We start from the raw sequence: 70,266 nt of genomic DNA, 5'->3' as shown, positions 1-70,266 counted from the left end.
ATAGAGACGATGTTTGTTAGTTAAACACGTTACGTCATAATGATCTTACAGCAGGGGCGCCCGATACGTCGATGGCGGTCAACACTTTGATCGTAAAGGTTCGGTATATCTAGTTGATCGCACGTCAATAAAGATTGAATGTGTATATCTATACCTATGTTACTGGTTTTTTCTTTTACTTTACGCAGAAGTCGATTACTTCATCGTTTTAAAAGGTTTGATAAGCCAAAATGACTAAATATATTATTGGTAAGCACTGAAATCACTAAATGCATTAATCAATTCGTATAAAAATGTTTTATTTGTCAATTCAACACGACTTATTTAAATTTAGCTCGAGAGCCAAGTGATTCCAGAATTTCTGCTATATAATGAATAGTTTGTTGTGCACCTTGTAGTACGTTTTTTTATTTCTTTTACTATTAACACAACTTTAGAAATGCTTAAATATTTTTTTAAGTTGGATAATCTTCAAACTTGCACCTTTGGTTTATTTTTTATTTTGGTTATTTTGGTTTATTTCATTATTTCCATCCGCATGATAGGCCTAACTATAACAGCTTATAAAAATTGGGCGATTTCTTTAGCATCTTTAGCAAACGATGACTTTAATATAACTTGTTAATAATAACGGCTCCGTAATTTGTGTTAAACATCAAAATGAAAGTAAAAATTTAAGATTTACAAAAAATAACAGCTACTGTATGTGGTGCTTTGTAGTGGAAAATGGTTTGTCTTTTGGGTTTTTGTTTATTGTGACGTTTAAAGTTGTACGTTGGTGACGGAAGAAAACACATTCGAATCCGGTCAAGTTTCTGGACAAACAATGATTACTTCATGAAGTTATCATGAGACATCACATAAAAATAAACGCGTCATAAACTTGGAAAACATCATTTACTCTTGCCATAGCGCAACTAGACGTAATAAGTTTTATACCTTCAAAAAATGGGGGATTTTCCTATTGTATTGGTAATCGTAATTGGAATATCGCCGCTGTTTCTTCAAACATTGATTGGTTTCGCTACGGCTCACTGATCAGAAGCGATCATGTGACACGCACATGAGTGAGATCATTTGTGTGCGAGTGTACCATGTACGCAATCGCTGCTCGGGAACGAAAGGTCTACTTTATGTACTTTAGTAAATATCTATGTGATGTTCAAAAACGTATATTTCTAGTATCAATTATTTATCGTCCCTAAAACCGGTAGACTTTAAAATATTACCATAAAAATAACAATGTATTAATAACAAAAAAGACCTTTATGGCAACGGCAAGAATACCATACAAGTGAACAGAGTTGCAGATAGAATAACGTATATGGTACCAAAATACTACCGAGGAGTATTTATAGTTTGTCAGGTGTATTATATTCAACAAAGAAAATAGCTATGTTTGCATTCATTGAAGTACAAAGGGAGAAAAGCAACCTAAACTATGGGTGATGTAAAACAAAGCAAGTACCTAAACGAAAGAGTGTTACGTAATAATGGGAAACCCCTCGCATTGCCGGTAGAAAAAAAAGTCTAGTTTTATTCCCTTCGCGTAGTATATAAAGCGAACACATCTCTATTTCTAGTACATAGACGAATTCCACTGAGGCAACATTTTTGATTAAGACAAGCTGAAGATAAGTCTTGATAATATTTTGTTTCGGGAAAAATATTGACTATCAGCCGAAGAAAAACTCTCCATCTCCGGGAAAATTTGCATATTCTTACGATGGTTGTCACAACTTATCTTGTTGGAACAATTCTTATTCTGAGTCTAGGTAAGTCTACAGCTAAACTAGTTTGATTAGCATTTGACAAACTTGACAGCAAGTTTGCAAAATGCATTTTATTAGATTACAGTAAATAATCGGAGGAATGAGAATGCGTTCGAAAACAAACAACAAAATTATGAGATATTAACTAATTAATTTCATTGTATTGACATACTGAGCAGAAAAGGTTACTGCACATTGTTTAATTACGATTAGTTGCATAGCTAAACAATAATGTTCGCAAATCTTGCATAAAATAAATCATCAAGGATCTTATAATTCTTTCTCCGTTGCCGTTGATTATTTTTTACGGCTCATGCGCAACAAACAAAGACAAGTTCATCTTTTGTTTATATTTAACAGCAGTGTTAAGAACCTGAGCAACGCAAACACTTTAAAATAAGCCAATTAAGCAACTTTAGATTTTGACTTCTATATATTTTGCGGTTTTTCAATGACTCGCTTTCTGCTCCTCTCTCGTGGTTTAATCACGTGTTTGTTTTCTCTGATATTATATCCTGAAATATTTGATTTGCCGCCTAAAGTAAATTGACAACAAAACGGGGGGGATCATTCACTAGTTGTTTATCGAATGTTCTTGAGGCAACAGGAGATTAACCGCTGAAATAAAACGCGTTTGACATAAAAAAATGGTTTCAGTACGTAAGCTACCATTTTTATTAAATATTCACGTTGATGTCGTGTTTAATGTTTGATGATTCTACTTACTTTATATAAAGGTTTTTCCTTAGCTGGGCCAGCGACCATTATACTACCGGAATGTAAAGGATTATATTGCACATTCAGCAACGGCACAAATTTTATCTGTGAATTACAAGGATTGCAATGCTGTTGGAACCAGGAACAAAATGTCCACGCAGTTGTCCCATATTCCAGCGGTCATAGATGTTGTCCCGGTAATCTAGAACAAGTGTGATAAAACCTGACAGAATATTAGATATGGTCTTATTTTATTTGAAGCACTTCAAGTTTAACCTTGCGTTTATTCCATTTGCAGGAATTGCGGAAAGGTATAATGTGCTCACCCATATTTGTTTAAGTGGAGAAATTGTAGAAAAAAATGGCCCGAATGAGAGTGTTTGTGCTTTTACTCAACGTTATGATACAAACACAGAAGAATGTTGTTTGAAAAACTTTACAGATGGACAGGTTCACTTAAAATGTAAGTGTAGTTTACAACAAATATAAAAATTGTGTAAGTGTTTCGGTCTATTATGGATTCAGTGATCAATTTTTATTTTGGCAGCATTTGGTGGGACTTGCTGCAATGAAAAATATTTAACTGATCCTCAATTAAACTGCTGTCAAGGTGTCATCTACAACGTGACAAAGCAAGCCTGCTGTAAATCCGGTGACGGTGACGGTGACTACACTTTGCACAACAATTTCAACGCTTGTTGCTTGAACGTTCCTTATAACAGTGCAGTTCAGTACTGTGGTGATTATGGTGTACAGGAAAAAGGTATTGATAATGCAGATATGAAATCTTAAGCTGATCATAATACAGCCAATATTTTTGTATACTTGTTGCTTGTAAACTGGTTCAACTGTCACAATTAAACAGTTTGAGTCATAGATAGGCCAAGTGTTTCGTTGCAATATTGTGTCATTGAGAAAATTCTGCTAATTTTTGTAGATCAAACTGAAATAAGGCAATGCAACGGAAGAGCCTATGATCCAATCAGAGAGTTATGCTGCAGCGATGTATTGGCAAACATCGGTACCCACCTTTGCCATTGGCCTACCGGTACTTTGGTGCTTAAATCAAGTCTTCATCACGACAAACTGTGCCGTACTCGCCATGGACTGCAGTCCTACCGCTCTGAAACTGGAAGCGGAGAGATCCAGGTTATTATAAATTATAAATTATATCTAAACAACTTACAATTGTCCTGGATAAGCCTCTAAATATTTGGCCATTCAAATTCACTGTATACTTTATCTCTCTTCTTTGCATGCTGTAAACATTTCGTTGCATTTGACTATCTTTATATAGGTTTGTATTGATGGAGTAGGGCTGGTGATACTAGCACAAGGTGAAGACATCTGCTACGACGCACCAAACCATAAGTTCAACACCAGCATCGATTTATGCTGCGCCAAAGAGATCTATTACAGAAATGGAAAGCAAAATGGAAAACAATGCTGTGCTAATGGTACCAGTGCTTACAACCCAACTATGGAAACTTGTTGCCCGAATAATCGAATCACCAATATTCCAGAGCAATACGGACGGTAAGTTATAGCCAATAAAACATTGTTTGCAATGCTTAAGAAGAATGTAACTAGAAGTAATAAATTGTATCCCGCTTCTTTCAGGTGCTGTGGAATGGCAGGTTACGACAGTAGAACACATACATGCAAAGATGGTGAGATTGTTGAAGATGAATGTGCTGCAATGGGGAAGCATTTGCAGCCTAAAGGTCAGTTGCTAGCAATCCAAAACAAAGCATTCACAAAGTATGGGGTTGATTTATTAAAGCAAAATCCAAGAAAGAATCGCGTCTACTTACTTTGTACTATTTCTTTTGGTATTTCATTGTAGAAATTTTCGTTTGCAGATTGCACACTTTCCGAACAGAAAATACATATCCTCAATCAAAAGTTTCACAAAAATGGCTTGTACGGTAAGTTCGATTGAAATTAACTTAACTTTGTTTATATATTATTCGTTTTCGAAGACAAAGTAAAAAAAAAACTGAAATAGCATTAAAAAAAACTAGAACAACTGTACATTTATCTATACTTTTAAATACTTGATGATCAATCTGTTTCATATTTTTACAGTATACATTGCCACGGTTACTGGTCAACCAACAGAAACAGGTCTTGGTAAGAGGCAAGTTCGAAGATGGAAGTTAGACGATGTGGAACAATTTACAAACAAACGCAAGAAGATGACGTTGGTGCCACCTAAAGGCAAAAAGTTTTCACTGACCGCCAAGAAATGTCAATGTCCATACGAACTAGTACCAGGCGAGAGATACATTTTTTGGAGTGAAAAAAAGTTCAAAGGAAGAAAAGGGCTGATCCTTAACGCGATGCAAACTGGATATAAAAAGTCATTTGACGCCGTGATGCCGTTATCTCAAGCAGAACATTTAGGCCGAATTTTCGAAATATTCTTTAGCGCATAAAGTAATTTTTACTATTTAACTATTTATTAATTTTATTGATTCTATTTACTGTTGTTCATGTTAAGCTGCGATAGTAGATGAATTTTAAACGATAAAATTTTTTAAAACAATTTTTTAAATATTTTGCCAAAAAGTTGTTTGGCGAAGAAGTTATTCTATGGTTATCGTTATGAATGATCTATATATTTTTTAAACGCGTAAGCTTTAACTGCCCATTAAGTATCCAAGCTTAGACAAAGTAGATTTTGATACAAAAATACTCCTGCTACGTATTATAAATTTTGATTTTGTACCTGACCTGTACCTGGAAGAGCAAACTTTAAAAGTATTTTTATTGTGTGTCAATGTGAAAATACTTGTTATTATTATTTATTTCAAACGTTGTGTTATTATTGGTTTTTGTTAGTAAACGCTTAACTTTTTGTTTTTTGTTTTCTTCTGTTTTCTTTATTTTAGGTTCATCTAAACTTATTTTTTATGCAATAATTTTCATGCAATCTAGCAAATAATTATTTAAACAGTTTTTCAAATAGTGCTTCTTATTATATAATCTTATTGTTGAATCCAACATAATCAGTTTTTGTGAAATTTTTCTCGCAATTATGTTAGAACGTTGTTATCATTATCGTTGTATTTACTAATACAAGGTGAACAAGGGAAGGTCAAAAGTTAACCTTTCGATTCCGGACATACTGCCTTGCAACAATTACAAGGGTCTGCAATTTTCAGAAATACAGTAGATAAATCCGAAAAGTATAGCACTCTTTAGAACTTACAGTTTATACAACTCAACTGGCTAATGTGTGAAACAAATAACTTTAACTTTTACAATTTTGAGCTTATTGATATAAAAGTTAGTGGGAGAGTGTTTTGCCACTTGTAAACCAAATCTAGCGGACAAAGCCACTGCCAACAAAAAGAATTCTTTAGACTGACTTGGAAACAAAGCTCTTTATTCTGAAAAGCATAATTATAGTTAATTAACTTAATTTGCTTAGTTGTGAACAAGGCCAATGTGTGTTACGTTTATGTCAGCCGATAGATAAAATTTTTCTCGTTCTTCATTTAAAGGTAAAAATTTATTTGGCGTTAATTTGACCTTGAAAGACTAATATTAAAATAAAATCTTGCACCAGTGAAAACAAAAGTGGTAAGTGGTACAACTTCTGTCTAACTTTCCTCACAAGTAAAACTTCATTTGATGATTAGTCACCGATACAGTCATACAGAAACGAAATAAATCATTGACTTAAAACTGTCGAAGAACAATCAAGTTTCTACACCGGGAGGAAATTGTCTTTAATTTTTGTCCATGATTACCGAGTAGGGAAAGAACTGGAGCTAAGAACTTTGAACTAGAAAAGCAAAGATGTACCTTTGATTAAGATTTTAAAATGTTTAAGTCAACTGGTCATCACGGAAAACATGTTTTTTCAAGATTGGCTTTGATGACCGCTAAAAGTTTTAAAATATCTTGATTTTTAATTTAACCTGTTTTTTTTGGCTGTAGTTGCAAAAGTATGAGTTTTGAGAGACCGTTGCAGAAATTAAAAAAATCGTCTTGGCCTTTTTAAAACACCTTAAAAACACTGATGACAACCATAAAAAAAACGACAACAAACTTTTCACCAGTCGCACCTTGCTACAGTGAAAACAAATTTACAGAAAATACTTTAATGGTGCCTGACAAATTTGATTTATGTTGTCCTCTTCTTACGACCACAACAAAGAGGCGAATTCTGTCAAGCCAAATACAGACCGGCAAACTAGACGCTTAATCGACTTGAGCGAAAGGAAAATCAGTGTTTTCGTAATCGGTCAATTACTGTAGAAGAACATACTTCGATTATGACTCAGAAACGGAGCTGAGAATGGCAAATAAAGTGATACCACTGTAAATCAAACCCAATTGCCACCAGCTACTTAAAATGAAGTGGTATGATAGATAGCCATGATAAAACTGATAAAAATATACTTCAAAGACTTTTTCTTTTTATCTTATGAAGAGAAATAAAATATATGTGAGATAAAGCATTGTTAAAAAACAATGAGCTCTTTTTTATTCTATGATCTGGAACTACTGTAACATAGTCGTTTGTTTTTATTAATTGTAACTTGGCACTAACTTTATTATACTGATATTTATGTGGTGATGGGTTGGTTATTTTTTGGCTTTGACCAATCTTTAACAATCGACGACTTAGCCAACATTATCAATATCACGCTCTAAAGGAAATTGGTTAGTATTAATTATTAAAAACAAAAAATGTATCTTTTTAAAAACTTTTTTGAAAACAGTTCACTGTAAAAAAAGCATTCACAAAATTAGAGTTACAATTCACCGATTTATATTTAAGAAGTTTTAACAGCTCAAGCAAAAGTAACAAACTCACGAGCCGAGGATTACTCAATCGTATTCAGTCTTACACGAAGGAGCGGAACGAGAAGTGTTTCTTGCTTTGAACAGGGAAGGAAGGCAAGAACAAGGAACACAGCGATATTGTGTAACACACGAAAAAAAAACGTGAAAATAGGATAAAATATTATACTAGACTGAGCATGTGGTTAAAATGCAAACAAGAACATACGTGATATCTTATGCACAGCTTGGTCAGCAGCAGAACACAGATACTCAACTGACATTACAAATATACATGTGCAAAAATGTAAAACCAAAAAACGAAATGCCGTAATGCAGAGCAGGGCTTCTCAAACTATGAGTCGCGACCCCTTTGGGGACGTAAAACAATTTTAACTTTTATAAATTAAACACTTTTTCATTTTTTTATTCGCTTTACATTTGTATGATTTCGCCATAGACAAACATGTCACTTGAGATTTGTGATGGGACGTTTATTGTTTTGACATCCTTCACGAGTAGAGTACACATCAACGGGTGGCCTACTCGTAAATTTCTTTTCTAAAATGGAGTCGCAGAACAAAAGCAGTTTGAGAAGTCCTGATGTAGATCACGTGGAAATGATGAACTTATAAAAATATATTAAGGTATAAAGGCCACACTAAAAGCAGACATTTCGTCACATGGTATTGTATTTTAGAATGGGAAACTTTCTCCTCCGAAGGGTTTCTCCGTCCCAATTATATAGACATCGGTGACTTGCATGCCATGCTTATACAATTCTATTGCCGAGTATATGCAGTTCCACTTGCACTTGAGTAACTACATTTTCCGAGGCTTGTAAGTGTCAAATTTTCTTTTATGTTGTCGACTAAAACTCCCCCGCGAAAACTTTGACGTCACAAAGGCATTGTGACGTCAATTCTGCGTTTTGCGGTTTTACTCGAAACGAGCCTGTTTGAAATCGCTATTGTTGAATCAAAAGCTTCCCTGATAGATTAAAAAGCGCCAACAAACAACCACTTTAAATGATGTTTAGTTTCATTTCTCTTGTTTTGACTTGTGCAAACTTCCGCCATTCAAATTCTCAAGGATTTTCTTACAATGTTTGAAAGCCTTTGTACAGGGGAAAACTTTCTGCTCTTTTCCTCACTTGCCCTCGGTTAAGTGAGGCCAATTAATATGAGACCAATTTACTTTACTGCAAAAGATTTTTCTTACACGGTTCATTCCTACATTACATTGAATTTACAATACGATAGTAAAATTAATACATCATGGCAGGCTTCTACGAAAGTGTGAACTATATGCTTTGATTAATTTAATAGAGCCTAGTAATCAAATTAGGTAGGGATCAGATCGCCAATTGCTATCAAGGTTTAGTAATCAACTTAATCTTAACCTTAAGATACTGATACCATCACAATTTGCTGTGACCGAAATCAAGCATGTGCTGCCATTGCCATACAAACCCTGAAACAATTGACAAAATAACGCTACTCTTGGAAAAGCATGTGTCGACGTGCAATTTTCCGTGTTCAAAAACCATAACAGCAACCTATTCAAAAGGTGAGGTCAAGTTCATGCTTTTGAACGCTATCATACCTTGTTAAGAATCAACACTTGAAATTTCCACACAAGCGATTAGATGTAGGCCTCGGTACAAGGCGGGACACCCGCGGTATTGTCCAGAAATTGTACCACGTTGTGGGAAAGTTCCAGTGTTGATGAGCAACAAGAAGTTGACTTAAGCGGTTGCATAGCACGCACAATCGCACGGACCTCAGTTTCACTTGGCTGTTTGCGCTTTAAAAAACAACCATCCTCGTTTGCTTTGCGTTTGTGGTACCTTGTAAAAGTGCATCAACAAATCTACCAACGATGCACAAGGCATAACGTAAGAGCATTGCACAGTCGGAGAAGTCTACGGCGTTGTGAGTTTTTCGTAATGGTGTCCATGTAACCACTGTTTATAAACATTTGAGCTCTACTTACTTGCTGTAGAATGTAAGAAATGGTCGTCTTGAGTTTGTTATCCATGTACAATGTTTTAACATGTCAGTTCATTCATCACACAAGTCATGCAATATACACAAAACCCTGGTCACGAGATGAAGATTACATATAGTATGACGCAACATTGTTCATTGCATGAAAAAAAAAACCTACAAAATAAATCAGTCTAAACTAATCTATGGTGTTCCAGCAGATCGAAACATTGCTCTGTTCTATGACGATGGACTGCAAATTTTGCAGCATGCAAACAATGATGCAATCGTTTATTAAGGTATAAATGTATTCTTGATGCAATGTTAGCCTACACGACGAGGACACAGAAATAAGGAAGAGTATGTTTGATAATAATAATATTTGCTTTGATAATAATATTTTTGTTTATTTAAAGTAAAAATGATGAAAGAACTACCCAGGTTTCGAGTCCGACTTTCAAACTTGTCACATGTGTTCAGCGATGCAGGAAATCGCTTCACAGAATGACCGGTTCGAATTTTCCCAGCCAACTTATCTGAGCTGTCATATTCACACGCCCACACGGCAAAAGCTGTCCCATAATTGGGAAAACAGTGACTTCCATTATAGGTTCTATTTTGATCTGCTTTTAAAGGGGAAGTGAAATTATTTTCAACTTACTTTCTAAAAATAAATAAAAATACGCTAATTCCGAAAACGTAAGCCAAATTTCTCTATCTTGTTTCGTTAACGAGTTATTGGGAAAACCGTTTTCAAAAAACTGTGCGGGAAGAAAACGATGTGATGTCACCGAGTTGGTTGGCCTTCAAAAACATGATTCAAGCGCTCATCAGATCAATGAAAAGTTTCTGTGGGAAAACTCGTTTCAGTGAGTGTAGTGAGCGCGTTGGACAGCTTTTTTAAATATTTCTCCGGTATTGCACAATTGACTGATTATGAGAAGGGTTTTTAATTAAACAAGTGTTATCTGTATTTAATTCCGGACTAAATTTAAGGGGAACGTCATCATGCTTGTACTAAGAAGGTACAAAATAATTTGATGCAAACGAATCAAGCTCAATAAACATGAAACACTAAACACGCACAAGGAAAGCAACGCTGACTACAACAATATAACCGGTCGATCAAGACATTACCAAAAGTGCAAAATTGCATATATATATCAGCTGGTGAGTGACAGGTGAAACAAACCATAAGTTATTGAAGGTGTTATAATACAATCTCTAAAACTACTGGGTGACTCTGTTTGGGTGCGCACACTAAAAACAACGTTTCGTTACACAGGGGCACAAAAAGCGTAGGTCAAGCATATCTATAATACCGTGAATAAACTTTTGTTTTATTTGTTTTTGACTTAGTTCAAGATCTCGTTTCTCTTTATCAATTGCGACAAAACAAAACCGTTTTTTCTTGATTTTTAAATGACATTCAGTGATAAGCTTTGGCGTTAGGCGGTCTCGATCAAACGATCATTCTCACTACTCACCAAGTGCAAATGACTGAACCAGTTTCATCAAATTCTCGTTCTAAAATCAAATTATGGAAATGAGTTGCTTTTAAACAAATACCTTCCGGTTCAGCGCACTGTAACATGAAAGCAAAGTGCCGACATAGTTTATTACATTGTTTTGGCAGTTTTGAAACCTTAAAACCAGAGTTAAAAGTATGGCAATTATGAAAAGCACCACCATGCGATAACTGTGAGAAAAGACATAGATATTTTTTACAGCTATCCTGTTGGACTAAATATGTTCGATTCTTGAAACTTTACCGAATATACAGCATGTGAAAAATATCACATGAAAACTTTTCCCTGTAAATAGACTTAACTTCATAGCTTTTCGCTTATTCCATATTATCTTACAAAACTTAAGTTTTATCCCACCCTGAAACATTTGTCCAAGACACAAAAATAGTAAATCTTATTTTACAATGGAGAAAGTTTCTGCATCGAAAGCTTACTTAGTTCCTTTAATAGACTTCATTAAAGTTTTGTAATGCTTTAAAATGTTACTATAAACGTGTTCAAAGAAGCCATTCTTGTTTGCTTTTGCCAACAAGGACGCCTACGCACTTTTTGACGTCACAAATGTCTGGCGAACGGTCCACATTTTGTTGCTGTAATTTTCAGGCGGGTGTCTTAGAAAGTACTATTTTTGTATCAAAAGATCCCCAAAGGCAACAAATTGTTAGTGATCCGTCAAGTCTAGTTTCATTTTAAATGTTTTGACTAGTGTAAACTTCCGTCTTTCAAGTGCTCAAGGATCTTTTTTGAAAGGCTGGAGAGCCTTTGTGACGTAACAATAGAGAAAGAATTGTACGGGTTATTTCAGACAAGCGTCACGTTAAACTTCCAAGTTTAAACAATGACCAAGCGCGTGCTATATTAAACATACCTAGAAACAAGCACTTTTACTTGTACACCAAGTACATTTCAGTGTAATTATTACATTGTTGTGATTGTAAATTACCTTGTAAGTCATTGCCAGGGCAACGTTTACTTTGCTCCGATGCGAAACTGCACTTTCGACAACCATTTAATCGCAAAATTTTCAATTTTGATTTATATAATAAACGTTGCACAGCACGTTTGCCCTAAGTTCTTGAAGTAGAAAAGCATTAAGCAAATAAAGTGCATGTTATAGACATTATTGATTTCGAAGCACTAAGTTTGTTTTTTACTGTTTTTCATTTCAGAGATAAAAACTTGTTTGATAACAGTTACAGTGCAAACAGTGATTCATATTTATATTTTGGTAATACTTTCTTGGAAACTGTAACTATATACAAATACTAACTTTGCAAAATCTCACAGCGGTAAATTAAATAATAACAAGGAATATCAAAAACACAAATTAAAATTCAACAAATGAAAATCTAGACTTTGATTTATGGCTGTCAAGCTGTATGCTAAAACTTTGCAGTAGATACAAAGTGTAGATTGTTCAAAAATATTTTCATTGATTCAGTTCATTTAAGATTTATTGTTCGTGTGAAATTCTTCGTAGTACAGTATTCGGCTATTGAGCAAACGTATCCTGTGTTTGGTCTGCGAATACAATACAAAAAATGAAACGTCTCTCTGGTTGTATTGCTGGTAGACTCCCTGTCGGTGTTTTCCCTTAAGATTTCCTTAAAATTAAAGGTGTACAGAATAACTGTGGGAAAATGATGGCTTTCGTGTAACTTCCTGATAACAACATCCTCATATAATTTAGATTTAAGGCCAAAGTGCAAGTAAAAGGTTACAATTTATACATAACTTAATACAATAACTATTTACCTTGTAGTGGGAATATCTTTTTTGTTTGTTATGATGTTTAAAATTTTTTGTGGTTGAGGAAGCCAAACATATTCGAATCCGGACAAGCTTTAGGACAAATGTTATGTAAAACGCAGATGTTTAAGCCAGGCCTCAGCTTCTCTAAAGGCGAACCGTCACACCGAAGCCACTATGCGAGTGCTTGTATATTGAAAAGATAAGAACACCCGAATAAGGCATGATACTTGATTAAATAAAAACGCAAATCCTTAGTTAAGAAAAACTAGTTGCAAAAATACTAAACTATTGCGACATCTCATACTTAATGCTAATCCAGCAAAAGTAAAATAGCAGTACCAAGAAAAGCTGTAGCCTTAACAACACTCTCAACCGAATTCACTTGAGATAGCTAAATGTGTAGATCAGGAAAACTACAAGAATTCAATGAAACCAGCAATCGACAAGCCTAGGACAAGAGAAGCCGACAGCATAATGCGGAGACGCGGGGTCAAAATACGACCAAAACAAAAAAAATACAATACTATATGTAAGAAACGCAAGGAATTATACAAAAAAAGGGTGCAGCAAAAACACATAAACCACAAAACGTGTAAACAAGTCAAACTTATGATACACAAACGAAACACAAAAAAAAACAATAAACTAATATGTAATAAGTTATATAAGCTATGTAATAAGTAGGGCAACCAAAAGTCAATATGGTCAATTTTTTTTTACCTGCTCAGAATGCTATGAAACAAGCACAAAACAAATTTCAGCTTTGTACGACGTGTGGTATAGAAGTTATTAGGTCAGATAAAGTCAAAATGTTACGTTAGGTCAAAATACGGTCAAATTGTTTCGTTAGGTCTTTTTTTTGGGTCAAAATCTATTAAACTTGTAATTTTGTAACCATTTTGTAATATTATTCTTCCGTTTTTCTCTTTTTCTTGTACCGCAAACAATTCCAGTCCCGCAAATTTTACTTAGAACCAAAGCCACAAAGAGAGGGAAGGCTTTTCAGCGCGTTTGGTGACGTCACGATGTGACGGCATTGCATTTGAAACTGCAAGTTTTCAATCTTAATACGCAGAAACGAAAAAAAAGTCAACACTAGAAAAGCATTTTGTCATTTTTAAATGCAGCTTTAGATTAGAAAGTTGCTGTAGACAGTGTAGAGACTATCAGTATATCGTTTTTCAAAATGAGGTCAAAATTTAAACGTTTTAGGTCAAAATAAGGTCAAAATGTAAACTTTTTAGGTCAAAATAAGGTCAAAATGTAAACTTTTTAGGTCAAAATGAGGTCAAAATTTGCAAATTTTAAGGTCAAAATTTAAAATTTTTAGGTCAAAAAACTGGTTGCCCTAGTAATAAGCTAATAACTCAGAAGTGCTGAAACGATTGGTTTCACCACGGTTCATTGATCACAGTCCGTATATGCCATGCCGCACACGTGTGTATGAATCGTGATTGTGTGGGTGTGTATTACGTGCGCAATCAGTGCTCATGACCGAAACGTATATTTTTCTGGAATTTATAAAAGGACGTTGCAACTAATTCGATGAACAGTTTACTATAAACATGCGAAACAAAGACAAAAAACCTTTAAAAATGTAAATTTAAAAGGTTTTCGTAAAAACAAAAATCATAATAAATAACAAAAATAAACCATTATGATTATGATAACGGTAAATACTGAACAATTAACAAGTGTTGGCGTCGCAAAATGTCGTAGAATTTTTTTACAAAAATATAACACAATATAGTTTCTAGATTTTAGTTAGATTAGTCTAGATTAGTATATTTTTTGTATTCTTATAGGTGTGTTTAGGTTGCTTCGTTAACAGATTATTGTTAACTTTTATGTTCTTTGTTTTAAATGTTTTTTTAAATTTTATGTTTATGCCGTAACTTTAACTTTCTATGAGTCAGTTGGTGAAATCATGCCTCTTATGTATGTAGTGAAACTTAAATCGACATAATCCGTTGTGTAAAATATTCTTTGTAATGTCATTTGAAACTTTTGTAATCAATAAACTTTAACGCAAGTTGAAAATTACAAGTTAACTTGTTCGTTTAATTACAAGTTAGTTAGTTAAATTAAATTACAAGTTAGTTTTTTGTTAAGCATTTTGTCATGCAACAACTGAAACCGTAACGGATTTACAACTTTCGTAATTAGATATGCCTAAAACGCAAAACCCTTGTTGGAACCTATAGCGTATAAACATAACTCGGTAACGTTTAAAACAAAGAAATTTGACAAGTCTTATTTGTTCCCATGTAAACTTAGGCAAATGAAAAAATGTTCTGGCTAGTTTTAAACCGAATTAAAAAGAGTTGACCACTTTAGGTTCGAGTTCAAATAAGGTGAATGATTATATCACGTTGACGTAAGCTGTTGCAAAACTTTCTTCTTATTTCAACTGTGAAAATGCAAATGACGTTAAATTTACAAACAAGAGGCCTGATATGAAAGTGTACTTTCGAAAACCTTTGCTCCAGTGAAACCAACGTTTCAAAGAATCAACTTTTGCAACTTATGTCTACCTTTGTTCAAAGGGAAAACTTGTTAACCATTAGTAAAAAGCAGATTCGACATTGGTGGTCTTGGAGCAAAATAAATCATTGACGCAGAGGTCGAAAAAATGTCAAGTCTCTCTCAATGTGTAGTTGTCTTCATTTGTTGGCCATGATTACCGAGCGGAAAAAGACTAACTGTAAACAAACACAGTAAAGATAATTTTGTTTAAGACGTAAGAGGTCTTAACTGATGTGGTCATCTTTAGCCAAATCATGACAAAACGACGAGAAACTTGTCATCAGTAGAGCTTTGCTGGTGGAAACAAATTTACAGGAACAAATCTCAACCTGGCTGACAATTTGGTCTAATTTTGCGGCTTGGTGCTACCACAACAAAGAGGCGGTTTTTGTCAACCGAAATACGTACCGGCTAACTAGACGCTTAATCAACGTGGCGAAAGGGAAATCAGTTTTTTCGTAATCAGCCAATAGAGGGAAAATACTTTCAATATGACACAGAACCGGATCTGAGAGTGATTAGTAGATCCTAAATCAAAACTAATTGTCACTCGCTAGTATATAGATAGTGACATGGTAGCCATGATAAAATTGATAAAAATTTATTTTAGAAAACTCTTGTCTTTTATTTCACAGATCAAGCAAATGCGAAATACGATCGGTTACTTAATGTAGGACAATCTCAAAAAACCGACTGCTAAATCAACTTTTTTTATATTGTTCAATGTAAATTATTATTTTTTATATAGTTCAATGTAAATTAGACCAAAGCTCCGTGGTTGTCTAAACATTGTTTGCCAGTATCAAAGAATGTTGACGAATAGAATACATGGGATGTTGGTATAACTTAATAATATAGTGCACCATTGTTTTGCTTGAATTACACTTTCTGATGAATGATGAGATTTTTGTGCGTTTTCACGTTTTGATAATTATCTTTACGTTAAACACTTGTTTTCTTTATTTTTGAGCGTTTTTGTTAATAAGTATCTTTTATTTTGCAGCGCCGCACGCGCACTGCGTTTATTGTCCCAAACTCAAAATAACTTTCACTCTATCGCTCGAAATACAAGAAAAATAACGATATTTGCTGAGCAGAGAGAGATTTTCAATTCGAGACACTTTTGCGTTTGTTTGCTTGCTCGCGCTTTTGTGTTGAACTCTCTTGCTTTGTTTTCATCGTTAATTACTTCAGTTACTTTCGTGTTGTCCGTATGTTAATCTTTTAGTTTCATGTTACTTTCCTGTTTCGTCTATCGACGCTTTGTCGCTTTTCTTACCGTTTTAAACGTACCTGCATGGTTGTTTAGAAACATACTCGAGAAACTTTAATGTTTTATTTTTTTGACGTCATGTTTTTTTATCAAGTCGATTCATTTTATAGCCTTGTCGGTTATTCTGTCATCTTACGAAACGTTGCTCTTGACACACGTACGTAATAGATAGTTACAATGAAAAAATTTCCTTCACCAAAAACTTACTTCGACCTTTTAATCAACTTCACTGACGTCTCGCACTCACCTTGGCTTAGGTTCACTAGACTTATGTCCTTTCCAAGAAGTCGGTTTTAGTTCCACATTACCAGCAAAGACACCCACGCAAAAGTATGTGATGTCACGAAGACATTGCCGTGTTCCACTGGAGAAGTCATTTACGTTTTGAAATATTTTATTCCGAACGGCCAAAGACTTTGTGACGTAACAATAGAGAACAAAGTTGCATGCGATATTTTAGACATAGGCCAAAATGAACGTCCAAGTTTAAAGTATAATCAAGTGATAACCGAAGTAAGCATAAATTTATGATCAGTCACACTTCTTTAAACACTAAGTACACTTTGTTTAATTCTTATGTTGTCGGGAGTTCATGACAAATAAAGAAACGAGGTTATTATGCAGTGCTTTAGCAAAATTTTATTTCTCCTTTGTACACATGTAACATGTAATTTTCAAACTTTGGCGTAATCACACTATTCAGGTAAGACAACAGTAAACTTGTATTTGAATGTTTTTATTTTTATTATAAAATACTTGCGTAAATATATTAAAACTCTTCATTACATAGCGTGCTACAGCTATCCAAAACTGAAACTATAAATATCAGCTTTGCAACGTCTTTTCACATTTTATTAAATGTCAGCAAATATAGTAAAAACTTTTGTATTAGGGTTAGGTAAACGGATTTTCGATCTATCACTTTACAGTCATTAGACGTTTTTGCGACAGTGTCAGTTAATTAGCCTGATGAGTTATCAGATGTTGAATTTCGTCCACAGTGAGAAAGACGAAATACAGAATTTCTATTTGTCATCGGTAGATTCCCTATTCGGGTTTTCCCTGCAGGTTGCCACTTAACCTGGCCGTTGACAACAATTGAAGTGGGAATCACATCACACAGTTGTCTTCACTTGCTCAAAATTTTATTGAAAAAAATCCAGAGTGACTTTTTGAAAAACTAACTCAAACTGGCTTGTGTCACCTCTTTTACAAACTACACTAAAACTATTTTCTTTATGGATTTAAAATTCATTTACCTAAATCTTTTACCTGTGATACGTAAATTTGTTTGAAACATTTGAACAATAATCTCAGCTTGTTGACCTTTGTAAACTTCATTGGTGACCCCGAAAAACACTTGGATTTGAACACTTGAAAAAGAATTTGGTACGCACAAGAAATGATTTGATGTGATAAAAACCAGCGTCCTGAATTACTCGAATTCCAGTAACTATATTTAGATCGCTTTGGAGTCAGAATAAAACAAATCTTCACTTGTATACTGTGTTACTATAATTAATCAACGCTCTAATCTACAAAGCCGCAATTTGAGCAACATCTGTGAAAAAAACATTCAGTTCACACACGTCATAACAATGAAGTACATATATCTGCAAAGCGACATGACAAAAACTTTTACGTGAATTTTACGTAAAAATCTTCTTTACAGAAAATTCCATGGCTCTCAAGAACGTTATTAGCTCGTTATTAGCAAATATTCATTGATTAGTATTTGCAAGAAAGAGCGCTTGTGTTTTGATACGTTATCAATGCAGTTTAGGAGAAAGTCTAAAGGAAAGTGAGTAGTGCATGTAAAATCCTTTTCATCTTCACAAATGACACAAATGCAACTATATACTTGTAAATATTCAACAAATGTTCGAAAGGACGGAAAATATTTGGAATTATGTTAGCACACTAGCTTACGCGGGTATAAGTTGCCTTCCCGTGGTAACAGGCGAGAGTTGTATTTTCTGGACAGCGACAAAGCAATTTCAGTGGTCATAAAAGTAGATTGTGGTGCATGAGCACCACCAAGCGGTAGAAGAAAAAATTGAGAGAATTGGAAAGTAGACGATGACCCATGGAAAGAGCATGCAAAATGGTTTCCTTTGTGTGAGTATCTTCTACACCGCGAAGGGTCAGGTTATGCTTTTGGAGTGGTCTCAAGGTTTGCGAGTGTAAAAAGACGTCGAGGTTTAAAGAGTTGAAAGAATGCTGTGACGGACATCCGCTGGTAGAATATCACTGAGAGACAATCAACAATGAGATTCGCCTCAACGACAGAGAAATGAATGAGAACACTTCACGTCAGCACCTGAAATGCAATCGATGGTAGAAAAACGGAAATGTGTTGTTTGTTTAGTTCATCTATGAAACTGTTTGTTTTGCCCAGTGGACATTTATGCACGTGCTAAAGGTCTACTGTTCAAGTGAAAACCTGTCCAACTAATAGGCCAACGCTTACATATGGTGATTCTGGCGTTACGGCTCGCTGTGACAGACGCTTACGTACCTTACAAGAATCAACCGTATATCACGCAACACAATCAATAAGTCAGTCGTACAACCCCGATAGACGATTATGAAAGCCGCCATTCAAGCAAGATCATGATTGATATTTCACGGAAACTAAAAAAACATATATCGTACAAATTCTCCTCATTTTATAAATGTTTAAGTACAAAAGCTTTTCTTCACGGCCATAGAATAAACATGTAATTATTCTATATCACGTGAAAATAATGGAGAATATTACAAGGGCTATATAGTTAGTTGGTACAACAATTACATGACAGGTTGTACATTGCGATAAGGAAATTATTCTAAACAAAAGTTTTTTGGCATGATATAAATAAACAGCAGTGACGTCGTGCATTGCTTCATGGGCATATGCAGTTTCACTTACATTCGGGTGAACAGATATTTGCAGGTTCGTGGGTGTCAGTTTTTGTTCGATATTAACAACTAGACGCCCACGCGCTGAGTGACGCCACAAAGGCATGATGACGTTATAGCCTGGAAAGTCTTTGCGGTTCTTCTTAAAACGGGTCTTTTTGAAATTGCTATTTTTGAATCAAAAAGCTCCCAGATGATTGTAAAGTGCAACAGACCTACCACTTCTGACGATGTTTCAGTTTTATTCTTCGACCCTTCACTTATGTAAACTTCCGTCATTCAAATCCCAAGGATCCTTCAGAATGTTCGAGGGTTTGTGTGACGTAATAATAATGACCTTATGTGCACAAGCTAATGTCCGATAAACTACATTACTACACAATGGCAATTTGAACTTTCAAGTTTAAACAATAACCACGCGTTGGTTAGCTTGGACAAATTTAGAACTGGGCACTTCCATTCAAGCGTCAACGACACTTCACTGTAGTTCTTCACAACTGTTGCCATTGAGAAATATCTTTCTGTTTTCGATTACCATGACAGCGTTTTATTTTTACGAATATAAACAACCAATGAAAAACGAGTTCATCAATTGTCGAGCTGGACAACTCGTAGTTTTCAAACTCTGACGTCATATGGTGTGAAATCGTTAGAAATAGTGATAAAAATAGTTACTCGGTTTTTAGATGAAAGTGCTTTAATGCACTTTCGTAAACCACAATTTCTGTCATACCACTTTATAGCCTTCAAAGTTCCGCATTTATGACTTTCTCTCCCGCTTCTAAGTTAACTCATACTAACACTAATCATCAAATTAACGTGACCACTTTCACTTAAGAACCGATAAAGCAAAAAAGATTGACAAAGATTGATTACGCCGCAGACCATTAGGATTACTTAACTCTTTAACTTGTTTAAGTCGCGTGTAATCTGATTGTGATAGCAGGTTGGTAAACCGATAGCTTACAACCGGAATAAAATCCTATTCACCAACAAACACCTGGATAAATGAATAAAAGGGGATTGCGAAACGCAAACAAATGTTCGGGATAATCACAAGCAATATCCGGTCCTGCCAACTGGTGTAATAAAAGCAGCACGAGACACAACAATACACTTTTATTTCCTTATTTTTTTAAATTCCTTTCCATAATAGAAAAGCTATCCCAGGTTAAACGTTTATAAAAACACTCTCATTTAAGAGGGGATGTTACAGTTTTTAAACGGAAGTAGAAAACTTTAGATACGAACAAAATGGAAGAATAAAAGAACTATCCAGTTTTCGACTCCGAATTCCAAACTTGTCACCTGTATTCAGCGATGTGTGAAACCGCTTCACAGGAAGACCGGTTTGAATTTTCCCAATCAACTTAACTAAGGTGTCGCATTAACATGCCCATACGGCAAAAATGTTAGCATATTTAGGCAAGCATTTACTTCAGGTATCAACGGGGTCTCCAATAGGTTTCATTCAGATGTGTTTTCAATAGGGCCCTCAAAAGTCAATAAAGTCAAAAATTTTTAAGGACCACGTCTGACCACGAATCAAGGAATAAAGTTTTTTCAGCACCTAGGGGATTGTTTCTAAGAAGTTTATAGGTCAAAATAAAGTCAAAATTTACAATAAAGTCAAAATTTTCAATAAAGTCAAATTTTGTCAAGTTATGGCTTTTGACAAAGTTTTTGTGTTTCTTGAGAGTAATTTTTGTAAAAATCCTCGTGGAAGCATTGTAAATCAGGAACTGCGACACAATTAAACCATATTAACCCATAAAAGCAGGAAATAAGTCACGATGTCCACTTGGATCAACAGTAACTTCAGTAACAACGTAGAAAGATCTCTCACCCTTGTTGTTCACCCATTTTTAAACCCAATGAACCCAGAAGCTGAAAAGAAAAGCTAAAACGTTCTCACAGTTCAGTACAAGTGCCCCAAAGCAGCTTGTTTTCAATAGACGGAGGCAGAGGGGGAGTGTCAATGTTACAGAGCAAATAGTAAATCCGGTAATCCATTACAAATGGGCAACAAGAACCTTGAACGACAATATCTGCACTGTTCTGTTTGCAGAAACTCACAAAGGTTAGAATTACATCTTAAGGAGAATTATTTCCAACATCCTGACTTCTTTGTCATAGGTTTCCAAAATGGCAAACCTATAAAGTGCCGACCAATCAACATAAGCCTTCCGTATCACGTGTTAGTTTGAGCCATTTCTGAAAAATAAACACTGTGACATAAACATCTTAAAATAATACGGTGACGTTTCTCGTCAACAAACTTAGACATGACTATGAATTTTATAATGGCGACGTCGAGTGGTCAAGAAGTTGACATATTTTCACACAGACTCGAACATATACAGAATAAGTCAAACGCATCCAACCACGACTAAATTTTTGTTTTGAGCGAAAGGTATTAAACTGCGTCTGGAAGTGAAACCTATGGCGACCGGTTTTGTCTTGATTTGAACGGTTGTTTACGTCAAAAACGACGATACGCAAAACGCCCGACAATACTAAGATTGTTCCAATGTCAACAAACCACAGACACTTTTGGAATCTTATATGTCAACTAAACAAACAATCTTTTGATGTCATTGTTTTATTGTAAAAGAGAACAGGTAATTTCCAGAAATGACTTCCAATTCTTTGTTTTTTAAGAATTTGTCACCCCGAATTGGTATTACGTCAGCATGACAAAGACAAACAAAAAAATTTGACTAAATTTTCTGCCTCAAACGAACCGGAACTATGACACGGATGTGGTTTTGGATGATGGATGCGTATTGCTGAGAGGATCGAGTTACTTTGAAATGATAGACACAAATCTATCTTCCAATTTTTCTGGATGAAAAGATAAACCATCTCAAACACATCGTTTGTTACCTCCTACGAACTGTTTAGAACTTACACAAAATTGTGTAAGATGTCAACTGTCTTGTCAAAATTCAAAGCAGTAATTAAAAGCACACCTGCTGGTTGAAAGTTTCAGACAATCTAAACTACACTGTTATTTTGTTAAACACTTTAATTAAACACGAAAAGTGAGGCCAAAAAGAAACGCCTAAAATGGTTACATGTTTAAATCGCACATGTTTATTCTGTTTTGTGTTTAAATGTTGTACCTGTTTAGTAACTAGGTGTTTATTATCTTTGGTGTTTATGTTTAAATGTTGTACGTGTTTACTAACTAGGTGTTTACTATTTTATGCGTATTGTCACTTGGCAGTCAAAATTTCCAAAATAGCGTTTATTACAGCAGCGCAACAGAAACAAGGCAGGTACAATCACGGGCGCCGGAAATATTTTTGGCAAGGGGCAAAATTCGAAAAAAGGACACTTTTTGAATGTCATTTTGGAAAATAAACAAAGAAAAGGGGGCGATGGCCTCTCTGCCCTTCCTATTCCGGCACCCGTGAGTAATAATAATTGCTGCAATAAGTTTAGTGTAAAATCATTACTCATAATGTTCCATGTTCATATTGTTCACATACTTCTCAAAGAAGACGTATTTGGAGGACTTATGATAACCAGACAGACTATCCTTCAAGAGATGAGCTTGTAAAAAACCCAAAATAGGGTAAACCTTTGGGTATTGCAATTGCTAAGCATAATAACAACCGATAAGTTGCATTAAATAGCCTAACACCACCCTCGAAACGTTGTTACATCTGACGTGGATTGAATCAGCAACAATGAATGTTTTCATGGTTCCGGCTTCGTTGTAAGAAACAAGCAAACTTGGCGGTGTTTTCTTTCTGGAGTTTAAAGTAATCCGTAATGCCTAAAAAATTAAAACAAAAATGTCAATGTATACAAATTGTTCTGTAAAGCCCCATGTTCTGTTCAATCGTTCTGTAAAGCAACTACAACTCACATTAACAGTCTGCATTGCATGAAAAAGATTTGTTTTGCGGGTCGGCCAAAGTTGTTTTTGTGACCTCAAAAAGAGATTAAGTTTTTTCTCTGATGATGGATCCTATGTCAAAAGTTTTGTTAGATTTTTACACTATTAATAATAATGACTCTATTTTTCCCTCAATATATATTAAGTGTCTCAAGATCTGAACAAATTATTCCTCAACAAAGCAATAAACTAATACACAAACAACCAAATTAGATTTTTGTTAATTGCTGGATGAATGCTCAGATTGCTCACCTCAGTCTCATGGCATTGCCGCTCAACATTGCTGTCACATTTGTTGTCTAGTGTGGTTAGCATGCTTACGCAAGCCTCTTAAATCGTATTGTAATCAAATTGATAAACGTTTCTGAATTTTTCCTCAATCTGCATAAGTTATCATAATATCAATAACCATGTTGCAGCCTCTAAACATGATCTACAACTGTATTCTCTTAAAAATGCATCAAAATCTAAAACACCTTATCATAGTTTATTTCAAACACTGACAAAAGGCATTTGTCCTGATAATGAAAAATTTTCAATGATTCCACTAATGCATCCATCTTTACATTAAACTAATTGCTTCTTGGTGAAAGACAGACATTGGTCTTAAATACCTGTTTTAGTAGACCGTATTCCCATTCTGATTCTTCCTTTTCTAACTGTTGTCTAATAACTTCAGTAACCTTTTTTGTCCATTCTGAATCTACAGTGATTACAAATATAAAACTAAACAATATAGCTTTTAAAACAGTAGTGAGATCTAATTATTATTTAAGCTGTTTGATAAGGTATCAGAATCTTTCTTCTTGGCCTGAGTAACGTCTTTGGAAGACTCGGACTCGGCAATGATTCCTCCACTCTGCAGTTTTCCACAAAAACTCAATTTTCATTTGTTTATAAATGGAATTTTATAACGTATTGACCAACCCTGACACTGCTTACCGGGACCAGAAGAATAAAGGTTAATAATGCCTTACCCAAGAACATTACAAAAGTAGTAACACTGGACATTTGCAATAAGTCCGCATTGTTTGAACCTGGTGCTAAGCCAATCCACCACTGAAGCAACACTTTTTGGCATGCACAGTATATATCAAAATTAACTCAATATTGCCAATAATATAAATTTCATGTGGACCAAAAATATATAATTCTGCATCACCTGCCAGTCTTTGCAGCTGAAGGAAACCTAATGATGAGGGTTGTTTACTATCTGATGGCACAGGTGGATGGCTTCTCTTCAACATAAGTTTCTAAGCTTTTTCAATAACTTTCTACAGAAAACGCCTGAAGAAACAGCTTAGTATAGACTGTTATAGCCTACTGCGTACAAAAATATTTTATAATGTAGGAAATTCATCATTACAATTATTACACTACAACAATTTTCTTAGGCTACTAAATTATCAAAATCAAATGCTTACCGAAGGCCAATGCCTTGCCCAAGAACATTAAAACGGTATGGCACCACCGGGTATCGAAAACATGCTATAATTAGGCCTAGCCTATTTGTTATTGTCTGTAACTCTGTAAACCTTTCTGCCTGCATGGAATATAGGCTAGGCCTATAGGCCTAGCTTGTAGTAACAAACCTGAACCATACAGAAAAATACGTTACACCAGGCTACCTATATAGGCTACAGAAAATAAACTGTGACAATAAGCTACAGCCTTACGAAACGTCATAAAACAATTCGCTGTCTTTATGTAAGCTGATTAGCTGAAAAGAGGATTCAGAATTCAGATTTTAGAGACAGCTTGTAGCCGTCTGAAGGTGGTAAATGCGCGCCCACATTTTTGACAATGGTAGAACTTAACATATTATTTCATAAAACTTAAAATAACTTTGAAATGGTAAACTTGCTGAATAAAAACAAAAAAAAACAACAGTTGCTTGTTCTAATGTAAAAAAAATACGTTTAATGTAATGTTATGAAAGCTTTTTTTATTTTAATATTTTAGATTTTGAGTTATTTAAACATGGAATAAATAGTTATAACCTACTATTTTCAGATACACATTCTACATTATATGAACAAACGTTATTCAGACGTTCCACTAACTGATGGTGAACGCTTGTCATTTACCTTTCAATCAAACGACGAGAAGAGAACGCCCACGTTAGATCATGCCCGAGTAATTTCAAACTTTGATGGGCAAAGTATCGTAATTGGTTTTTCACCCTCCATTCCTGGGTGAATGGCTTTACTTGAAAACCAATCACAGTCAGTGGCGTAGCCGGAAAAAAATTGGGGGGGGAGGGGTCAAATATTTCATGAGATTACAAAGAGAACTATACAAATTGTTGGTTTTAAGACACCGCCACCTGATGTAGAAACCTATAGACACAAAATATGGGGGCGGGGTGGCCAAGGCCCCTTTCACCCCTTTGAAATATAGCCTACAGTAAGGCCTGAACAATACAATTTAGTGTTCAGCCACTCCATACAGGAAAATGTTTAAAACGACTTCAAGTTGCCAACTTTAAACCTAAGAATTGAGTCCGAGATACAAATTTATACTGAACAATAGCTCGTGTAATTGGGTAATGCGAACAAGTCTAAAGCATATAGTACCGAACTGTTTTTGATAGATTCTTTCTAAAGCAACTTAAAGTATAAGATATAATTCGATAAAACTCATCAAAATAAACACATTCCTCCTAAACACCTTTTTGTTTGACACATTTTGTAATCTTTGTGTTATGTGTTTAATATTTAAACGCCTAAAGCGTGGAAAAAGTGTAGAATAGGCATAAATCATTATTAAACGTGTCATGGATTGTGGTGTTTAACCCATAAAGTGTTTAAATTTTGTCAAATTAACAAAATTTATACACTTAAACACATAATTAAACACTTTAACATGTTTAAAGAAGTAAAATTGTGTTTAAATTTTAAACACATGAATGACAGTGTATAATCTAAGAAGTCGAGGCGCGGTCACTGTTCTCTTTTGTTCAGGTTCAAGGCCACCTTGACCTCTGATATATTTACATCACAAACACGGCTGTTTTAATGCGAGATCCAAACCGCAAAAAATAATCAACCAGCGATATAAGTGATTTTATCATGAAAACAAAAACCTCGACAGCTTTAGGCCGACAAGTGACTCCTCTTTATGTTTGTTATGTTGTTTTTTTTTTTATCTGTCAATCACCTATGGTCATACAGTCATTTTTCTATTACTTAAAACTCAGAAATGTGAGAAAATGAGTCTGAAAAATGTTTATTAGCAAACACATGTATCTGCTTTCTTCCATGTAAAGGATCACGCAGTTCCAAAGAATTTTAAATTTTCCGGTCGTTCCCAAGTAATATTGTGCTCGATTCGCTTGACTGCATTTCAAAAACTCAACGCAAAGCCTGCTGCTAAATATGAGTCTGGACTCTGGACTTAACTCTAGAGAGTCTTTTGTGAGACGAGGTCAAAATGTTTCGGGAATTAAGTTTGTTGGTTCTTTTCGGTCACACGGGTTTCGGATAAATCTTCAAGATTTAAAAATTTTCTCAAAGTTTTAACTACAGTTTGGTTCGTGATGGAACTCGCATTACAAGATCTATATATGTTATACGTGATCTCCGCTGTGTAATTGTATATTTAGCACAATAGGCTAGGCTAGGCTTTCCGGTCGTTTCCAAGTAATATTGTAGAACCATTTTAAGGTTATCCTTTTAACTTAGGCAAGTTTAGCTTTGTCCAAAACAAACTTTACTTTCCACAAATTTTGAAAGTATTTTTTACGTCATGTGAAACAATGCAACAATTTTGAATCCGTAAATATGCTAAGACGTCACGACAGTACGAGTATACGTATTAAAAAAATTCGTATAAAGCATTAGCAAACAGTTCTGCACTGATGGTTTGGTGGAAATTTTTTTCAAGTTTCCCGGTTTTTCCGTTTGGCCTAAAACCGCGCAACTAAACTACTGTTTTAATAAGTATAAGCGGGAATTTTAGGAGAAGCGAAAGCAATTCAGTTGCTGTCTTTCTTGCATAGATAGTGACGAAGTTCAAAATGCTCGACTCGCTTGGCTGCGTTTAAAAAACTCAACGTGAAGCCTGCTGCTAAATATGAGTCTGGTCTTAAATCAAGAGCGTCTTTTGTGAGACGAGGTCAAAAATTTCCAGGAATTAAGTTTGTTGGTTCTTTTCGGTCACACGGGTTTCGGACAAATCTTTGAGATTTGAACATTTTCACAAAACTTTGATTACAATTTAGTTCGTTATGGAACTCGCATTACAAGATCTATATAAGTTATACGTAATCTATGCTGTATAATTGTATATTTAGCACAATAGGCTATTTTCGTTGACTGCGATTGAAGCACTTGAATAGCGCTAAAGAATAACACCTTTCTAAAATTAGTTGCGTTGAATTCCCGAACTAAACCCACTTCCTGTTTTACTAATGCTAAACAACCGTATGAATTTTAAAATCTAAACACTACGTGACGACGGTATTAAACGAATAGGTCCACAGAAACGTCCATGATGAGTTTCAGTTTAGTCTACCTGTGTTGTAAGAGTTAATTATTAGTTAAGTTGATTGGTTATGATAAGTTATGAAATAATACATCAGCATATTACAATATACGATGGATACAACAAAGGTATTTCCTCAAACGGTATTTTGTATGACGCTCTCGTAATTGATTGTTATCTTTCGAAAAGTTTGATTGCCACTTTGGAGATGAAAAAATAATATTGTACTACCGTTAGATGTCCCAATTGAAGGATTCTTGGTGCATTTTCTGTTTGTTTCAGTTGGTAATTTGTACGTAGTGGATAAATATGATAACATGGAAATAAAAGTTATGTATCGGTTCAATAGTGTCCTCAGTATTCGACAAACTATTTTGAATACTGATCTAACACTATATAACGCTTTTCCCAAAATCAGTTTCCATAAATCTATGTTTATTGTATTGTATTGCTGTATTATATATTGCGCGTTAGAATGCAGCAAAAATCGATTTCAAGCCAAGCAGTGTCACAAACTTAATTCTTTTTCCTGTATATGCTATACCTGTATGGGGTTAAATTCTGTTAAAGTTATTTGAATGTTTTATACAAATCTATTTGAGCGTGATCGTGTTGCTATCGGGTCACACTAAAAATTGTCAGGGACGATATAGACTTTGTATAATAATTATTATACAAGTAATAATAATTTTAATAATACAAATTAGTCATACCGCATCCTTTAGGCTATATGTTTTCACATGTTTATATTTTGAAAAGCGACATGGTGTTTTGCTATTCCATGCTATTCCATCCGCTAGATAGATGTTATGCACACAGTACTATTTCATTTACGGAGCCGTATGTTGTCATCCATAGTAAAATCTATTTATATAGTACACTTGATGAATCGAATCAAAACCCGAAAGTTTTTGTTATGAGTTATTGGTTATCACGTGCGGCGCCGTTAGACTGCCAATTCATTTGGACAATTTCTTCAGAGTGATAATGTGTGACGTCATAATAAACGTTTGTCGTAATAAAACTTTGACTTAATTCATAAAGTTGAGAATATGTTTGGGTTGGGGTTTGAAAAATAAGTTTTTAATCATAGGACCACCACAATCTATCATCAATTTTTATGTTGTAGAATTTAGTGTAGATATGACGTCACGTTGGTTAGGTCATACATTTGCGACAGTTTGTAGATTACGTCAGGCTGAGATTTTAGCGAAGGTAAGGTTGCAAGCTGGCTTCACCATGGAACCGTCCCCAGTGCTGTTGTGGCAACTGCACTCTGAATTACAAACGTTTTCATGAAAATATTAACCTTTCAAATCGTATAATAGCATCACTACGCCTGTGACACGTCATCGAAAATGATGTAGGTAGAAAACATATCTTTTTAAATACTCTTTGTTCCGCTTTTGTGATGTCATGATAACGTCACAACAGTGGAAGCTATTTGTAATCATTGCATCATCAACCTGACGTAACAGAATATTTACAGTTAACAAAACCATAAATGGAAACAAGCAAAGGTTGATCTTTCGGCAGCAACCGACGAAAGAAAGTTGACTCAAGATAACCAGGTGACGTATTATATTGTTTGATGCGACTGCGAACGAAGTTCCTCTTTCCATAAAATTATATAAGACATATGTCTTCACCCGTTAGACCAGATACCTGAAGTGAAGACCAAGTTGCAGACGCAGATCACAGAAGCTTTATAACAGCGACGACCAGTCGACAACTTTTGAAGCATTTCGAAGAAAACTGTTACTTTGATCAACTTGTCTTGAGTAGAAAGATGATAGTTCTGGAAATTATTTTAGCAATTTTTGCTTTCAGCCTTGCAGGTGTGTAGACTACAGAAAGCATTATTACAAGATAAGATTATTCAAATGTTATAAGTTACAAGTTAACCAAAATGAAGTAATAGTCTTTTTTTAAAACAAGACCATACCTCATTTCATCAGCTATACAGTATTTATCCAACGTTTTAAAAAAGGACTCATTGTCTTGAACAATAAACTAAATTTGCCACGTTGGAAGACTTTGATTTTAAGCAGCGGCTTCGGATGAAAAAATTATACAACTTTGCTTTCTCTAAATACTATATGAGCTGCTGACACGCCGTAATAGAACCCTTAAGTATTGTTAAAGGCAAATGGAGTGTTATTACAAGCAAAGAATGTTTCAAAGAAGTTATAAAATAAACATGGTAGTATTACAGCACACACCGCTAGTGATTTTCATTTCTAGCACATGACGGCATGGTACGAGTTTAGACCTAGGGTCCGGAAATTAAAGGTGAATAAATGACATAAAATGCCCGTTAATTTATGCTTCTGTGCTCACCGAATAGGTGTCGCAGCGAGGGGCTTTTTGATAGTATGAAAGGAATTACAACTCTTTAACGAACCCCATTCGACAAGGGAAAATTTTTCAAGATATCAATGGCGGGGATTCCCCTTGGCGTACTTTTCGCGGCATTAAAAACAGAACGTACAGTAGATGTCCACGTAATTTCATTACAAACTTCGAAAGACTAACAACCAGAGACAGAAACGAAGCTCTTTACTGTAGCAAAGCTATAATTGGTTTAACATAAAGAAAATTAAACAAAGTAACGGGACAGTCTAAGCATAGGAACAGTGCCCACTTGTTGCCTTCTTGAACTAATGGCCCAACGAATTCAATTGTTTATAATACTGATGTGCTTACTTGTAGAACAGTTGCCAGGTAAGTGATTTTACCACAATAATTAATAACGATAAATTTTGTGGTATGAGTGTCGGTGTGTTCAGTCATTTTTTGTGATAAACTTATTATAAGAAACTGCACAGATGTCACTCTATATTTGAAGATTCAGGTCATAGTGCCAGTGCGTATTTTCTTTCGTCTTCAGTAGGTAAAGATAATACTATTTGTAAGTCTTGTGGGTGTGCTTTGATCAACTCTTTTAACGTGAAATTGAATACAGGTCGGCCCACGCGTTACCCAACTTATTTACCATTCCATCTCTGATTGTTAGAATAAGTACATTAGAGTACATGTCTGACTGAGCACATTAAAAAGTCCATTAGGTGACCATGTATTTAATAAGCATATTACACGTAAGCATCCGGTATATACACTGGAAATGTGTTTTATGCGCGTAATGCGGTGGATATGAGCTTAGATATTATTGTTTGAAAGTTTCTTTAATATTCTAGGTGCATGGGGCGCAGGAGAAGAATGTTTCACGCACGTCTTGTGTCAAGATGAAGATGACATATTTCCCTGCTCCCAAAGGGACTTGATTTGTTGCATTTCTGCAAGTGGCGGGCTTATTCTCGCCCAAGTCGGCAAGAAGTGCTGTCAACGTGAGTAAAATGCAACTTGATAAAAACATAAATATAGAACGATGTAAATCCGATGTAACTTTTGTTTTGTTTATAAATAACAGATGCTGTAAATCCTGTTTATTCTCCTACGTTGGAAATGTGCAACGACACTGAAGTATTACAGCGTGGAATCCATCCGTTTTTGGACCAATGCGGTCCCACCAAGACCTTTCACATTTCCAAGCAAAAATGTACTCCACGACTTTACAACACATACCAAGTTGAAGGTATAAGCCTACCGTTCGCCAAACCTCTCAATAAGCTATCATTGTAGTCTCCGTATAGACTATTTTTATTATTTCATGGGTTACTTTGGAGCTTGACAAATTCACATAAAATTAACCTTCAATATTCAGATAAAGAAACGGGAACCGTTGACCCAACGGATTGCGCAACTGGAGAATCAAATTGTTGCTGCGGGCAATTGATTGGATCAACCCATTTGTGTGGTCGGCGGGGACCGGTTAAGAAGAGAAGTCCAGATGATGACGACATTTGCTTCACACACCTACGGACCACAATCCTTGACATCACGTACAATTCCAAAACTCATGTAAGTGGCCATCATCTCCTTAACTTCGAAAATAATGTGCATGTCAAACCCAAGGTTTGAAGGAATCACTTGTCAATTATAATTAAAAGATATTAAACGTTATATTTCTTCCATATAGGCTTGTGTAAACCACACAGTTATGGCTTATCCATTCGGTCAAACTGAGGTTTGTGGTGGTAAATTTTTTTACAATCCCATCCAGGATACATGCTGCGCCGGTGTTTTATATCGGGGACTAAGCCGTGGTTATATTTGCTGTGGCGTGGCTTTGCATAAGCAAAACAACAACCTCAAGTTAGTAGTTTATTGATTTTCATGTGCTTATGCTACACCAGCGGTTCTCAAACTTTTCTAAAATTTTTGCCTGGTGGGCGCTTTGCAATTATTTTGATAATTCGCGGCCCTATAAAAATCAAAGAATGCTATAGGAAAAAAATGCAAAAACCACACCAATGAAAGAAAAGGCATTCTCATTGCGGACCTTCTGAAACTGCTTTACGGACCCCAACCGTTGTGCTACACCGTAACCAAGTGGCGAATTTGCTTTAACATAAAACAATTAAGCTTTAAATAACGTTCTTAAGTAGTTTAAAAAATTCATGACCAGGTTTTTACTTATATCTAGATGCAGGGGAAAGGAATACGTCAAAATGAAAACAAGGACACGTGAACCGGAGAGAATCAATTCTTACTTCTTTCTGGTCGGGAAAGGAAGTAGAAGAAACTGTAAATACAAGGGAACTCTAATAACCCCTGAAACTCATCCAATGCGAGCTGGTTTCGAAAACATTCAAGAAAACTTCACGTTAAAACTCAAAGGACAAGAGGAACGATGCGACTTAAAGCCAAAGAGACTCTACACGATCACCACTACAAAGACTATAGGCGCAAAGGATAATCTCCTTGTGTTGGATGGCAACATGAAGGACGTCCATGAGCTACCTCAAAAATTGAGGAGCCATATGAAACGGTTACTTAGAACAGACCCCAAACACACATCGCACTTATAACAACCTCATTTTCGCTTATTGTTCGTCTATGGGTATAACCGCGCACGACAACGCCCAATAATACAGCTTATGCAATCTTAATTTATTAGTTGTTTCCCCAACATAGCTAACTTTTTCTTGTCTAAGTGTAACAGAACTGTAGGTGTTTATCACGTACAAAAAATGACATTGTTTCTATACCTGCACTGCACTTGCAACATAGTGTAAACTTTACATAACGCACACGTAGATGGCAAAATCTAACTTTGAACATGTTTTGTATTTGCGCATCTTTGCAGAAAGCACACCTGAAAAATTTAAGCGAATTTTAAACCTCTGCCGTCTTATTGTTGTATGTACCTATCTAAAGAACATTTTTACATGCGCTTTTCTATTATAAGTTATGCTTCACATGAAAGTGTTTGAAACTGCCCGTCTTAATTTATTTTTACTTCTTTCGTTTTTATGCAGCATTTTTATAATTTATACAATAAAATGGAGTCAATACCAACATGAAAGGTTTGAATAATCACAGTGCTGGCTTATACGATTTCGAGTGACTTAATAACACGCGTTTAATCAACTGAAATCATAAAATTTAAACGTCGCTTATGACCAAATATAACTAACACAAACGGCAGCAGTCATGCACTGCGCTGTGGCCAAAAGGTGATATAGTCTTTGTACTGTAAAACACAATTAGGTTAAGTAATTTCACCATTTTTTGAGGAAAATTGTACTGCTCGTTTTAGTATACTTTATAGCTTTCCAATGCAATTGTATAGGTCAGGTATTACAGTATTTTGTAATTTGTATAGATAACTTCTAATGTTAATATGGTTTTATCCTTTCAAGAGGTTTACAGTACGTCAAGGCTGCCATTGCAAAGTGTCTGCTATATACTTCACCATGGAGGCAACGTTAAAAACTACGAAACCATATTGATGAATGATAGGTTGCCCGAAAAAGCAAATAAAGTACATATCTGTTTACTGGTCTATATATAGTCGCCCCCCGGAATAGAAAGAAAGGGTTGAACAAAATAAAAACGCCCAGAACTGAGGCGCCTTGACCGATTCTTTCCGCTGAGTTAAGTCGCAAAATCACCATCAAAAAGGTGGGGCCAAGTATTTTATTAAACCAGCGCTATTCATCGTGAATATTAACAAAAGATACGAAAGTGTGCAGAATTTAATGAAAACAAAATAATGTAGAAAATGTTCGACTACCAAGGCGGAAAAAGCAACTTCCCGAAACCAGAAACTAAATACTTGGTGCCAAAATATTATCAAAAAATTGCCTATTATGTAGTGAAGACAAGATGCAGCCATCAATGCTAAACTGTAGAATGAAGTCTTAAAAACTGGATTTGATACGACATCATGTATTTTGTCTGTAAATGTGGGAAAAAATTTCTATATCCACTTTCCTTTCCTCATCGTCGTCTTGATCATCTCCTCCTGGATGAAGGGTGTCCGTTTGCAGCCAGCTTTCGAGCAGGATGTGGTGAGAGTTACGGGAATTGTATAGAAAATCATCAAAGGTGGTGGATAACTTTTTTGATATTGTAAGAAAACGGGAAGTGCAAATATTCTACGTAAGTGCCGATTTCACAAGCATTTTCTCACCTTGGATCAATTGCAAAGCGGAATTAGCAAAGAAACGGACGGTTAAATAACTTATACGAGAGTGTTTATATATGGCGAGGTTTGTTTACAATAAAGGAAAAAGACTTTTCAAAAGAACAGTTGCTGCCGTCAAAACGATTAAATTCCGATTTAGGTTCGACAAATTTGAATTGAGTTACACTTGTTCAAGTTGGGACAACCAACTCAAAACAAACAGCATGCTGTGTTTCTTTTTCTTTTAAAAAGGAAACAATTTCATAGTTTTTTAAACTTTCTCGGGTCACTGGACAATGTCAAGCGCACTTGAAATTTGTTTTTGTTGGAATGCGTGGGTGTTATAAGGTCGTATGGGTTAAACACCTTATTTGTACGTGTAATGTGCATTTATTTGACGTTTGACGTAACTTCTAAAACAGCACCATGCATACGTTGTATTACAGTGTCAGTAAAACACCTATAGTCTACAGTCTACACGCATATCTACCAATACGCAACATGAGCATATGTACACGTTATGCACGTACTGTACATGTGTAAACCGCATAGCTATACGTTGAGGCCCTTGCCGTGCCCATGGTAAATTTTCTGGGATTCTGGAACACAACTTTTTTAATCGTTGTTCACAACATATCTAACCCGGAACATACTGAATATATTTGTCTCGGAAAAAAATTAACGTTAGCCATGTTCTGCCTTCTATGCAAAAAAACATCTTGGTGAAAGTACTCTGACAACATTCAAACGTAGCATTCAAAACTTTCATTCAATATCGCAACGTCCAAATGACGGCAATTTTTGCGACTGGCGCAATACTAGGGTCGGATAACATTACACAAACAGCTTTCAATTAAAGCTTACAGATATATCAATTGGCTGGTGGCCAAGCAGTTGGGACTTGATTAATTGTATTAACCGGCTGTTACCTGGTGAAGAAGCACCGAATACAACTTACTGGGACTTTTGCGTTAAGTCACGAAAATGAGCTGTTTTCTCACAGTAAGGAGAAAGGCATTTTCTTGCCGGCCGCCATCTTGGACCAAACGAATATTTTAGGTGTCACATGATGTCGAACTTGTACACTACTTGGGGCGGAAAAGTTTTTTAAAAGCAACACGGTTCATAAGTAGCATGGTTACTATTGCCAGATCTATATTAAATTTACTCTGACAAATTAATTATTATTGATATCAAGTGATATGTTTCAGTACAAAGTTAACAAAAGCAATTTACGCCAATCTATAGGCAAACAGTTTCATCTTAAAAGTTCAATAGTTCACGTCACTTTGAGGTAGAATTTGATGTACCAGAAAAAACGGCTTTGCAGAGCGCGCAAATAAACGCTTTAAAAGTCCTCATACGGCTTACGCGTTTTAAAGATTACATCACCAAGCTGTGACTGTGATGTAATGCTAAAACAACAATGGACTTATTTCCAGTTCAAGTAATCATATTACGCTTTTGGTAACAGTAGGCGGACCAACGACACCAAACAACAATCCTAAAATTGAACAGCGCTTCAATCGGAATGTGGAAGAAACAGTGGAATGAAACGATGGAAATGACATAACACCAAATGGCATCCTGCATAAAGTCATTTTAAAAACAAGTAAAGGAAACTAACCTATCCACGCATGCGCAAACTGTAACCAGGAGCTATGGCTATCGAACCGTAACTGAATCTTGAAAGTTATACAACAGCAAACGAACAACTTGCGTTAGCTGTAGTATTGACCGTCAGCTCGTGAAACCTGATTGAAACCACCTGGTGGCCGACACTTCATGGCTACGAGAACGACGCATCGTTAGCACAAACATAATGTTTCCGTTTATTGTTGCAACAAAGGCATACATTTTGTAGCAACTGTTTGAGTTAGATCACTAGTCTAACAGTCGCAGTGGCCGATAACAAATCAACAACAACCAACTATGACCCAGATAAACCAAAGCAACGTTACGATCCAAACCACTAAAATCTTGAATTGAATCTTGACGTCATTTGCAGGATGAAAATTCCCCGGTATATGTAGGTTGGGTTGGTATGTGGAGGAATGCGCTTCAACGTTATTTGTGTGACAAGCGCCTAAATTTTGCGGATTTTTGGACAAATATTTCGCCAGTGACGCAATGCGATTGCATGTTTCTTTGAATTGACTATATGCATGTACCACCTGTTAGAAACAAATCTTGATCTTAATATTTAAATAGTTAATTCAAACTTCTGCAGAATCTGAAGCAAACATTCCAAATTCCATCAAAAATGTTATCTTATGCACAAAGGTTATCCTATTTTATGACCAAATAACAATGTATGTCGTAAGAGAAATACAGCTTAGCGCACGAATGTTTAGGATGTGTTAGAGATTGATTTGCGTTGGTGTCTAAAGCGTCTGGTGCCCCGGTTTAATGTACAGGTGTTCATCACTGCTTTAGGGTTTCTCCCGTTTGTCCTTGACTTGCACTAGTTTTTTTATTTCAACGCGCAAATTTTTAAAAGTACCTAAGTGTTGTCTCAAACGCGTTTAATAAGTAGTGGCTAGGTAACAGCTGCTGTTTAAAGCCATTTTTCTACTTTGTCGAATGTTCAATAGCGTTGACGTGGATGAGTCCGAAAGCATTGTAACTTCACAATAGCCAATGAATGCGCTTTCGCGTTCGGCGTAATAGATAGGCTGTCACTATTTCTCCACGAAAATTCGTGTGTTCTAAGCTAATTTTCACATTTTTTTGTTAACCTAAGTTAAATTTTATCACGTATAGTAACCTAAGCCTAACCTAAATCTACATTCTAATCTAAATATAACTCCAATAAAACCTTAAATAGCTAAAGTCAACTTTTTGCATACCCATTCTCCTAACCTAACCGCATATCTGTAACATCGGGCTGTGTGACCTACTTACGGTGAAATAGTCACTTTGCAGTAGATAATGTGGTAAACTTGCCGGCATAGGCTACATTCTTTTCAAAATACATTAGATGTTCTAATCTTTTGAGATAGTTGGGTAACCGCTGACACAGATACTAATTGGAAGCCTTTTTGTCGCACCACACGTATTTGCTGGCAGATTACTTAACCTTATGTTTGTCTTATGATGTCGCTTATATTTGCCTCTAACTATAAACTTGTATGAACAGTTGCCCGCAACTGCGATATTAATGGACTCCACAACCACACGTTGCGTTCACTTGCATGTACGTTTTGCAAAGATTAAGAAATATTACGGTGACGGACGACGTGGTTTGAGGAATTATGGATGAGATTAATCCTGACAAATTGAACACCAAGATATGAAACATATTAAACTTTTTACCGGGCGAACCGTTTGCTGATGAATTTTATACCATTATATTTACAAGCGTGGGTGATAACTCTTTAAAACTAATTTAGTATTCGGCACTAAAACAAGAGCTGCCGCAAGCTATTTATAAACATGGTGTTACAACGTTGGAAAGAAGTGAGTGAGAGTGAGATTAAGTGAGAGACAGCGAAAGTGAGATTAAAGTGAGAGACAAGTCCAAAAAAAGGTTAGCCTTAAATCAGAAACTATTCGTCAGTAAAAATACTGGAGAAGGGGTTTGTACTAATATGTACTGGTTAAGTATAGTTTTGTTGTCAATGACATAGAAAATGACAAAAAAACAAAACAAATTCATTGTTAATTGTTAGGGAGACGACGGCTCTTAGTTATTTGAGTCCGTGCGGCTGTAAAGCACACGGACGTTGGATTTAGTTTCTCTTTTTTGCTTTTGTTGAATTTCAGGCTACTTTCTCGAGACTATGCAGCTTCTTTTTCCTCTGATCAGCATGAGAATACTTAACCTTGACCGCTTTGCAAATGTTCCACTACATCCATAAATCAGAAGAAACACTGTGGTATCAGAAATACCATTTTCAAAGCGGCCATACTAGTTTAGTTGTAACACACCCGAGGTAGATTGTACGGAAGTATGTACCTGACTGTATTCGAAATTGCGAAACCCAGCAGATAGCAAAATTTACCATAATTGAATCTTTTGTAACACTCGGTCGAAAACTGTTGCAACGTAAACGCCTAAAGGTCTAAACTTGCCTAAAAATATTCTATTATTTCAAAATTTATGGAAAAACGCGGTCTGTTTAGATCAGGAAATATCTAAAAAAAAGTCTAAGTCGTTATGTGTGTCACGAAGTTATTGCTACAGGCTTAAAACGTAATAATATGCTACTTCTATGGTTGATGACAAGTCTCGCTAAATAATTGAGTAAAGCAAATAATTTACAGCATTAAAGCTCTTTCGACTAATTTGCTGAATTATTTTTAACGTTATCTCTAATTTGGTTGTAATCATGAATTCATTATTATAAAAAATATCAAGGTTGTATCGAGTATCAAGTTTATTTAACTTACATAAAACTATATACAGTAGTTCATTTTTCTCGGTAAAAAATTGTGAATCGAAAGCGTATAGCGTTCTTAATTAATAGAAAAACAAGTAATAATTTCAAAATTGCCCTGGTGAAAGCTCACCAATAAACTCTTGTCGTTGTTGAACTCTGCCGCCGCTTGTAAACAGAAAAAATTAAAATGTTTGTCGCTAGATGCCGTTTAGTTGTGCTAGATTGTGAGTTGGACATAATCACGTTTTGACGTTTTGTCCTATACAAGCATACAACATAGCCTTTCGCTTAAAGACAGATATCGTGAGATTATGCCATATTGTTATACTGTATTTAAACATGATTTAAGATAAACGTACTAAATCAATTAGTGTTGCCAAGGGTTATAACACCAAGCTTAAACTTTATGCCCAGATTTTTGCTCAAATAACCACAATCTAACACCTGTAGTTATACATGTAACACGCTCCAACTAATCATGGCGCCTCTTGCCTTTCAACAGAGCAAATAGCAAACGCTTTGGTATCACAAGAAACACTTTCAGTTTGGCCTGTCATTGGATCAAGAACCAAGCAATTGTGGTCGAAATCGTCGTGGTTTGGTTCGCCTTGACCCCATAAGACAAACGTGCTTGTACCATTGGTGGTGCCGAAGTATTTCCATTCATCTACTTCATTTCTATACATGCCAATGTATGGCTTCTCCATTGCTGCGTTCCTACAAACAGAAGAGAAGGATAATAGCGACAGTATTTAGCACAGTAGTAGCGATATAAACAAGATTTTTAGCCATTTTGCATAAAAGAAAACGTTTTTTATTTAAAGTAAAAATACCAAACCTGAACATAAAGCAAGAAATAAAAAAAAATAAAAAAATTGAAACATGATAAAAGTTTACAGTGAAATGTGGCAGTTTTAGAAAAGACTAAAAGTATTGCAGCATCCATCACCAAACCACTTAAGCAAACTTAGAATGCGTTTAAGGTAACGATAAAGTAAGGCGGCACTTAAATCACTAAACCGTCTTTTAATTAAGATTTTAATTATAGGCAGTTTACGTCGTCTGTGTCTGCCCAAACACAGTAACGTAGATTTGATCGCTTGAGGCGACAGCATACTTTCAAAGCAAAGTTTGTTTTGCAGTAAAAATGAACATCATACTTGATTAAGCGGTTTGGCTTAAAACTTACGTGAAATTTGCTGCACTAATTTCTCGAAGCCACCAGACAATTTGAATCCAGGTTTTTAAATCATAAATCGTTGCAACTTTTCCTCCTTGGCTATCACAATATTCAATGAACTTTTCAAACGGTTTCATCACTTTTGCATGTAAACTGTAGCAAATGTGGCTGCTCGTCTTCAGTGGATCAAAATCGGACGGCAAACATTCTGTATAGTAAAACACGATAAAATGTTGCTGCTTAATAGCTACCACAACACAAGAATACGTTATATGCAAAAAAGTTTTGAAACAAGCTTATAAAAGTTGGACTATATATCAAACACCCACAGCTACTTATACCAAACCAAGGCATGCATGTGCTTATAATAGTCATAATAGTTAACCTCTTAAGTTTCTTACCAAGTTTGCAGTTGAACCCATCACCGTGATAATTCTTCTTACAAGAGCATGTGAAGGTGCCATCTGACGAACTTTCACATTCTGCGTCATCGTGGCAATTATGTCGACCTTCCTTACATGGGTCTTCTATGAGGACAGAATATAAGAAAACGGCATAAACAAAATCACCTTTACACGTTTGAAATAATAACGTTGACTATCATCACCTGGACAAACGCCGTGTTGACATGGCCTGGTTTCTTCTACAAATCCATTGATGCATAAAGCAACTTCTTCATCAGAGCAAGAACTTTGTCTTGTTTGGATTCCTCTTCCGCACGACGCCGAGCAAGATGACCATTCCTCGACAGCAATTCCTATTAAATACAGAGGCGTGAATGACTTTATGTTTAACATGAGAAAACAATTTTACACTTACTTTGAGTCAAGTCTGCCGTATCTTCTGTCTTCTCAGAGGCAAATTGCAAAGCGGACGCAAGTCGATGATCAGTATTGTTAACGATTGCAATAATTTCTGTACAATGATTGACATTAAAACAATTAACATCAAGTGTTGTCAGAAAAAACAAATTTATATGGCAGAGGACATATTTAAATACATTAATGTTTTACCAGCAAATCTCCGGTTAACTTCCCTCTCCACCATAGCTCGCATGGTCTTCAACATATCATCTTGCTTTGCGTTTGCAGTGTCTTCTACTTTGACAGTGTCATCAGCAATCACAGCGCTTTTATCATCTCTTCGACATAAAAGTTTGATTTCTTGTGATGTCGAGTTGAGTTTTAGTTCCATTGTATCCAAGTTTGTTAACTTGATGAGAAATGCAGCCAATCTTCTTAAATGGGCAGATATAAATTGATGGCTTACAGCTAAATTAAATATCACGTTATCGTCATCGTCTTCATCATCGTCGTCATAACGAGAGGGAGGACCCAACGGTCTAGATCTTGGTAAGTCGTCACCTTTCAGTCCGTAACCTGGCAATCCCCACCGATGATTATGATTATCATTCGATCCTTTCGTCGGCCTGTGGCGGCTTGGCTCGCTTTTGTAAAATCCTTACGTCTTTCGTAGAAATGTGTTTTCCAGAACAATTGGAGTTTTTAAACTTTCAGTCCCGCCACATCATTCTTATGAAAGAGTTTTCCAGCTAGTAAATGGAGTTTAAAACTTGCCTTTTCAGAACACTGCAAACTACCGTTGGTATATTTGAAAACTTGCTACGAATAACTTCGTGTGAAAGCTCCTTATTTAGTACGTTACCAGGTCGCTTCCAAGTAACTGTTTCCAACTTAACCAAATTTAATTTGCATTGCAAACACACCGATTTTCACGTTCACACGCTTTGAAATGTTCATGCCTTTTTTGTCATATATTTCCGCCACATCGCAGCACGTTTTATAAGCTTGAACTTTTGTGTGAGACTCCCTCAGAGCCTCAGAACCTCAGTCACAGACGCGAAGTTATAGACATATGTAATACCGTACTACTGTAGTTGTGGTGATTGAATCAGTAGACATCGTGTAAACAGTCACATGACTTGTGTTCTCGGTTATTTGTAATATTGAGAAAGTGTACAGCACCTACAATAAAAGCCTTTTCTGGCAAACGGTATTTGTTATAATATAATACGAACGTTCGGCTATCAGAAAGGTTAGAGAATTCTAACCGCACGCAACAATAGAGTCAGATACTAATGTAGTAGGTTAACTAAGTCAATAACGTAACGTAAGCTAAGACCGATAAACTCTGCATCTGTATCTGCATCTGTCGGCATCAACCTCTACATCCTAAAACGACCCCAACCTCTACATTTCTGATGACCCCGACGTTCTAGTGACCACCGACATTTCTGGTGACAACCCGACGTTCCGACATTTCTGGTGACAACCCGACGTTCTACTGACAACCCGACGCTTCGACGTTCTAATAAACCACCGACGTTCTAGTGATCACTGACGATCTTGTGTCAAAAACGACGCGTTTCAATTCTCACACTCTCGCAATTCGCACAGCCGTTCTTCACTGACTCGACACCCTGCTCCTCAGTCATTCTCCGCTACTTCAGCGAAACAGCAAACGACACCACCTACTGTCACTGCTCCTGCTTCTATAAAACCGCCTGAAGTTGTAAAGACTTCTCGGACTGGTCGCAAAATCATTCCACCGAAACGGTTCTCTGACTGAAAACACAACATGTTCGTTTGTCTGCTGCTTACGTGTTTCTTTTTGTTCACATCCGCCGCTCAGACGAATCTTCATCCGGACACACAGAAATTTCTATTATGTCAGCGTTCGCATTCTCTTGGGTTATATACCTTTGATGACGACATACATTGTCAAACGCAGACACCCTTCTCCATACACAACTGCTCTGCTACCGTGTTTGCTCCAGATCTGCATCTCCAGAAGATTCCTGCAACAGTTTGCACTTCACAGATTACTTCCTGGAGCACTACTTACTTCTTTTTTGGGAGTTATCAAAAATCGGCCAACACCTTTGACGCACACCCACCGTACAACCCAGAATGTTCGTCGTGGAATAAAACCAACGTTTCATCACATGGACCGCTGATCCTGTCTAACCCTGCGGCGTACTCAACACGCAATGCAGTCCATTATAAGTTTGTCTGGCCGACTTCAGCTTCTGGAACAGTAACAAACGACTTCTTGTTTCACACTACAATTTACTACGATTACGTCACGGACACAATGACGTCGTCTCTTGGATCTCTTGCATCGTGCTCAATCGGGCGTGGATACTGCTTAACGGGCAATCGTATGTTTATATGGCGAGTACCTTCGCATATCAACTGCCCACCAACCAAGCCTCTCGGGACTCACAAGATGCTCCTCCATTACAACTCTACGTCCTTATATAGAGTTTCCTTACCTGATCTCGGGATCTCGGTACATCACTGGAGGAAATGCTCCTCTCGTGCGAAAAACTGCTATGGCAAACATATTCACTGCGACAACAACAACTTTATCTTTCGCTACCAACAATGTACAGAGCTCGACAGACTCGCTCTTTTTCGTCCTAACCGGCTAAGGCGTGCCCCTTTTCGAACGCCATACTCTCAATTCGAGCGACTTTTTGCAACCTTCGACACACAACAGGACGACCTTATTTCAGAAGTTCTCACTACCTTCAACGAAGAGAACAAGTTCCTACATTGCCAACTCACGAAGCTAATTGGCACACTCTACAAAGCAATTGGGAAGATCTTCCCTACTGAGATACTCACTACTACTCTTGGACATCAAACCATGGGTTCCAGCCTTGGAGATTTTATGTCCAGAGCAGCATGTCACTCTATCAACGGTACCGTCTTACCGTCACTTGCGTACCGAAACGCATTCAGCCAACGTCCTCTCATCAAATATCGCGATCAAAACGGCCACAGTCAATACGGCCAACTCATTTCAGACAACATTGTCCTACCGGGAGTGCACCTGCTGGAATCGTATCGACCAGCAAGAAGTTTTGTCTTCCGAGTTCTGGGACACACTGTCCTGTATCACAACTATACTTTATCGCACGAACATGTACAGGTGCATCAACTCAACTTACCTTTGTCGCCTATACACGTCAACTACAAGGCACCCGACTACGAGAAAATTCTCAACGAGCTACCTGACTCTGACTCGTTTACTGATCTTCAATCGCTGCTCAGCTCTATGTCTGAAGCCAACCTTCTCAAGGAACAAATGCGACATGTCATGACAAGCCTTACTACTACTACTGATGAAACTATGATCAACGGATCCTACGTCGCAGACACATTCGCACACGCCGCGAAACAAACGCTACTCCTTGCTCTGTCGCAGATTACGAATCCATTTCTCTCAGCCCTTATATTCATCCTGCAACTCCTTGCCATGATGTGGGCCCTCTTCCATACCATCGGGTTTATCCGATCGTCTCCGCACCATTTGCAGTATGCCAGATCCCTTGTATCCCGTGTCCGCGCTTGGCGCCACCAACAGCAGGCGCCGGTTGCAAGACCTCAACTACCACAACCGCTGCCCTTGCCTCGGCGTTCTCGTGATGAACCGTCTCCGTCCGGATCTGCTGATGACGCACCGCCCGCTTCATCTTCTCGTGATAATTTCGCGAGCACCCACACACTTTAAGTTTCACTATGTGTATCACCTTGCTTCAATACCGATAATGTCCTTTGCATGTACAATTTTGCCGTTTTCCCTTGTCGCCGCTTTCGATTTTGTAACCGTTTTGCTTCGTTGCATGCTTAGTAGCTTATTCTTGTGCTAGTATCGTTTTCACTTTTCCCGCCTTATTGCATGCTAACTATTCCTGTGCATGAGTTTAGCTGTTTCAACCCACCTCAATAGGGGGAGGTGCAGTTGCAAAAAATTTACCCTCTACCCCTTTAGTTTCTCCACAGACTTTGCTGCCACTACCATTGCTGCCAAAACCACTTCAGTATGTCGACGGTATCTGATTCCTCCGCTGACGTTCAAATTGACGAAATCACTTCAGTTACTGAGATGATTCCCGACTCACCCGATTCACCGGTTCAACAATCATCTCCCGCGCCGTATGTGCCGATCGTCAGACCTGGGGAGCAAGGCGCTCCTGCCCCCATGCCCCAGAGCGCTGATCTAGCAGATATACAAGCTACGGTGTTACAACCAGTACATAGACTATTTCGGCCGTTTAAAACAACCGTTACAATGCCGACCCTTGCGGTTCCTGCGCCGCCAACCACTTCGGCTGAGGATCTACTACTTTGGTTTCAGCAGCTGGATGAACTGTTCCAGCTGGTTCCTGATTTTGAGTTTATGAGCAAAATCCTTACCATGGTAGCAGCCACACCTGCTTTCCACATGGCCCCCTTGATGAAGTATATATCCAACGGGGTTACGGACAAAACCCTGGAATACGAACAGTTCAAACAATTTTTGCATGCCCGGTTAATCTTGGAGATACCCTCCAACATGTAGCTATATTACCATCAGTTATTTTAAGCATATGTTACAGTTCATTCATTTGTATATAACTTCAGTTTTTTGTTTGTGCTTGCTCGCCATTGCCACCTTCAGTACGTTACATGTTAATTGTCATCTTTTTCCTTCCGTAGCGGGGGAGGAATGTGGCGGCTTGGCTCGCTTTTGTAAAATCCTTACGTCTTTCGTAGAAATGTGTTTTCCAGAACAATTGGAGTTTTTAAACTTTCAGTCCCGCCACATCATTCTTATGAAAGAGTTTTCCAGCTAGTAAATGGAGTTTAAAACTTGCCTTTTCAGAACACTGCAAACTACCGTTGGTATATTTGAAAACTTGCTACGAATAACTTCGTGTGAAAGCTCCTTATTTAGTACGTTACCAGGTCGCTTCCAAGTAACTGTTTCCAACTTAACCAAATTTAATTTGCATTGCAAACACACCGATTTTCACGTTCACACGCTTTGAAATGTTCATGCCTTTTTTGTCATATATTTCCGCCACATCGCAGCACGTTTTATAAGCTTGAACTTTTGTGTGAGACTCCCTCAGAGCCTCAGAACCTCAGTCACAGACGCGAAGTTATAGACATATGTAATACCGTACTACTGTAGTTGTGGTGATTGAATCAGTAGACATCGTGTAAACAGTCACATGACTTGTGTTCTCGGTTATTTGTAATATTGAGAAAGTGTACAGCACCTACAATAAAAGCCTTTTCTGGCAAACGGTATTTGTTATAATATAATACGAACGTTCGGCTATCAGAAAGGTTAGAGAATTCTAACCGCACGCAACAATAGAGTCAGATACTAATGTAGTAGGTTAACTAAGTCAATAACGTAACGTAAGCTAAGACCGATAAACTCTGCATCTGTATCTGCATCTGTCGGCATCAACCTCTACATCCTAAAACGACCCCAACCTCTACAGGCCTAGATGCATATAGAGGTGGGCCTGACGACGCTGTGTGCTCTGGCTCTTCTGTGTTATGGCCAGACGAGTGCCTTGGAGGTCCATTAGCATTGAAAATAGATCTGGTGCCCAGATCTGCCTTGTAAGCTTTGTACGCTTTGTACGCTTTGTACGCTTTGTACGCTTTGTACGCCTTGTACGCCTTGTACGCCTTGTACGCTTTGTACGCTTTGTACGCCTTGTACGCCTTGTACGATTTATATGCTTTAAATGCCATTGCATCTAATTGTTCAGTTTGGTTTGCTTTGAAACCTTTGGGACCGTAAGGTATAGGCCTAACATATGCTTTGTTATATCCCAAATCTCCTTTTGAGTTGGTTGAATTGTTTATATCAGAGCCATTGACATCTTTCATTTCATAAGCTTTTTGGCCCAAACCTTTCGACCTATTATTCAAGTATGCTTTGAAGCCTTTTGGTCCGTATGATGTAACTTCTGAGTTGTTATATCCCGAATCTCCTTTTGAGTTGGTTGAATTGTTTGTATCAGAGCCATTGACATCGTGTACGTTGACATCTTCCATTTCATAAGCTTTTTGGCTCAAACCTTTCAACCTATAAGCTTTTTGATCCAAACTTTTATGCCCATACGCGTTCAGTCCTTTAGCAGAATATGCTTTATATCCTTTATTCAAGTATGCTTTGAAGCCTTTCGGACCTCTTGGATTTCCCCTAAAAGGTGGTCTACGACGTCGATTGAGAGCATGTTCTTTAACCTGGTTCAGGAAATCAGCAAGCCATTCAACAAACACTTCTTCATCTTTTTCAAAATCAGGAAAATTTTCTGTTTGACCTGGAGTTCCTGGAGGTAAACTGTCAGAAGTATCCATCTCATCTTCTTGGTCTTCATCCTCAGTTTCAAATGTTCTTAGCACGCCGTAAATATCAGATATCACTGTTCCAAAGATGCCCTTTCTTTCGGGTACGTCTTCGGATCCTTTGGAAAAGAGATCGGCACTCATCTGACTTGAGCTTTTAAGACCGTGAAGCCAAGAGCGCAGTAGCAAAATCAACGACTGAAGGACGTCATCACCTTCAGAAGATCGAGCCATTTGTGCTTTCAATTTCTCATCTTCTTCTTTGGAATATTCGTTCAAGAGAATCATTAACCTGCCTAATTGGTGACTGTTCAACTCATATTTTTTCAATAAATTTATCAGGAATTCTTGGCTTTTAGTGCTATTAAATCTTGTAGCATTTTTATCGGCCACATACAACTTGTCAGCAGACATCTTGTTCCACTTTTCCTTAACTTCTTCTAAAAACTCAATGATCCAGTCGACAAAGAGCATTTCATCTTTTTCAGCAGGAAATGTTTCCCCGAGGTTTTCGCCTAAATCTCCTTTTGTATTATGAGCTGATGACGTTAGATCGCCACTTGACTCTACGTCAATTTCATTTGCTGGACTATTAATTTTTGCCTGTGCTTCTTCGTTTTCAAGTGACACGTAAATGACACGAAGGTCATAAAGAAATTTCTCCAAAGCACTTTTATGCTCGTTGTTTCGTCTGTAATCAGCACCTTTCACCAGTAAATCTAAGCGCTGTTCACGTTCGTTGTCAAGTCCTGCAAGCCAAGCGTTCAGAAAGCGATCGATTTTTGAAAACGTCTCAGTTGCTTTTAAAGCTTTGTCCATTGGGATATCTGCGAATGAACTGGAGTCCAACCCTCCTGGATCACTCTCTTCAGTAACCTTTTGACAAACCAACGTTTCACCATTAACGCTGTACACTGCACTGAATAATACCGACACTAGCAAGGCTGTGGTCAAATCCTTCCCAGCCATTGTGAAGCCTATAACTTCCAAGGCAAAGTAACCTTAGCAAACATTGTTTTACTTTATATACTTTATATATTCAAGGCATGGCAAATCATGCCTTAAGGTATGTTCGTGGGTTCAAACGATAACTTGTCATTGAAACAAAATCCAACGCGCTCAACGACTTGAACAATAATTAACTTTTTATTAGAACATTTACTAAATTCCGCGAATTTTAGGAAATTAAATAATGCAAGCATTCACCCACGGGAATATTCATTAAAGAAATAAGTTCTTTTGTTGAAAAAAGAATACCAATGCAGCAGGAGAGTATCTTTGCTTTCAAACGAGTTATAACTATGAGTCTGCAAAATTGATCTGTCGCTTAAGGGCGAAACGCATAGAAAAAAATATCACCTGACGGCAAGATTGAAGATGACTAAAAATCGAAAACTTTAATGTCAATACTGTTGACGAAAAACAACTACATAGTTTATAACCTATATACTTAAACGAGCACCAAAGCATAACAAGTTATCCATGTGGTTATGAAACTTGTATGAAGTGCCATTAATTATGTAAAGGTTTTAGTAACAATTCGAAATAATTGTATTGAAGATGGAATTGCAACAAATTGCCATTAAATCTTCACTTCTTACATTTGACCATGGAATATTGCACGGTAATAGAAAATTTAGGTATTTTTATTAATGTTAAGGATTATATATATAGGCCTATACCAAGCATTTCTGGCATATGTGTTATTTTGCCTTGAAATCGCATTTTACTTGCACCTTGGAATGTTCTTTGCTATACATGTTGCAATAGAACTTGATTTTGCATACAGTATCTTGTTTTGTCATAAAAAGTAGCTTTCCTTCGCTATAAAGACCTATGTTGCATTTTGATAAAAGAAACATTCCGTAACATGATGTTGCATTTATTTACTTATACAAGCCATACAAGATTTTAAAGCCCAAATAAACTGTACCGAATCATCAAATACTGTCCAATTTTTTTTCGGCTACAACACAACATGTTTAGATAGGCAAGTATGGCGCCGCATTGAATTATGGCACTTGCGGCCATTCCACGGCGCAAATCACAAAGGTTTTTGTATCACAGGAAACACTTTCAGCTTGGCCAGTTATTGGATCAATAACGGAGCAGTTGTACCCGGGTTCCTCTTCATTTGGTTCGCCAGGCGCCCATACCACAAACGTGCTTGTACCGTTAATATTACCGGTATATTTCCACTGGTCGTCGCTGTTGTGCATGCCAATGTATGGTTTCTTCATCACTTTGCTGGTTCTAAGAATACAGCAAAGTTTGTATGAGTTATTGCATTTCTATAGCCTATGTCTACAAAGCAATACGTAAACGATTACTGATGGAAATCTAACAAAGTTTTTCTAGCATGTTATAATTCACCAGAATGCCTCGATCATAATGTATAGATATAAAAGCTAGATGTATTTGTTACTCTTACGTGGCGTTTATTCCTCGAAGCCACCAGACGACTTGCGCCCAAGTTTGCAAGTCATGAATCGTGGCAACTTTTCCGCCCTCTTTCTCGCAATAATCAACATATTTCTCAAATGGTTTAAGTTTCGTTTCGTTTTCGGGTGCATACAAAGTGTAGCAAATGTTGTTTGTTTTCAGCGGATCGAAATCCGACTTTAGGCATTCTGCGTGAGAAAGGACACTTGGGTTGTAATTACTACAGCATAATCACATAATAAACCTCCTTCACAACTACAAGTTTTAGTAAATAAAATTCAAAATAAAAAATAATTAGCAGATTATTTGCAATTCTTTACAATCATATTTTTAACACATGCTCATTGTAAAGGTGGCATGTTTTATCCAATAAAATAACACGATAGCAAATAGCCTTACCACGTTTGCAGTTGAACCCATCACCGTGATAATTCTTCTTACAAGAGCATGTGTAGGTGCCATCTGACGAACTTTCACATTCTGCGTCATCGTGGCAATTATGTCGACCTTCCTCACATGGGTCTTCTACGAGGACAGAGTATAAGAAAACGGCATAAACAAAATCACCTTTACACGTTTGAAATAATAACGTTGACTATCATCACCTGGACAAAAGGCGTATTGACATGGCCTGGTCTCTTCTACAAATCCGTTGATGCATAAAGCAACTTCTTCATCAGAGCAAGAACTTTGTCTTGTTTGGATTCCTCTTCCACACGACGCCGAGCAAGATGACCATTCCTCAACAGCGATTCCTAATAAATACAGAGGCGTGAATGACTTTATGTTTAACGTGAGAAAACAACTTTTAGCTTACTTTGTGTCAAGTCTGACTTGTCTGCTGTAATCTTGTCAAGAGCAAATTGCAAAGCGGATGCAACCTCATCATGTTCAGTATTGTTAAGAATTGCGGTAATTTCTGTACAATGATTGACATTAACACAATTAACATCATGTGTTGTCCAAAAAACAAATTTATATGGAAGAAAAGTTTTTCATTATAAATGCTATTACCCTCGAACTTTTTCCACACCAGCTTCTCTATCATAGCCCGCATGGTCTTTAACATATCATCTTGTTTTGCGCTTGTAGAGTCTTCGTCCTTCACATTCTCCTCAGAATTCAGATCGCGTTTTTCATTATGACGACAAAAGAGTTTAAATTCATCTGAAGCGGTGGACTTGGAGTTAGGTTTTAGTCCTATTGCATCTAATTGTCTTAACTTGATGAGAAATTCAAGGATTCTTTTCATCTTGGCAGCTTTGAATTGATGACTTAAAGCTAAATTTAATATCACGTCTCCATAGCCTTCATCACGAGAGGGTGGGCCTAAAGGCCTTGACAATCCATCGCCCTTAGTTTGGTTTGACTCTTTTGGGGGGGCAGACGGCTTGCAGTGTTCAAATCCTTCAGTTTTTCCCATTCCCTTTGTTTTGTTTGCTGTTGTTTTAAAATGGCAACTGAGTACGTGTTCTTTAATTTCTTTTAAAAACTCAGCAAGCCATTCAACAAACAAACTTTCTTTTTCTTTAAACCCTGAAAGATCTTCCATATCAATTCCAGGATCTCCTTTTGTGTTCTGAGTCGGAATATTACTTTCTTCTACCCCATTTGACTCGTTGCTGTCATTTGCATTTCCTTCTTTAGTTTCAATTATATTCAACACATTGAGAATCTCAGAAATCACTTTTCCAATGCGATCTTCACTGGGATTAAGTTCCTTAGATCCTTTAGGTAGAAAATTGACACTGACACTTTTCTGATTCTGGGTATTAAGACCATGTAACCAAGCGCGTAAAAGAAAAATTAACCGATTTAAAACGTGCCCATGCGAAGGAGGTTGCACAATTTCTTGTCCGGATTCTTCTTTTGAATACAGTGTCCAGTGATACTCGTGAAGAAAAATCATCAGCCTGCCTGTGCGAAGACTATTAAGACTGTGTTTGTTTACTAAATTCATGATAAATTCCTTTCTTTCGACTGTATTAGATACAGTTCTGTTTTGTTCTTTGTCGTTTGGATTACCAGAAAAGTTGGAACGCTTTACTTCTTCTAAAAAGTCAATCAGCCAGTCGACGTACAGCATTTCGTTTTTATCGGTGGCAATGAAATTATCGCCTTTGCTCCCAATATCTCCTGTTGTGTCTATAGCTGGTGGAATAGATTCTTCTCTTAAAGCTTCATCGATTTGACCAGCAACGTTGTTGGTTTTGTTTTGTGATTCTTTGCTTTTAAGTGACAGGTAGACATCTCGAAGGTCATAAATCAAATTTCCCAATATATCTTGGCTTTCTACCACACTCCTATCAGCTCCCTTAAGACGAAGTTCCAATTTTTGCTGGGGCTTAATATTAAGGCCCACAAGCCAAGCACGCAAGAAGTGGTCGATGCTTAAAAAATCTTTAACAAACGACGCACTAGAACCTAACACTTGACCATCGTCGCCAATTCTTTCGCAAACAAGAAAGCTGCCAAATGCATTACTAGATAGAGCTAGTAGTGACAACAGGACTGTCATGTAGCGTCCGCCTGACATGGTGCTGAAGGTGTAACAAACAAAAAATGAGACGTCCACAGAAAAGGTTCCAACATATAACGACCGTTCGCTAACCACATAAGCCTTTTCCGAAGGAGTGTCTTAATTCGTAATTTTTATTTTTTCAGTTAAGCAACAGCATAGAGCGCTAATTATGGTAGGCGCTGCTCATACCAGTTTTGCAAGAATTTCTTCTTAAAAACCTTAATGACATTGTCGTACTCTGTTTAATAGAGCCAAATAAAGCGTCATTTTCGAAGATGCTTGACAAAGTTGAAAGTCTTACCATACGACAGTTTGTATCATTGTAACAGCTGCAGAGAAAAGTCAGCGTTCTCGCAACAAATAAACATGTTGATATATTGTTTTTCACTGAGGGAAATGTGACTTGGTTTAAAGCAAAACCTATTCAGCTTCTTTGTTTAAGTCTGTAGCCTAAACGTTGCAACCGATGATGCAATTATTAAAACCGGAGTGTTTGCAGGCTTCAACGGATCAAGAAGCACCGTGTGAACAAACGCGACAAGGTATAATTTAATTCTTGCCTGAAGGTAATTAATTAACCACGACTGAGATCATACGAGGGCAGACGTCACAGAATGGCTGAAAACATCAGCTTAACGATCGTGTTGCAAACGAAAATTATAACGTAAAGTTATACTGTTGTTTATAATTGGCTATGTCCAATGTATTTCTCCGACACGTGTAGCATAACGCTATTGCCAACCAGAAAAAATATCCGACTTGGAAATACAACTAAGCGGAACCTGATGTTATTAAGGTAAACTATAAGTGGTTTCCCAAACAATACTTCAATAAAATTGTAATCGTGGTTGTTTAAGCCAGCAATGGGACAAAATCTTTCGCACTTTAATTTTTCTCTAAGTTATCAGCCTACAATAGAATAACTTCTTGCGCTTTTTTGGGCTGACTTTCGAAATTGTGAGCCATAACTTGAAATCGGGTTCAATTTTTAATAAAGGCTTTAAGTCTAAGGTGAAAACTTTTTAGGAAAAGTTTTGTCAAGTAACAGTTGTGTCCTACTTTTCCTACCACAGCGCTCCTTTGCAGATAGTGTAATAGATTGTTGCTGCCAACTTGCGCACAAATAAACTAAATTAACATTGGACGCATAATGTTGTCACTGGTTCGACTGCGTTAGCTGGGAGTACTGGGACCATTCTATACACCGAAATGTAACTGCTAAATACCAAAATGTAGTGTAAATGTAAACAATGTAGCTAAACTGTAACTGATATAGCCACTAAATTCCAAAATGTATCTACGCAATATTTACACTGCACTTGCGCATAGATTTCACTACGGTATGCATTCAAATTCGGTAAAAATAAAATATTTCAATGCGACAAAGATGAACTACCATTAAGCAAGAAAGTTGTAAAGCATTATAGAACTAAATACATTATGAAACGAGACAAAAAAGCGATAATTTCAAACTTGCGGGACGTTTTTCGGGCCAAGTTAATGAATTAACGTAATTTTAAATTCAACAAACAGATAGCTACATATAGCTTAAATGCAATATACACCGAAAACAAATATAGAAAGAAAAAAATCTCTTAAGGGCCTGTAGTACCATTTTGAGCAGTTTGAAACGGCAACACAGCGATTGTGACGAAGGTCTTATGCAAGACGTCACTATAGAAAAACTATAAATGGTTCCGGTCCAGTGCGCATGTGACCTTAATTTGGGATGGTTTGTTGTTGTTATGGCGTTTGCTGAGTGTAGGTTCAGGCTAAAGTTGACATTTTGTGTTGGTTCAAATTGTGATGCAATAAAATTAACTTGAACAGTTGTGCACCCCTGCACTAGAGACTATAGTATATTATCTATCTATTGCTCACTTATCTATTATCTCTACTATCTATTGCTCTATTGTATAGAGCAATAGACAAAGAAAGCCTACAATAAATGCCAATTTATCGAAAAGTAAGTTTGCCATAATTTACATAGGCGATTCAGTTGGTAAGTCATTTCGAAAATAACCGCGCGGGCCACTCAGAACCTTCCCGCAGGCCAAATGTGGCCCGCAGGACACGGGTTGGGCACCCCTGCGATAGAGTAACATAAATACAACGTTTAGCCTGCAATGTAACGTTACCTACATTTTGGTATTTGGTAGCTACTTTTGATACATTCTGGTATATAAAATGGTTCCGATGGCTGTCCTTCATACAAAACCATGTATAAAGTCCTGTACAAAAATGCTTGCGCGCGACATTTTGCGTGAAACGACAAATTCTATGAATTGGAGAGTTAATTATTTAGTAGACCTATTACAATATTTGGTGTGGGTCAGTAAATGCAATGACTGCTGCAAAATTCAAAACTGCTCAAAAAGGGGATGTTTTCTGAGGTACAGCAAAATATAAGAACTAACATTGACAAATTAAAATTTTCAAACTTTGGTTTTGCTTATGCTGTAATTAGCATGGTTTTGCAATAACGAAAGGATAATAATCAATTTGAATGATCAGGAGAAAATTATCAGTGAAATGTTGTGTACTATCTACGTCGATTGCGTTTCCTTTTTGGTTTTGAAATTTTGTTTAGTGTTGATGTCTGTCTTTTTCTAATGTTCATATTCTGTCCTAACAACGGCGAAAGTAGTTCTCTCTCTTCTAACATAGCGAGGAAAAGACTGATAAATGGAACGTAGTCGTGAGTCCTTCTTGCATCATCGATTTTGTATCTTCTTCTCTTTTCGATTTGTTCTTCCAGGAGAGTCTTACATTTTTCGATATCTATTTCTATTAGTGGCAGTGCATCCATAGCCTCCCATATTGACCTTATTTTGTTACCTTCATCAGGATTTTCCTTTGTGTCCTCAATGTCAACTACTATCGGCTCATTAGAATGCAAAAAGGAGGAGAGATTTTTGTTGGAAAAAAACTTCCACAATTCTTCCAGATTGAAAGGGTAAGAATCGGCATCTGGTTGACCACCTTCTGAAGGTTTTTTAGTCGACTGCGATGGTGGTAACGAGTATGATTCTGTTGTCGTTTCATGGCTATTTACAATGCCCTTCTGCTCTAGAATTAAGCTTTCCTTGATGTGACTATCATTGCCGTTCTTAGAATCGGTGGTATCTTTCTGTGCTTCATTTTCTACAGTTTTGTCTTCAAGGTCTTTGGTGATCTTGACAAGTTCATCTGTTTTAAGCTTAAGCCTCTTTGCTACAAATGCGATGGCCTTTTTCACTTCACTGTAGCACTTTTCTAGTTCTTGCAATCGTTTCTTGAAATGCTGGACTTGGCAGGGCACAACAGCCATGAGATTGTACCTGATGTCATGACACTGCTCTCCTCCAGTGGCCAATGTGATGCGAGACGTAACAACCTCCCTTGCCATGTCGTGCCAAGTTTGGTCGTCTGGCAGTGGACCATGATCAATTGGGTATGGTTTCAAACCATCCAGTTCAAATAATCTTCCATTTAAAGGCAGGTAACAGGTATAGTGAAATGCTTCCATTGTTCTTGTTGATGAAGACGTTATTCCATTTGGTTTACCGTGCAAAGCATCAGAGAGAGGATTGTTTTCTGGTCTGGCATGTTTGCTGTGAGCTGCAGCAAGCTCTGGTATATTTCCTAATGAAAAACCCTTCATTTCTGGGTTGAAGTTAGCAGTGTCCGTCTAAAAAGAATAAAACATAACCGTTCATTATTTTGCAGGTTACAGAATTTATCATTATACATTTGTTTAAGTTAAATTTATATGTGCAATATTGTTGCATGCCCAGTAGGTATCGACAAGATATCAAATACTATTCAAACCACATGAATGGCACTGCGCTACAGTCAAATGCTTTTTAAATTATCTATGCTAAAATTTAATGTCAAAGGCAAGTTGGTAACGCATTCTTTTTATAACTTTATTGTGGTTGATTAAACTCGGTGATGATTCCACACCAACTGAGCTCCGGTTAGCAAGCTTGTCTTTTGTGGACGTTCCGACGGATACATAATATTTATTAGTTATATTATATATCTGAATTTGGGACTATTCACTAGAACTACTGCAGAAGGAAGCACCATTCATACTTTGCTCAAGGGTATTACATGAGTAGCGCAACTGGGAATTGAGCCCGGCTCGTATGTTTATGAACCAGGCAAACTAATCACTCTACTACTGAGCCAAATTACACTTTTACTGTAAGACATGTCATGACAGTGAAGTAATATGATGTCATATACATGATAGAAAGATTCTGGTCATATCATGCCGCACACCCTGGTGTTTTGCCAAGTTGGTACCAAAGTACAAAACTATTTAGATTCATTGAAGTTTGCCCAATAACATAAAGGGCCGGTACAAAAACCATTACTAATTAACAAAACGTGTTATTTAATTTGAGAGCTTACCTTAAGCCTTGTAATGAGTGGCCCTAATTCAATTTCATCACAGTTCAACAACACACTCAATAAAGCATGAGTGGCACAGGAGTTTGGGATTAACTGATGAGCAAAGAACATTCCGTTGACAACATCTTCATCAGTGCAAAACGGTTCATCTGAAGACGGCTGCACTTTCCTCCTTGACCTGCCTCCACCTTCATTCCACTTAAAAAGGAAGATAAATCCATAGACCTGGCCCTGGATGGGCTGCTGGAGGTCATAGACTTCCTCCACTTGGACTCCTTCAACACCAAAATCTTCAACGAGAAGCGTGAAGAGACCAGGATCGCTTTCAAGCTCTTTCCAACCTCCGACTGGGATAAGGGACATTAATGATCAATTGGTTTTATAAAAACAGATTTAAAAGATTTATGATCCTACAACAAATAAATTATGATTAACCTAGAAATAATATAATAGAGGTTTTGAATAATAGTTTTTGAGAGAAAATTTTCGATCAAAAAATAATAGGCTACAAGGTAATTCCAGATGAGATGCACATGTTTTTATGGATGTTCGGTATTTTATTTCGTATTTGCTTAAAGTATTATTTACACAACACTCACAACAGCCTAGTTTGATACACTAAAGCAGGGCTTCTCAAACTTTTTGGGTCAGCGACCGCATTTTAGAAAAGAAATTTCTATGCGACCCTTTGAGAGGTAGCCTACACGTTAATGACGTTAATAATACAATAAACGCCCAATTACAAATCTCAAGTAGTATTTTTGTCTCTGGCAAAATCATACAAGCACACACAATCCACCGAAGCGCAGTAACTGTAGCATGCAGTAATAAAATAATCTCGTAATGGAAACAGTAAAGCGAATAAAAAACAATGAAAAAACAATTCAACTTATAAAAATTAAATTTGTTTCGCGACCCCAAAATTACATTACAATTACGATCCACAGTTGCATTAAAACATAGAATACTTTGATTGCAAAACTTAAGAGACATCTTTCAAAATGATGAAAATTTATCTTAAAGAATGCACTTAGTTCTCCATTATGCTGTATCATTCCTTCACAGATACAAAAATCCCGAATCCTTGAAAGAAAGTTCCAGTTAGCCAAAATGGACCTTTCCTTTTTAACATAAAATTTGTTTTCACTCCAACAGAGTCTTTGCAAAATTATATGCAAAGCTTCAGACTCAAAGACCAGATTTCTATTGTGTTGTAAATATTGTTTTCTAGAACACAAACAAAAAGATTTTGGATTGAAAACGTGACTCATTTACACCCTGGCAAAAAAGACCCAACCATGAAAAAATGGATTTTCAAGATCACTTGCTCGAAGATCCAACTGGGCATCAGATATGTTCATCTCTTCCTGGAACTTACATCACTGTTGATGTATGCATATTCAAATAAACTGATAAAACCATCTGGGTGGACATGAGTGACATAGCTGACCAGCTTCTACTTCCTGTTACAACCGACCAGTGTAAAATATTGTTACTGTGTACACTGGCCACCTGAACGAGACTCCGATCCCATGGATGGTGTGTAGCGGCCATTGGGTGTCTGTTTGTTTAGTCGCTGGTTGTCGCCCTTACAATGCTCCCAGCACGAGTTGATTTCAGCACTGCTCGTTCACTTTACCTGCCCATTCCGTTTTGCACCGCTTGTGCACAGGACGCATGAGTTTGAGTAAAGGTTAAACTCAGAACCTCGTGTTCATTTATTTTAATATATGAGCGAAGGAGACAGTGAACAGAAATAGCAACCTTCTGAGACAAGGAGTCAACAACGCAGCATCGTAACAGCAACGCAACAACAACCTACCTTCGCCATAGGTGTTCATTTTAGTAGGGTTTTTCTTCTTCCATCCAGACACACAGGTCGGTTCCACCTTGACGGTGACATAACGTTTATGTCCTGCCCAACTATCAGGATAACTTTTGTTTTATATTAAATATGTTCAAATGATGTGTTTTATAATTTGTGTTTGATGGCCGTGCTAACTTAAAAATTTTTTTACATTCTCTTATTGGCCCATAATGCACGTTTTTGCCCTCGCCAAATTTGTGGAAATTATTGTCTGTAACTGCTAATATGTTTATGACCACCTGCATCAGCAAAATATTTCGTCCTCCACATTGAAGACAAAAAATAAAACGAATGAATGAGATCATTTCTAGTTAATGAAAATCCGCTACAACTGTAAATTCACTTTGCTAGAGGTAAAAGAGTGGTCTAGTACAGAAGCTCATAACCAGATGATGTCACAAATGAGTAGCTGGGGTCCAGTATACAAATGCATCCTGTAGTTGAACTCTTCTGCATTATACCAATAGGCTATACTGCTATAGGCTAATCTTTATCCTCGAATACAGGAAAGTCTTTGCACGACTTAAACCTGTCGATGCAGATAAGTTCTCATCGCTCGATCCCAGGTTACCGAGCTAGCCTTTGCACAAGTTCTGATTGTGTCCTTTTTTTTAAGTTGGCTTTTTTTTTATATAGCCTAGTAATGCCCGAATTAAGAATTGTCAACGGAACAGGAGCCAAGTTTCGCTAATCCCTTGCATAAGTTGCATTACGACGGTATGAAGCCACTAGCTAACGAACACAAGCCACACTTTTTGCGAGGCCAGCATTCGAACCACTTGGCTATACCAACCGACCATTTGCACATATAAATTAGCGACTTTAGCGTATAGTCGTAATGTATGTCAAACTGACCTTCGGTGTACAAATCACCCTGTAGTTACAACTTCATAGGAGCAAAACAAATCTGGAAATAAAAAGGGGAATCCAGAATTGGTGGCGTCCAGCAACACGCCATTAATTTAAACGACGTTAAGGCTTTTCGAATGCCTCGGGTTAAGTCCAATATTATACTTTCTCACAACTTTAACTCTTAAAACTTGGCACAAGGCTACCAAAATTAAGATTTCCCTTCTTCTTTGTCCATTTAATTGGCTCCATGAAGTGGTTACATTTTAGTCCCATTTTGAAAGGGCTATAACCATAGATATCTTATATACAACAACTTGCTGTTGCGGTTATGTATAAGATATCTATGGTTATAACCGTAACTTTAAATTTAAAGGGTTAAGGTAGGTTGACGGTTTTTGGCTGGTTAAAGATTAGTGTTGTGAGCGTGTGATGTCGTTGCTACGTCATAAATTTGTAGTTTCATTTTTGTCAAAGTAGTTTTTTAAGAGGCTCAAAAACCACGCATTTTGACTTTTAATGAGGATTTCCCCCTGAAGTTGATAATGTACGATAGTGATTTTTAGGACTCCTAACTGTTGGAAAACAGCGAGAAAATCAACAAATTACACATACTCTTACCTAGACCTATAACCAGCTATGTTCCAAATGGAGTTGAGTTGATCAGAGCTGGAGTAGGATATCAGTTAAACAGAGATGAGCTGTGGCCTCTACAAAAAAAACGTCACTGTTTCGCCGGGAAAAATTGAATTTTTCAAAGCTATTTTTCAGACTTTTTTGTTAACCTAATTTAAATATCATAACTATTATAACTATAGGAATGTGCTGAAGCCGAACCGAAGGTTCAACACTAACGTCACTATCTTTAAGTGTTCTCACGAACCCGAGCTTTACTTCTGGTTTTGCTACAACGTTTACTTTTTCGCACAAAAATATTAATTGTTCCTTTATTTGCTATTGGGAATGGTTATAATTTCACTGTGCCTTTTGTTAAGTTTAAATGTTTAGTGCATAAGACGTCACGAATATAGGCGCTGTCACCGCCATACTTCTATTTTTTTATTAAAAATATTAACGCAAATTTGTTATATATACTGTACATAAATTCGTCGTATATAAGTCTAGAAAAACCTCTTAGTGAAACGCATAGACTAACAAAGACATATACTGTACAGGCTTCGGATGTAGCGATGTAACCAAAACTATATCAATAAACCATGCCTCGAAATTTTGTTTCCTGGTTTGTTTAATTATGGCGTCAAAAATTCGTGTTCGCTGGAGACCGACCTTTTTTCATTTTTCCACAACCCTGGTCATGACATGGCAGGCATAACCTAATTTTTCCCTCTAACCTTATTTTAACTTGAAATATACATAAAATAGCTAAAATCAACTTTTTGCATAACCATTTCAACTAACCTAACCTCGCCTATCCTTAAGGGGCTGTAGTACGATTTTTAGTAGTTTTAAAACGGCAACCCGGCGATTATGACGAAGGTCGCATGCAAGACGTCACTATAGAAAAAGTATCAATGGTTCCGGTCCAGTGCGCATGTGACCTTAATCTGTGGAGGTTTGCTGTTGTTATGGCGTGTGCGGAGTGTAGGTTCAGGCTAAGGTTAACGTTTTGTGTTGGTTCAAAGTTAAGGCTTTTTGGCTGATTTTTTGGAGAAATGTAAGGAAAAAAGTTGTTAAAAAGTTGAAGCATTTGGTGCGAGAATTCCAGATACGAGAATTTTCTCAAAATACCGCATTAAGTCCTTTTGACCTACATCTCGGCGGATACAAAAACTCAGCAAGGTGACCGGGCTTGTTTAGAAGCAAATTCAAATTGAAAAATTGTACTTTGCATTGTTTTAGATAGGGCTTCAAATGGACCTACAGACCCTTAAGCAAAATTATAGCAATTGCAAGGCGAAATGTTAAACTTGTTCAAACTGTAATTTTGCTTTTAGCCTACCTTGCTGTATTGCTGCCTAGCAAAAAAACCTGGAAAAAAGAAGTGTTCGGTGTCTAGAAATGTTTAATTTCTTGTTTGTTTATTATATTACTTTTGGTTTGGTAAGACAAAGCCCTGTTGTTGTATTGAGTGTTTTTACAGCACTTTTGGGCAAGTTTTGGAGCGTACAGCTTTAAATCGGACTAACCAGACACTTTAGAACAAGTAACTCTTTATTTTAATGTACGATGCAGGTAATTGAAAACGCAATTGGAAATTTACGATGTAATAGAGTTCGGCTTGCTCGAAACGCATGTTGACTTTGCTGAATTGGGGATGATAGCTGGTGATCGCTACCGAGGCATACATTTTGGCAGTAGGCGATATGGAGCACACCGGCTTGCTAGTATGCTACTGGTGAATCAGTCGCCCATTCCGCTTACCGGCAAACTTCACGTAAGTTACGCGTGCCATCACCGTCTTTGTGTCGATTCACACCATTTGAGTTTGAAGCCAGCGGAAATTAACAACGCAAGAAAGCGCTGCTTGTAAAACCAGTTTTGCTTTGGCCATGACTAGTTTAAAACGTCAATGTTTTCGCCTTAAACTCTACTTCACACGAAAATTGCGTGAGTCATTTTTATAAGTCTCCGTTACTACACTCTGCTCGTGTTTTTCAAATGTTCTACTTTTGCAGAACTTCCGTCGCAATCGAGCTGCCGGGGGATCTCTCTTCAATCCAGCCTGGACTTGATCGGTCTGCAGACCAGCTAAGCGTTTCGTTGCTGGACAACCCACTTGCAAACCAACGCCGGAAGCTACAGAAGCCCTATAACTATACCACTGCACTGCCCAGTCCATTGTTGCGGCATATCACAGCCAGGTGAGCTCGCTCAGGCATCGTACTTTGAAAATGTCGACCTTTTGGCAAAATCTTTGACAGCGTAGCGTTAATACTTTGAAACTTATTTGTATTTCTACCAAGACGTATTCTTGACAGAATTTGTTTACTAGAATATTTGACTATTCCCCGCTTACAAGTTAGTTTCGCCTGCTCGTCAAGCACAAGTCGCATCCTGCGGCTGTTCCAAGTTACTGGCTCTTCTTTACCAGAACAGACAAATCACAACAGCTTGCAACCTATTGTCACCTTGTAGGCAGCCTAGCATGGCGTCAGCTGCGCCGAGCAGTTTCGCGGCCATTGCATCCATGTTTTGATATGTACGCTTTGTATTTAGCGAAAAGTTTGCTTTGACCCTCGAATGCAAACTTCTGTCGGGATCGTAACGCTACGGTTATCGTCGTGTCTCTTGGCGGTATTCTTGCAAATTTTATTTGTTATAATGTTGCCAATATCTATACGGACGTTGCTTTCAAATTTTTTAATTTCTTTATTCCTCGAACGCTTTCGCAGAGTCCCTGTATAACGAGAAAAAATACGTTGTTTGCTGCGCCCACTAGCGGCAAACGATTTTTTTGCGTTTCGATTGGAAATTCTGCTCATTAGGATATCGATGACGGCAATCGCACGCATAATGCCTATTTACTGTCGTTAAAGCGAAAAAAAGTTGTACGTGATAGCCAAGTCAACTTGACAATTTGCCTTTGAAGCAAAATTATAGCAATTGCAAGGCGAAATGTTAAACTTGTTCAAACTGTAATTTTGCTTTTAGCCTACCTTGCTGTATTGCTGCCTAGCAAAAAAACCTGGAAAAAAGAAGTGTTCGGTGTCTAGAAATGTTTAATTTCTTGTTTGTTTATTATATTACTTTTGGTTTGGTAAGACAAAGCCCTGTTGTTGTATTGAGTGTTTTTACAGCACTTTTGGGCAAGTTTTGGAGCGTACAGCTTTAAATCGGACTAACCAGACACTTTAGAACAAGTAACTCTTTATTTTAATGTACGATGCAGGTAATTGAAAACGCAATTGGAAATTTACGATGTAATAGAGTTCGGCTTGCTCGAAACGCATGTTGACTTTGCTGAATTGGGGATGATAGCTGGTGATCGCTACCGAGGCATACATTTTGGCAGTAGGCGATATGGAGCACACCGGCTTGCTAGTATGCTACTGGTGAATCAGTCGCCCATTCCGCTTACCGGCAAACTTCACGTAAGTTACGCGTGCCATCACCGTCTTTGTGTCGATTCACACCATTTGAGTTTGAAGCCAGCGGAAATTAACAACGCAAGAAAGCGCTGCTTGTAAAACCAGTTTTGCTTTGGCCATGACTAGTTTAAAACGTCAATGTTTTCGCCTTAAACTCTACTTCACACGAAAATTGCGTGAGTCATTTTTATAAGTCTCCGTTACTACACTCTGCTCGTGTTTTTCAAATGTTCTACTTTTGCAGAACTTCCGTCGCAATCGAGCTGCCGGGGGATCTCTCTTCAATCCAGCCTGGACTTGATCGGTCTGCAGACCAGCTAAGCGTTTCGTTGCTGGACAACCCACTTGCAAACCAACGCCGGAAGCTACAGAAGCCCTATAACTATACCACTGCACTGCCCAGTCCATTGTTGCGGCATATCACAGCCAGGTGAGCTCGCTCAGGCATCGTACTTTGAAAATGTCGACCTTTTGGCAAAATCTTTGACAGCGTAGCGTTAATACTTTGAAACTTATTTGTATTTCTACCAAGACGTATTCTTGACAGAATTTGTTTACTAGAATATTTGACTATTCCCCGCTTACAAGTTAGTTTCGCCTGCTCGTCAAGCACAAGTCGCATCCTGCGGCTGTTCCAAGTTACTGGCTCTTCTTTACCAGAACAGACAAATCACAACAGCTTGCAACCTATTGTCACCTTGTAGGCAGCCTAGCATGGCGTCAGCTGCGCCGAGCAGTTTCGCGGCCATTGCATCCATGTTTTGATATGTACGCTTTGTATTTAGCGAAAAGTTTGCTTTGACCCTCGAATGCAAACTTCTGTCGGGATCGTAACGCTACGGTTATCGTCGTGTCTCTTGGCGGTATTCTTGCAAATTTTATTTGTTATAATGTTGCCAATATCTATACGGACGTTGCTTTCAAATTTTTTAATTTCTTTATTCCTCGAACGCTTTCGCAGAGTCCCTGTATAACGAGAAAAAATACGTTGTTTGCTGCGCCCACTAGCGGCAAACGATTTTTTTGCGTTTCGATTGGAAATTCTGCTCATTAGGATATCGATGACGGCAATCGCACGCATAATGCCTATTTACTGTCGTTAAAGCGAAAAAAAGTTGTACGTGATAGCCAAGTCAACTTGACAATTTGCCTTTGAAGGGGCTGTAGTACGATTTTTAGTAGTTTTAAAACGGCAACCCGGCGATTATGACGAAGGTCGCATGCAAGACGTCACTATAGAAAAAGTATCAATGGTTCCGGTCCAGTGCGCATGTGACCTTAATCTGTGGAGGTTTGCTGTTGTTATGGCGTGTGCGGAGTGTAGGTTCAGGCTAAGGTTAACGTTTTGTGTTGGTTCAAAGTTAAGGCTTTTTGGCTGATTTTTTGGAGAAATGTAAGGAAAAAAGTTGTTAAAAAGTTGAAGCATTTGGTGCGAGAATTCCAGATACGAGAATTTTCTCAAAATACCGCATTAAGTCCTTTTGACCTACATCTCGGCGGATACAAAAACTCAGCAAGGTGACCGGGCTTGTTTAGAAGCAAATTCAAATTGAAAAATTGTACTTTGCATTGTTTTAGATAGGGCTTCAAATGGACCTACAGACCCTTAAGCAAAATTATAGCAATTGCAAGGCGAAATGTTAAACTTGTTCAAACTGTAATTTTGCTTTTAGCCTACCTTGCTGTATTGCTGCCTAGCAAAAAAACCTGGAAAAAAGAAGTGTTCGGTGTCTAGAAATGTTTAATTTCTTGTTTGTTTATTATATTACTTTTGGTTTGGTAAGACAAAGCCCTGTTGTTGTATTGAGTGTTTTTACAGCACTTTTGGGCAAGTTTTGGAGCGTACAGCTTTAAATCGGACTAACCAGACACTTTAGAACAAGTAACTCTTTATTTTAATGTACGATGCAGGTAATTGAAAACGCAATTGGAAATTTACGATGTAATAGAGTTCGGCTTGCTCGAAACGCATGTTGACTTTGCTGAATTGGGGATGATAGCTGGTGATCGCTACCGAGGCATACATTTTGGCAGTAGGCGATATGGAGCACACCGGCTTGCTAGTATGCTACTGGTGAATCAGTCGCCCATTCCGCTTACCGGCAAACTTCACGTAAGTTACGCGTGCCATCACCGTCTTTGTGTCGATTCACACCATTTGAGTTTGAAGCCAGCGGAAATTAACAACGCAAGAAAGCGCTGCTTGTAAAACCAGTTTTGCTTTGGCCATGACTAGTTTAAAACGTCAATGTTTTCGCCTTAAACTCTACTTCACACGAAAATTGCGTGAGTCATTTTTATAAGTCTCCGTTACTACACTCTGCTCGTGTTTTTCAAATGTTCTACTTTTGCAGAACTTCCGTCGCAATCGAGCTGCCGGGGGATCTCTCTTCAATCCAGCCTGGACTTGATCGGTCTGCAGACCAGCTAAGCGTTTCGTTGCTGGACAACCCACTTGCAAACCAACGCCGGAAGCTACAGAAGCCCTATAACTATACCACTGCACTGCCCAGTCCATTGTTGCGGCATATCACAGCCAGGTGAGCTCGCTCAGGCATCGTACTTTGAAAATGTCGACCTTTTGGCAAAATCTTTGACAGCGTAGCGTTAATACTTTGAAACTTATTTGTATTTCTACCAAGACGTATTCTTGACAGAATTTGTTTACTAGAATATTTGACTATTCCCCGCTTACAAGTTAGTTTCGCCTGCTCGTCAAGCACAAGTCGCATCCTGCGGCTGTTCCAAGTTACTGGCTCTTCTTTACCAGAACAGACAAATCACAACAGCTTGCAACCTATTGTCACCTTGTAGGCAGCCTAGCATGGCGTCAGCTGCGCCGAGCAGTTTCGCGGCCATTGCATCCATGTTTTGATATGTACGCTTTGTATTTAGCGAAAAGTTTGCTTTGACCCTCGAATGCAAACTTCTGTCGGGATCGTAACGCTACGGTTATCGTCGTGTCTCTTGGCGGTATTCTTGCAAATTTTATTTGTTATAATGTTGCCAATATCTATACGGACGTTGCTTTCAAATTTTTTAATTTCTTTATTCCTCGAACGCTTTCGCAGAGTCCCTGTATAACGAGAAAAAATACGTTGTTTGCTGCGCCCACTAGCGGCAAACGATTTTTTTGCGTTTCGATTGGAAATTCTGCTCATTAGGATATCGATGACGGCAATCGCACGCATAATGCCTATTTACTGTCGTTAAAGCGAAAAAAAGTTGTACGTGATAGCCAAGTCAACTTGACAATTTGCCTTTGAAGCAAAATTATAGCAATTGCAAGGCGAAATGTTAAACTTGTTCAAACTGTAATTTTGCTTTTAGCCTACCTTGCTGTATTGCTGCCTAGCAAAAAAACCTGGAAAAAAGAAGTGTTCGGTGTCTAGAAATGTTTAATTTCTTGTTTGTTTATTATATTACTTTTGGTTTGGTAAGACAAAGCCCTGTTGTTGTATTGAGTGTTTTTACAGCACTTTTGGGCAAGTTTTGGAGCGTACAGCTTTAAATCGGACTAACCAGACACTTTAGAACAAGTAACTCTTTATTTTAATGTACGATGCAGGTAATTGAAAACGCAATTGGAAATTTACGATGTAATAGAGTTCGGCTTGCTCGAAACGCATGTTGACTTTGCTGAATTGGGGATGATAGCTGGTGATCGCTACCGAGGCATACATTTTGGCAGTAGGCGATATGGAGCACACCGGCTTGCTAGTATGCTACTGGTGAATCAGTCGCCCATTCCGCTTACCGGCAAACTTCACGTAAGTTACGCGTGCCATCACCGTCTTTGTGTCGATTCACACCATTTGAGTTTGAAGCCAGCGGAAATTAACAACGCAAGAAAGCGCTGCTTGTAAAACCAGTTTTGCTTTGGCCATGACTAGTTTAAAACGTCAATGTTTTCGCCTTAAACTCTACTTCACACGAAAATTGCGTGAGTCATTTTTATAAGTCTCCGTTACTACACTCTGCTCGTGTTTTTCAAATGTTCTACTTTTGCAGAACTTCCGTCGCAATCGAGCTGCCGGGGGATCTCTCTTCAATCCAGCCTGGACTTGATCGGTCTGCAGACCAGCTAAGCGTTTCGTTGCTGGACAACCCACTTGCAAACCAACGCCGGAAGCTACAGAAGCCCTATAACTATACCACTGCACTGCCCAGTCCATTGTTGCGGCATATCACAGCCAGGTGAGCTCGCTCAGGCATCGTACTTTGAAAATGTCGACCTTTTGGCAAAATCTTTGACAGCGTAGCGTTAATACTTTGAAACTTATTTGTATTTCTACCAAGACGTATTCTTGACAGAATTTGTTTACTAGAATATTTGACTATTCCCCGCTTACAAGTTAGTTTCGCCTGCTCGTCAAGCACAAGTCGCATCCTGCGGCTGTTCCAAGTTACTGGCTCTTCTTTACCAGAACAGACAAATCACAACAGCTTGCAACCTATTGTCACCTTGTAGGCAGCCTAGCATGGCGTCAGCTGCGCCGAGCAGTTTCGCGGCCATTGCATCCATGTTTTGATATGTACGCTTTGTATTTAGCGAAAAGTTTGCTTTGACCCTCGAATGCAAACTTCTGTCGGGATCGTAACGCTACGGTTATCGTCGTGTCTCTTGGCGGTATTCTTGCAAATTTTATTTGTTATAATGTTGCCAATATCTATACGGACGTTGCTTTCAAATTTTTTAATTTCTTTATTCCTCGAACGCTTTCGCAGAGTCCCTGTATAACGAGAAAAAATACGTTGTTTGCTGCGCCCACTAGCGGCAAACGATTTTTTTGCGTTTCGATTGGAAATTCTGCTCATTAGGATATCGATGACGGCAATCGCACGCATAATGCCTATTTACTGTCGTTAAAGCGAAAAAAAGTTGTACGTGATAGCCAAGTCAACTTGACAATTTGCCTTTGAAGCAAAATTATAGCAATTGCAAGGCGAAATGTTAAACTTGTTCAAACTGTAATTTTGCTTTTAGCCTACCTTGCTGTATTGCTGCCTAGCAAAAAAACCTGGAAAAAAGAAGTGTTCGGTGTCTAGAAATGTTTAATTTCTTGTTTGTTTATTATATTACTTTTGGTTTGGTAAGACAAAGCCCTGTTGTTGTATTGAGTGTTTTTACAGCACTTTTGGGCAAGTTTTGGAGCGTACAGCTTTAAATCGGACTAACCAGACACTTTAGAACAAGTAACTCTTTATTTTAATGTACGATGCAGGTAATTGAAAACGCAATTGGAAATTTACGATGTAATAGAGTTCGGCTTGCTCGAAACGCATGTTGACTTTGCTGAATTGGGGATGATAGCTGGTGATCGCTACCGAGGCATACATTTTGGCAGTAGGCGATATGGAGCACACCGGCTTGCTAGTATGCTACTGGTGAATCAGTCGCCCATTCCGCTTACCGGCAAACTTCACGTAAGTTACGCGTGCCATCACCGTCTTTGTGTCGATTCACACCATTTGAGTTTGAAGCCAGCGGAAATTAACAACGCAAGAAAGCGCTGCTTGTAAAACCAGTTTTGCTTTGGCCATGACTAGTTTAAAACGTCAATGTTTTCGCCTTAAACTCTACTTCACACGAAAATTGCGTGAGTCATTTTTATAAGTCTCCGTTACTACACTCTGCTCGTGTTTTTCAAATGTTCTACTTTTGCAGAACTTCCGTCGCAATCGAGCTGCCGGGGGATCTCTCTTCAATCCAGCCTGGACTTGATCGGTCTGCAGACCAGCTAAGCGTTTCGTTGCTGGACAACCCACTTGCAAACCAACGCCGGAAGCTACAGAAGCCCTATAACTATACCACTGCACTGCCCAGTCCATTGTTGCGGCATATCACAGCCAGGTGAGCTCGCTCAGGCATCGTACTTTGAAAATGTCGACCTTTTGGCAAAATCTTTGACAGCGTAGCGTTAATACTTTGAAACTTATTTGTATTTCTACCAAGACGTATTCTTGACAGAATTTGTTTACTAGAATATTTGACTATTCCCCGCTTACAAGTTAGTTTCGCCTGCTCGTCAAGCACAAGTCGCATCCTGCGGCTGTTCCAAGTTACTGGCTCTTCTTTACCAGAACAGACAAATCACAACAGCTTGCAACCTATTGTCACCTTGTAGGCAGCCTAGCATGGCGTCAGCTGCGCCGAGCAGTTTCGCGGCCATTGCATCCATGTTTTGATATGTACGCTTTGTATTTAGCGAAAAGTTTGCTTTGACCCTCGAATGCAAACTTCTGTCGGGATCGTAACGCTACGGTTATCGTCGTGTCTCTTGGCGGTATTCTTGCAAATTTTATTTGTTATAATGTTGCCAATATCTATACGGACGTTGCTTTCAAATTTTTTAATTTCTTTATTCCTCGAACGCTTTCGCAGAGTCCCTGTATAACGAGAAAAAATACGTTGTTTGCTGCGCCCACTAGCGGCAAACGATTTTTTTGCGTTTCGATTGGAAATTCTGCTCATTAGGATATCGATGACGGCAATCGCACGCATAATGCCTATTTACTGTCGTTAAAGCGAAAAAAAGTTGTACGTGATAGCCAAGTCAACTTGACAATTTGCCTTTGAAGGGGCTGTAGTACGATTTTTAGTAGTTTTAAAACGGCAACCCGGCGATTATGACGAAGGTCGCATGCAAGACGTCACTATAGAAAAAGTATCAATGGTTCCGGTCCAGTGCGCATGTGACCTTAATCTGTGGAGGTTTGCTGTTGTTATGGCGTGTGCGGAGTGTAGGTTCAGGCTAAGGTTAACGTTTTGTGTTGGTTCAAAGTTAAGGCTTTTTGGCTGATTTTTTGGAGAAATGTAAGGAAAAAAGTTGTTAAAAAGTTGAAGCATTTGGTGCGAGAATTCCAGATACGAGAATTTTCTCAAAATACCGCATTAAGTCCTTTTGACCTACATCTCGGCGGATACAAAAACTCAGCAAGGTGACCGGGCTTGTTTAGAAGCAAATTCAAATTGAAAAATTGTACTTTGCATTGTTTTAGATAGGGCTTCAAATGGACCTACAGACCCTTAAGCAAAATTATAGCAATTGCAAGGCGAAATGTTAAACTTGTTCAAACTGTAATTTTGCTTTTAGCCTACCTTGCTGTATTGCTGCCTAGCAAAAAAACCTGGAAAAAAGAAGTGTTCGGTGTCTAGAAATGTTTAATTTCTTGTTTGTTTATTATATTACTTTTGGTTTGGTAAGACAAAGCCCTGTTGTTGTATTGAGTGTT

General features: G+C 37.5%; 6 protein-coding genes and 1 long non-coding RNA gene across 13 annotated transcripts; 2 read left to right on the top strand and 5 right to left on the bottom strand.

Annotated features, from left to right (window-relative positions):
* Positions 1-1,475: 1,475 nt before the first annotated feature.
* LOC143462353 (uncharacterized) lies at positions 1,476-5,581 on the top strand. 2 transcript variants are annotated; one of them, XM_076960485.1, is made up of 9 exons: positions 1,476-1,775; positions 2,510-2,686; positions 2,788-2,952; positions 3,100-3,252; positions 3,427-3,638; positions 3,787-4,025; positions 4,110-4,213; positions 4,352-4,417; positions 4,578-5,581. In XM_076960485.1, the coding sequence occupies exons 1-9, from the start codon at positions 1,727-1,729 to the stop codon at positions 4,925-4,927; spliced, it is 1,515 nt and encodes a 504-aa protein (XP_076816600.1). In that variant the 5' UTR covers positions 1,476-1,726; the 3' UTR covers positions 4,928-5,581. The 2 variants fall into 2 exon arrangements, with proteins under 2 accessions (XP_076816600.1, XP_076816598.1); XM_076960483.1 differs by having other exon boundaries at positions 1,478-1,775; positions 3,037-3,252.
* Positions 5,582-15,173: 9,592 nt separating this feature from the next.
* LOC143463162 (uncharacterized) lies at positions 15,174-26,082 on the bottom strand. Of its 2 annotated transcripts, none has more exons than XR_013118269.1 (3): positions 25,250-26,082; positions 18,873-21,469; positions 15,174-18,674 (listed from the first exon to the last, which is right to left on the bottom strand). It is a non-coding gene; the product is annotated as an uncharacterized LOC143463162 (long non-coding RNA). The 2 variants fall into 2 exon arrangements; XR_013118268.1 differs by having other exon boundaries at positions 15,174-18,988; positions 19,266-21,469.
* On the bottom strand, positions 22,560-24,424 carry LOC143463161 (uncharacterized). Of its 2 annotated transcripts, XR_013118267.1 has the most exons (5): positions 24,325-24,424; positions 23,777-23,865; positions 23,415-23,543; positions 23,133-23,234; positions 22,670-23,039 (listed from the first exon to the last, which is right to left on the bottom strand). XR_013118267.1 is itself a non-coding variant. In XM_076961563.1 (4 exons), exons 2-4 carry the CDS (start codon positions 23,475-23,477, stop codon positions 22,860-22,862), a joined length of 345 nt encoding a protein of 114 aa, XP_076817678.1. In that variant the 5' UTR covers positions 23,478-23,543; positions 23,777-23,869; the 3' UTR covers positions 22,560-22,859. The 2 variants fall into 2 exon arrangements, 1 of the variants encoding a protein (XP_076817678.1); XM_076961563.1 differs by lacking the exon at positions 24,325-24,424 and having other exon boundaries at positions 22,560-23,039; positions 23,777-23,869.
* Positions 26,083-29,324: 3,242 nt separating the features above from the next.
* LOC143462309 (uncharacterized) lies at positions 29,325-33,075 on the top strand. 2 transcript variants are annotated; one of them, XM_076960421.1, is made up of 6 exons: positions 29,325-29,485; positions 30,845-30,994; positions 31,078-31,242; positions 31,372-31,568; positions 31,687-31,862; positions 32,194-33,075. In XM_076960421.1, exons 1-6 carry the CDS (start codon positions 29,437-29,439, stop codon positions 32,576-32,578), a joined length of 1,122 nt encoding a protein of 373 aa, XP_076816536.1. In that variant the 5' UTR covers positions 29,325-29,436; the 3' UTR covers positions 32,579-33,075. The 2 variants fall into 2 exon arrangements, with proteins under 2 accessions (XP_076816536.1, XP_076816535.1); XM_076960420.1 differs by lacking the exon at positions 29,325-29,485 and adding an exon at positions 29,512-30,371.
* A 5,795-nt stretch (positions 33,076-38,870) lies between these two features.
* On the bottom strand, positions 38,871-48,185 carry LOC143463538 (uncharacterized). Of its 2 annotated transcripts, none has more exons than XM_076962054.1 (7): positions 46,048-48,185; positions 40,755-41,170; positions 40,561-40,656; positions 40,349-40,498; positions 40,143-40,265; positions 39,751-39,949; positions 38,871-39,278 (listed from the first exon to the last, which is right to left on the bottom strand). In XM_076962054.1, exons 1-7 carry the CDS (start codon positions 47,871-47,873, stop codon positions 39,038-39,040), a joined length of 3,051 nt encoding a protein of 1,016 aa, XP_076818169.1. In that variant the 5' UTR covers positions 47,874-48,185; the 3' UTR covers positions 38,871-39,037. The 2 variants fall into 2 exon arrangements, with proteins under 2 accessions (XP_076818169.1, XP_076818168.1); XM_076962053.1 differs by having other exon boundaries at positions 40,143-40,268; positions 46,048-48,181.
* A 585-nt stretch (positions 48,186-48,770) lies between these two features.
* Positions 48,771-51,938, bottom strand: LOC143463539 (uncharacterized). Of its 2 annotated transcripts, none has more exons than XM_076962057.1 (6): positions 50,361-51,938; positions 50,164-50,265; positions 49,952-50,101; positions 49,746-49,868; positions 49,336-49,534; positions 48,771-49,157 (listed from the first exon to the last, which is right to left on the bottom strand). In XM_076962057.1, the coding sequence occupies exons 1-6, from the start codon at positions 51,880-51,882 to the stop codon at positions 48,917-48,919; spliced, it is 2,337 nt and encodes a 778-aa protein (XP_076818172.1). In that variant the 5' UTR covers positions 51,883-51,938; the 3' UTR covers positions 48,771-48,916. The 2 variants fall into 2 exon arrangements, with proteins under 2 accessions (XP_076818172.1, XP_076818171.1); XM_076962056.1 differs by having other exon boundaries at positions 49,746-49,871; positions 50,361-51,936.
* Positions 51,939-53,140: 1,202 nt separating this feature from the next.
* LOC143462506 (ubiquitin carboxyl-terminal hydrolase calypso-like) lies at positions 53,141-58,105 on the bottom strand. The gene is made up of 2 exons (XM_076960701.1): positions 56,266-58,105; positions 53,141-55,537 (listed from the first exon to the last, which is right to left on the bottom strand). Exons 1-2 carry the CDS (start codon positions 56,626-56,628, stop codon positions 54,410-54,412), a joined length of 1,491 nt encoding a protein of 496 aa, XP_076816816.1. The 5' UTR covers positions 56,629-58,105; the 3' UTR covers positions 53,141-54,409.
* Positions 58,106-70,266: the final 12,161 nt, after the last annotated feature.

Source organism: Clavelina lepadiformis, chromosome 6 (genome assembly GCF_947623445.1).
Source record: "Clavelina lepadiformis chromosome 6, kaClaLepa1.1, whole genome shotgun sequence".
In the NCBI taxonomy this organism is placed as follows: Eukaryota; Metazoa; Chordata; class Ascidiacea; order Aplousobranchia; family Clavelinidae; genus Clavelina; species Clavelina lepadiformis.
This window is presented reverse-complemented; position numbering and strand designations above follow the sequence as displayed.

Excerpts from the sequence above, each read along its gene's own strand:
- LOC143462506 (XM_076960701.1), bottom strand. The coding sequence starts at position 56,628 with ATGTCCCTTATCCCAGTCGGAGGTTGGAAAGAGCTTGAAAGCGATCCT. Across the intron at positions 55,538-56,265 it reads CACTCATTACAAGGCTTAAG|ACGGACACTGCTAACTTCAA; the intron begins GTAAGCTCTCAA and ends TATTCTTTTTAG.
- LOC143463539 (XM_076962056.1), bottom strand. The coding sequence starts at position 51,882 with ATGTCAGGCGGACGCTACATGACAGTCCTGTTGTCACTACTAGCTCTA. Across the intron at positions 50,266-50,360 it reads GGTGTGGAAAAAGTTCGAGG|AAATTACCGCAATTCTTAAC; the intron begins GTAATAGCATTT and ends ATCATTGTACAG. Across the intron at positions 49,158-49,335 it reads CTTCGAGGAATAAACGCCAC|AACCAGCAAAGTGATGAAGA; the intron begins GTAAGAGTAACA and ends CTGTATTCTTAG.
- LOC143462353 (XM_076960483.1), top strand. The coding sequence starts at position 1,727 with ATGGTTGTCACAACTTATCTTGTTGGAACAATTCTTATTCTGAGTCTA. Across the intron at positions 2,687-2,787 it reads CGGTCATAGATGTTGTCCCG|GAATTGCGGAAAGGTATAAT; the intron begins GTAATCTAGAAC and ends TTCCATTTGCAG. Across the intron at positions 2,953-3,036 it reads TGGACAGGTTCACTTAAAAT|CATTTGGTGGGACTTGCTGC; the intron begins GTAAGTGTAGTT and ends TTATTTTGGCAG.
- LOC143463161 (XM_076961563.1), bottom strand. The coding sequence starts at position 23,477 with ATGCTAACCACACTAGACAACAAATGTGACAGCAATGTTGAGCGGCAA. Across the intron at positions 23,235-23,414 it reads GGCAATGCCATGAGACTGAG|GATCCATCATCAGAGAAAAA; the intron begins GTGAGCAATCTG and ends CTTTTGACATAG. Across the intron at positions 23,040-23,132 it reads ATGCAATGCAGACTGTTAAT|GCATTACGGATTACTTTAAA; the intron begins GTGAGTTGTAGT and ends TTAATTTTTTAG.
- LOC143462309 (XM_076960420.1), top strand. The coding sequence starts at position 30,311 with ATGGCCCAACGAATTCAATTGTTTATAATACTGATGTGCTTACTTGTA. Across the intron at positions 30,372-30,844 it reads ACTTGTAGAACAGTTGCCAG|GTGCATGGGGCGCAGGAGAA; the intron begins GTAAGTGATTTT and ends TTAATATTCTAG. Across the intron at positions 31,569-31,686 it reads CGTACAATTCCAAAACTCAT|GCTTGTGTAAACCACACAGT; the intron begins GTAAGTGGCCAT and ends TCTTCCATATAG.
- LOC143463538 (XM_076962053.1), bottom strand. The coding sequence starts at position 47,873 with ATGGCTGGGAAGGATTTGACCACAGCCTTGCTAGTGTCGGTATTATTC. Across the intron at positions 41,171-46,047 it reads CCACCTCTATATGCATCTAG|GCCGACGAAAGGATCGAATG; the intron begins GCCTGTAGAGGT and ends AAGCCGCCACAG. Across the intron at positions 40,499-40,560 it reads TACGGCAGACTTGACTCAAA|GAATTGCTGTCGAGGAATGG; the intron begins GTAAGTGTAAAA and ends TGTATTTAATAG.